Source organism: Haemaphysalis longicornis, unplaced genomic scaffold (assembly GCF_048455015.1).
Source record: "Haemaphysalis longicornis isolate Haplotype H1 unplaced genomic scaffold, Haemaphysalis longicornis Haplotype H1 scaffold_2, whole genome shotgun sequence".
Lineage (NCBI taxonomy): Eukaryota > Metazoa > Arthropoda > Arachnida > Ixodida > Ixodidae > Haemaphysalis > Haemaphysalis longicornis.
The window spans coordinates 110,271,609-110,343,697 of NW_027526295.1; the positions used below are offsets into that span (position 1 = coordinate 110,271,609).

A 72,089-nucleotide genomic window follows, 5' to 3' on the forward strand; every position below is an offset into this window, starting at 1 on the left:
TGTTGTAAATTATATCCCTTAAACTAAAATTCTCCAATCCATTATCTACACATATTTTCTGAGTGTTGTGCAGACATTGCCGTTTCAAGACCCTTCCATATGGTCAATCTTGCATTTAAAATCATTTTGTCTGCACATACTTTTAAACTCCAACTGAGCATATGCTCGGTTGCAGGAAACTCTGGGATCGCGGGGAATGAGGCCGGGGATCAAATGGCCGCTCCTGCTGCAGACACGAATATTGAGCAGACTGGAGTGGACCGACAGACAATAAACTACATATAATAAAACTGCCCTTGGGACGATACACAACCGATTCACACAACAGGCACAACGAAGTTGCATTACCTAGATTACGGATTGGCCACACACATGTAACACACTCCGACCCGCTTACTGGATAACCAAGGCCCCTGTACAGCAGGCGCGGAGCCAGCCTATCTGTAATCCACATCCTCATTCAGGGCAACGCACTCAATACGACACGACGCTAACACTTCCCACAACTATACCGACTACACATTCTACTACCCTCACCTACTTTTTAAGTGTCCATATCACGGTTTCCATTGGCGCTTTTTGAGGGTCTTAATAAATAAAAGGCCAACTTCACTCAAATTTTTGCTTGTCCAGATTTGATTCAAATAAGTAGTCTATGTTCTTAAAATCACCATCGCGAAATCCTTAGCTTCGGTATCACAGAGCACGCCAGGTACCTTCGTTCAAAGCACCCCCGAGCAGACGACGTATGCACCTGGCGGAGAGTCGCCGAAACCAGTTCCGAGGGGCCTGAGACGGAGGTTGGGGAACCTGTCCCATGAAGCTCGCGTTTCTCCGGCGACTTGCATGGCGCTGCGCCGGTTGCAGGGATGCGTTCGGCCGGGATTTCTCTGCTACACCAGCGCGCTGTACCGCCGCCATGATGACATGTTTAAAACTAACCGCATAGGTAGCAATATCCGCAATTTTTTTCAATGCAATAAAAGAGATTAGAAGCCTACAAACTATTCACGCGCTTGCGAACGTTTCGGAGTTAGCAAAACTTTTTTTACTTGAAAATATTTTTACTCAAGGAAAAAAATAGCGCGATACGAGCACTTACCCTACATTTGTCACTTCTAATGCACCTACCACAGAAAGATATTTTATAAATTCTTGACCACTTGCACTTCCGCGTCCAATATCGGCCATATTTGGGCTGGCCCAACGCCACCTCCATCTTTTAGACCTTTCCAAAAGTTTCACGACCTAACTAGAGTTGCTGTACACGCAGGTATAAACATTTGTGCGCCTTTTGCCTCACTCGCTAAGTCAACCAAAATCAGCCTTTCTCGTAGTAACAACTACATCCGCACAGATATCGGCCGTCGTCTTCGCGAAGTGCGAAAGCTAACAAAACTGCTCCTCTCCTAAACAATAAACTAGATTTTTTGTTGAATTCTCAAATCAAGTATTTACTAGTGGAAGAGCGTTAGATTTCGTTCACTTGAAAGTAAAGTGTTTTCAACAGCACATGCCTCTGGTAATTACATATAGGAAACTTTTTCGTGTTTTAGTCCATCATTTAGCTGTGGAAGCTGGCTTATAGTTTCACACCACTTTTTTAATTCAATTCTCGAAGTGCAGCAAGGTGAAAAATACTGGGCCGATATTCACGAAGCTGTTTGTACCTAATGTAGTGTAGAAATAGTGATTGATCTCCACCCGCTTGCAGTTTGTTCCCTTCAAAGTGATCGATGTGATTTCCGAGGCGCCGGCTAACGAAAGCTACTTTTCGACATCGTAGGAGCAAGTAGCTTTGTAAATCAGGGTCCACTTTTTTACTCGCAATGCCAAGAATCGCCACTCCAGCAGATGTTCTGATGGAAAAAAATTATACTGCTGGACGGTCTACTTCATCTCGATGCGATGCCGGAATTGAGCATAACTCCATTATCATGGGCAAACGTTGGTGGAAGTTCTTCTGTGGAAATAACAGTGCCAAACGCGACGCTACCACGCGCATTTGAAGGCTGGCTCTGAGCGGCCGCCTGTGCTAGCGCGGCCGCTTCCGTTCCCTCACGTACGTCACGTCCGGCCGCCGGTAATGGCCGCCTTTTCTATTCAGTTTCGGTTCCGAAAACGCCAATTTCGCGACCCATTTGCGTCGCGCGCGTTGATCTTTGAAACGCAGTATTTTGAATTTCGCACCCTCTTTTTTTTGTGTACTATTAGGTGACATTATTTTTACGTTGTCGAAAATTTGAGTTCAGTTGGCCTTTAAACGCTGAATTTTTACACCTCGTTGCTTATAACGTATAGCTACAACCTTGCCCTCTACACCAGCCATGTTCAGCGCTGTTTTCCCCCGTTGGCCTTACGCCATCGAACATCAAAAATCACCCCCAGCTTCACCAGCAGCACAGCCTTCACGACAGTGTTCCTTCATCATCCCTGTACAAAATCATAGTAATCGTTTTTTGGGCGTTCTCTCGACCTGGGCAGACCCCGGCCTCCCAGAATAAAATATTCGAGACCGTCTCACGCAGTCTGCCTCGGAAATTGGTCCTACACAGTTCATAGCTGATCACAACTCAATTCAGTTGGCGAGAACCTCCGTTTCGGTAAATCGTACGTCCTTAAGATAGGGGAGTGTAATTAAACGTGATTCAGTGAGCGGATTGGGAAATCCCTGATAACAGCCCCAGACAGGACTTTAGAAAATACATTTTTATTCAGCTTCCCAACGTTATATTTTATTAGATACGCGATCAGGTATAAAATGACGTTCAGATATTCCAGTACAGCACTTCAGAATGGATTTGAATGCTTTCTTCAAGCTTCTCGCTGGAAGGGTTATTTTATGCACATTTGGACAGCTCGTGCATGTAGGCTGCAAACAGCTTGGCCTGAAAAGAAGAAACAAGCAAACAAAAGCCCTCTAGGTAACGTTTCAATGTTACAGGCGCGATTTTAGATTGTGTGTAGCGATGTGGCTGAGGCCTCTGTCGGGTGGCTGAGGCCTCTGTCGGGCCCGTTCGCCTTTAGTCTCAGTCTCCCCTCGGTTTTTGCAAAGAAATAAAAAATCAAATCATATCAAATGTAGGACTGGCCTTTCGGGCCTCATAAAAGATATGCAAATGCAGAGGTGCAATGCCACCTCCCTCCCACTACATGTATAGAGCGCTTGGTTACAGCCGCCGAGAGAGAGCCAGGCAGAAGTTACAATTAGGACGGGGCTTTGCGTAGGCGGACAAATAAAGCATTTCCGTCGTACTTCTGTCTGTTCGCTAGCCTGCCATGGAAGCACGAGTGCTTCGGCTGGAATTTTGAAGTGCCAGCTGTTGGCAGAAAGTTTTGAGTGGACACGTCCGGTCATGCTCTATCAGAATGTATATGAAGTGACCCGTTTCATACTCATGAGCGCGAGTCAGATGCCAGAGTTTGCGCACTAATTCAGTGATTTACGTCGCGGAGTGCTGTTATGCTGGCCTTACAATCAGGCAGCCATTTTTATCGAGGAACATCACACTCGCGAAGGAAAGCTACATTGGTGGGTGAACACCAATATGGAGCGAAACGCCCGTACGAGTGATCTCAACCGCACTGCAGATGAACGCCTCGAAGCGTGTTCTCAGGTGACTAAGGTAGAGCGAGTAAAACGTGTGCTGGATAGGTTTTTGCTACCCTGAACCATTAAAATGGCATCGTAAACGTCGTTCACTAGAGCAACTCTCTCCAACTGGAATGCAACGCTGGCTACGTACACAACATTCGTAACACTGTCGAAAATATGTCGACTTATACAATCTATTATCGTTTTTCCAGTTCCACATCGGCTACAGCTCTCTCTTCGCAACACTATGAGTGATCACTTGCGAATAGCTCAAAAAGCGTATTTCGTGCTTTTATAGCGACGTACGTTGCATGGCTGAAAATTGTCGTAGTGTCACTAGGATAATTCATACCCAGCTTCCTCGCTCAACATTCCGATCTCTCAGGAACCTAGGGAAACCACTTCAGGACAGTGATATTTGGCACAAAGCAAAAAGTCAACGTGGAGATGAAAACACCAGAAGAACTTTGCAGGATTCTGAATATTTTATGTGCAATTCGCTGTCAAATCTTACTCCCCATGCATTTCTATGGTATAGTTTCCATGGCTCAGGAACCTAGGCGCAAAACGTGCAAGACTTGAAACTGTGCGCAGAGCAAGTTTTCACCTCATATATTAGCAGCGCAAAATAATTTTCAATTACGATAAATAACGGCAAAGTAATCGCTGTTGAAAGGACTGCCATGAGCGGGAAAGCTGCACATGTGTTATTCACCGCACCGACGTGCCTTACTAACACTGCACTGATGGTGCATTGTACAAGAAATGGAAGGAACCATCCGTGAACTTCGCCACACACGCTAGCAATGATACGACTTAACGTGCATCTCTTGAAAAGAGCACGTAGGACACGTGTGTCCAAAAATAATGTTGTCCATTGTTTACGCTCTTTCACAGAACGTTCCTGCCCACCTAGAGGTTCCAACTGTGTTATTGTGCATTGCATTTTCCCGATAATCCCGTTGAGCTAGGTACAAGTCCACCACTTCCGCTGCGATGCAGTGCGCAAATGAAACGTGTTGATCAGCGGCACCCTGCCTCTAAACCAAACTAAAATATTTCAAACCGCTTTTATTTAGTAAAAAATGTGTACCATTCAGCTAAGATTGCGCTGTCCAAAAAAACATCCTGGCTCTTCAAAAAAACTTAGTGGGGCCATGGCGGGAACCCAGCCCGTTCGCTCCAAACGCCATGATTCTACCCCTAGGATGTCGATTTCGGATAGTGGGGCTTCTTAAGCAGTTTTTTACATAATAGACGGGAATATGGCGCTGGCGCGCACGGAAAGCTCCTGGCTTTACCCATTGTTCAGCTGTCCGGAGTCGCATATTCTGGTTATTTCTCTAAATTCGTGTACTTTTTAAGACCGACAACGGAAGTTGCCCCTGCGCCTCACCACCGTAGTCGGCTGTTCCTCCGCCCGGAGCAAAGAGTGTCTTGCTGCGAGTATTTTGGACGGGACACAAGTCGTTTCCGCGATTTTTACTTCACCTGCTTACAGATTACTGCGGCAACGACAAACTAACTGCGTGAGAAGAAGCAGACAATATCACGCATTAATGACAATCTTCTTTTAAAACGTGCGCGTGCGCGTGGACATCCCGGTCCGTCGCTTCGGCGGAGTGATACACTACATGAGCTATTGCCGTTCTTAACTTTAACCCGTGTATACTAACGTTGTATAAACCGAATTCTTTCTCACTCCATTGACGAGATCTGTGATCCGGATGTGCTCGTTCTGCGAGTGTAGACCGCAGCCGGCTGGGTTTATGGTCATGAGCATCACGTCGCGGCACACGTATTGTTGCAATAGCCGCGCCGACGTCACCGAGCCGCCGCTGCAGGTCTTGTCTGGTGAGACGCCGTACACTGCGAAACAAACGCCTGTTGAAAATGCGGTGTCTTTTTTACGCCTTGCTTAGTAGTGTGCAGCATTCCACATCTTGCTTTCATTTGTCATAGGCATGATGAATTTAATATTAGGTTCCTGCGGCGTCCCTTGATGCAGTGAGAACTACTATTCTTCCGTTCTGGTTGATCTTCCTATGCTCGATTTATATTGTTACGGCAAGCCGAAGTGGACACTTGCACATACCTCCAGGGTCCCCACGCCGAGCTATCGACCGCATTGAGCTCGAGATATCATGACCGCATTGTAAGTAGAGTTAAATCTGCATATACGAAGTTGACAAACATTCGGCATTTTTCGTTGCATGCAGGTTTTCGTTACATACAGATTTTGGGTTAAGGCTCGCGGGACTGAAGCAGAAAAGAAGCCAAAATGCTAGACATCAGTGAGCGTGAACTCGCCTTTTAAAGGTATTATTTCACAGGCAAAAACTCCGTGATTTCCGCTACTGCTTTCCCATGAACTTAGTCACTACACGGCACCCCAAAGCGGCAAGGTCACTTACCCCCGTATTCAGAAACGTACCTTGAGGATCACTTTGCTTTTCACATTTTCGGTGCCTTAACCCGTTCCACGGACCAAGCTTATGCCTGAAAGTGCGCTTTTTCGAGAACTTTATGCTCTTTGCCGCATTCAAAATTGTTGAGAGGGTGCTGGCTTGGCACTACTGTACTGGGCTGCGACGCTCTTCTTTCCCGCCGGCGGAGACGGCATTTAAAATTGCGAGCTTGTCTTGAAAAGGCAAAGATTTTTGTTTTCTGGAACCAGAACTCATCACCGGCGAACCGACACCACACCTGGCACTGGAGACTCGCGAACACACGCCGACAGACAGACCTAGCACCTAACTGACACCGCACTCTTACGGGAAACGCACGGTAGTTTGCGTTGCAGACGAACTTGGCTAAATTTCTGCATTTCCCTAGCCGATTTTTCAGAAAAAGTGCTAAAAATAATCGCTCATAAGGGTAGCGAATTCTTTAAATCAAGGTTAACCCTTCGCAACGACTTCTTTACATGGAGGTCGTAAACACACGGGCTCCTATGGGGCGGCAACGGAAAGTTGAAAAACTTCGTTATATCCGGGAATTCGTTACACAGAGGTTCGGTGCAGCCATATTTAACTGTAGGTCACTTTACAACTAATCGCCGCGCGTCTTTTTAGGCCACCGGCTACGCAACATCTTTGGTGAAGGGTGCGGTCTTCATCCCCATACTCGTGCCCAAGCTTTACGCCGTCTCGGCTCTTCAAGAGGTCGCCTCGAAGCTCGTGGACAACGTCGGCTGCCCTAGCACCGGTGAGCCATTAACGAGTCCATTCACCAGCCCCGCGTCCCCAGCCAATGACCCACTGAGACCAGACGAGATGTGAGCTGCCGCGACCTGACACAGCGAAGATGCTGTTCTCCTATCCCGTCTTCCGGCGTGTCTCCAGGGGCTTCGGACGTCCCTTCATGGCGTCTGCGGGCACAGCTGTTACGAGGCCAATATTCATTAAGCTCACCATCACGCGTGGCGCGTATGGCTTCACTGTATATTTCCATTTTATCTAATCATCATTCCACCAGGCTAAGTACTATGTGACTGGGACGGTTGTCTTCGACGAGGGGGAAATGTTACGGAAAGCAAGAGTGAACACTGGCACATAGCTCCAGGGGTCCCACGCCGACGACGATGAAGCACTGGGTGGCACGGTCTCACCTCGAGCTGTCATTACCTCATTGTAAATATATTCTCGTTCTTTGTAAATAGATCACTTCACCACTAATCATCTCTCGTCTTCTTAGTCTTGCCTCCACGTCACAATATTGTGGAGGCCTAAAGGAAGTTCGCGATAATTCTGTGTAGCAGCGTGACTGTTAATGGTTTAAATGGCTGTTTGGCTCAGCCGCAAAATGACACTATGTAGCTTTGTGGTGTACGTGTGCAAGTAGGCGGCACAAATGTCTGATAAAGTAGCCAAGCGTGAGTTTTCTTCAGTAATGGGTTTAAAAGATAGATGATTACAGTGAAAGCTTGTTAATTCTATCTTCAATAGTTCGACCTTATGGACAATGCGAACTGTACGATTTGGTCCTGCCGAACTGCATGTAAGTCGATGTATATAAAAGCCTGTTTATTCGAGCGCAAGTAGGTTAATGCACGGATAATTCGTACTATAGGCTCCGCCGCGTCGGCGGTTTGTGGCCGCAGAAAACGCACCCACCGCCTACACACGACGCAGTGTCTCTTCGGAAGGACGAAAAGAATAGAGAGAGAAAGTAAATTCATGGAAAACCAGTTTAAAAGCTCCATGGTGGGTTTTTCTGGAAAACGTATTCTGTGCGGACTCAGTCGATGTGGATGAAAATGCAGTCGTGTGTTCTGTGGTGAGACCAGTTTAGAAGCGTGGAAACTGTTAGTGCCAGTGACAACGACGAGAACGAGGAGGCCGAAAACGAAGAGGAGGACCCTGTGCTCCAGAAGTCATGAACGTACTTGTCCAGTTTTGGACCGTTGGTTGCAGGTTGTCGCTTTCAAGGACAAAAGGCAGATTGCAATTACGAATATTTTTCAAACAGTAACGTCAGCTTCTGAATTGCAATGTGCAGTGAAATCTCGTTAAACCGTACCTTACGGGGACGCGAAGAAAGTACGCACTACTAACCGGCACTACGGTTTATCCGAATTCATTAGGTTAAAAGGAAACCGAGTCCGGTATTCGGCTTAACTACGTATAAAAAGCAACTACGGCTTATGCGGGTACGGTTTAACGAAATTCCACTGTAGTAATATTTATACTACGCTTCCATTATTTCGAACTTTCAATCAATCGAACTGATATGTTCTCGAATTAATCAGCTGTTAGCGTAGTTCGTCATGATTGCTATAAACTTCGGCAAAGCTTTTCACTGTCACCGCAGCGACTGGGTTGGAGCCGCTGCCGAATGTTTACCTCCGCATAAGGCAAAGCAACTGCGGACGTAGCCTTAGCAAGCAATTTGCGATTCACTCCTGTCTCTTAGACGCAGGCCATTGTTCCTTACGTTTGGGTACACCACAGTTTCCGTAGCACCGACGTTATTCAATGTGGTGATAACGAATGTTGACTCAGTCTCCCTTCTTGTGCGCATCACAACCAGCTGCTTTACGGCATAAGCCAACACGCGACAAACTAAACCAAATACTCCCTGTATATTGGCCGCCGTTCGTTTTCTGTAACAAGCGTTCGGCACGGTTACCGATATCCTACCCATGACCGGCATCTCTCTGCGACGCGAACTGAGTACACCACCATATGCGGGTCTCGCACCGCGGCGGTTCGAGTTTTCAGCGCGCTAGGAACCGGTGGATAACTGGCCTGTGAATCTGAAGCCTAGTACATTCGTGTGTCGCTTTCCGCGAGCGCAATGGAGCGACTCATTGTGTGCGAAAAAATAAACAGAAACAAAAGCGGTGTTCAACCTGTACGAACAATTTCTCGGCGGGTGCCGAATGTCTCGGTCACTTGGTTTTTTGCCCCAGCGCGTAAGGGCCGAACGTGAATGGCGAGCTACTTCCAGGCGAAAAATGCTCCCATTGGGTAAATGATAAGCCAGAGGCCAAATTCGAGCTCTGGCAAGAAAGCTATTGCCGGCTGCTTGAACAATAACCGGCACTTTTACTAGGCAAAATTCAACCGGTTAGCATTGTTTTCACATGGCACCAGGGATTTCAAACGAGTCAAGTAGAAATGCGTGAAAGAACTCTGACTGTGCCGATACAACAAGCGGTGTTCCCGAGCAGCGCAGGGACATACTCAGCACGTGCTGCAGTCGGCCTCACCGTTGGGCTTAACAGGCATGGACGTCCGTTTTTTTTTTTTTTACAGCGGAGCTGTTTAAGCTGGAGCTTGGACCGGTGGCGTCAGCAAAAGAAAATACCAAGCGAAGACGCGTGCGGTGCTTCCGGGTGAGGAGGGAGAGCGCGAAAGCAGTGCGCTTCAGCAAAGAGCGGAGGGAACGTGCTAGCCTCCCGGTCTAGCCTCCCAGCAGTGCTCAGCTGTAGTCGAGCCCAAAGTCGAGCAGCGTCAAGAACTACCCTCGCAACCAGGCTCCACGTCTCCTCGGGGAACGCCCGGTGTAAAAGAAGGGCGACTGGCGCAAGAACAGAGATAGCGGGACTCAGCCGGCGGGCGGCCATGCGCTCGAAAAAATGGCGCACCTTGCGCTAGTGGTGTAAAGCTAGAGTGAGTGAGTGCGTAACTTTATTTTGGTAGGGACGGGGTGAGGGAAGTGAGGTTGGAGCCTTCTTCATTCCTGCCAACGCCCAGACGGCGGCCAGGAGTGCTTAGGCCCTGGCGCGTCTTCGCCCATCTGGACGACCCGAAGATGCCCGTCACGGTCTGAACTGAGCAGCACGGACTACCAATGATTCGAAGAAGTGGTGTGTAGTGCTTAAGTGTGCTGTTGACTTAAAGGGGTCAGGTCCGTAAAATGTGTCCAAGGTCGGCTCTTGCTGAACATAATTTTCACTTTATTTTCACAGATCCCGGGGAAACAATGACTCTACATCACTGTATAGTGTGGGAGAGTGTAGGGGAAGTGTAGGAGAAACAGCGCGGTTTTGCATCGGCCCAGCTTATCCCCCTCGGATCCGCTGTCAGAGTGGACGACCGACCTGAAGGGCCTTGTAAAATCCAGGTAAACTAACTAGACCTCACCCCTCAGGACTTATCCTATCCTAGCTAAGACCGCAAAACCTATGAAAACTTAGCAAAAATCAGACATTGGTAGGCCGGTCACCTAGCTCCTGAGATCCTCCATCCTTGAACAACTATTTAGCTATAGCTATAGGCTCTACTTGCGCCGCGGTGCCCGTGGTGCACGGCTGCATGCTACTGCTTGAAGTGTTCTGTCAACACTTCAACGCTGCTGCGCACAGCTGGAGGAAGTTGCGGGAGAATGACATAACTGCGTCCCGTGAACGAAACCCATCGCACCTCATTCTTAGAACCGTCCATCTATAGGCTACTCTATTTCAGTCTAACCAAAAATAATGGGCAGCAGCTTGAGACCATCTAGAGCGCCATTGTGCGTCTAAGTTGGTTCCCACGACACACAATATTGAGGCTACCAACGGGACAGGAGTACTGTTAGCTAAGATTGGCACTGTTCTTAGGCTATTTCTTTCAAACCCGCATCAAGCGTTCTGTTGAGTGACGATTTTCTCCTGCAGTACGCTGTTCCATAAGGTGTTCTTACCGTTCTTCACTGCAGCATCCGCGGCGCGGAATTGTACTCCGTGAGGATCCGTCACCCAGGTGTCAGAACACTCGGTCATCATGACCCTGGTACAAGAGGAGACATTTATCAAGCAGCAGTTAGCTTCACAGGTGCAGGGCGCTGATCTTGGAGTGAATTTGAAACACAAAACAGTCGAAAATCTCTGATGCCAACTATAATGCTTCAGAATAAATTTATTTCGCTGGGGCAAGGCAGTTGTAGCAAGCTGACTCATCCGGGTGGCACCAAAAACGTATTTTGACGATATCTAGTACTCATGATGCGGTGGCCTCTTTGGCATTCAGTGACTAAGGCCTACAATTTAAACACAGCAGCGACCTCTACCATGCACAAAATATTGATACTGGATGTTCCTCTGTATAAGCTGCATAAAGAATTCTTAAAACGCATTGTTCCGTTGAGGGTTCCAGAAATCACGTTATTTTCTGTGATACCAAACAGCTGAGATTCAGGTGCAGTGAAACAACTCAACAGTCTGTCAGGAAGCTCTATTTAAGCGTTGAAAAATTCTCAAAGCATCAAAAACAGGGGTTCCATTTTTATTTTTCGTCGTCAGTCTTTTTGCACGCTTTTTCTTAATGAACTCATCACTGCTAACCCTATTAAGGTCCCTCATTATCGCACCCTCCACTTGCCACCATGAATACAATACTGTGTGAGTCGTCTGCTCATTCCGCTGATGATTGCGCGTGAAGACCGAGTGCCATTCATCGAATTCTTCGTAAACCATGATGCGGACAGTGTTAAGATGTGCAGCCAATTGACAAGCATATCCAAACATAAGGCGCTGTACTTGGATTGGTCGGTTAAAATGACGTCGCACTCAGTTATTGGATACGACGTTTAGTTAAATTAAATTTCGCGCTTTGAGTGCAGACATTTTTGTGACGTGAGGCTTGCAGGATAGTTGCGCGGAATTTTAGCTGCTGACACCCAAGTGAAATTCATGCGCAAGTCGCGGCTACGATTGTTGCCGTTTGTTGAAATGTGCGCTTTTAATTCTGGAGGGCAGGGCGCAGCATAGCTGGCAGAAGCACCATTTTGCATGCGTTAACGGGCGGCAGATTTTGCCGTGCAGTACGTTGGCGGTAACGACCACGACCGGACCGCCGCAAATGCACAGCATAAGTGTGACAACCTCAAGGTGTGTTACGCTAGTTTGTATGTAATGTGTTTTCCGCTATTCCGCTATTTCCTATGTATGTGAAGGCGGAATGGACTTCAAATGTCACCGTAATTCTGTTCTATAGAGGCCCCGTGAAGTGGCTCCGGTCGTGTTCGTCTTCGCGGTGCTGCCCCCCTGCTTGCAGTCGGAAGATGCGGGTTAAACAGGGGAGGTTCCGACAGTGAAAGTGAGGTCCCAGTAGAGGTGGTGGAGTCTAGGAGAACTCGTCACAAGTGAACCCATCCCAGCCAACTCGTCATAGGCGAACTCGTCAAGTAGGACAAGTGGTCATAGGTGATCTCGCACTAGGTAATCTCGTAACCTAGGATAACTGGTCCATGCCATCACGATTTAGGTGTTTTGTTAATCATGCTCACATAAAAATACAAGATTTCGTATAATTCCCTACTTCTGCGTCAACACCCTTACGCCCCAAACTTAGATTCGCCAACGTTACGTTCCCTTGGTGACCTTGAAGGAACGCGCCACACAATACAGCGCATTTTGTTGGTTTTTTGTGTGCTTTGTTCAGATAATCGCACGGGCAATATTACATTTTGTTCGCTCGTTCTCAATTTGTTTCAATTTTACATTTTTGTTTTTAGGTAATCGGGCGACGGCGCTGTATTGAGCAGACCTTCACAGTTTCTCTATTTTAGGTGTTTACTTTTATCTTACTGTTTTTATGCATTATGATAAATACGTAAAATAGTACGGGCTAAAACCCCAGACATACTGGGGTGCAACGAGGGGGGAGTTGAAAATGAACCAACCTGCATATGGTGATTTATTTTGTAACTAACTTTTTTCTCGTCAGTTCTAACCAAGGCATCGAGAACAGTAGGACAAGGCTTGGTAACGTCTTAGTAACTGAACTCAGTGCCCATTAAGAATTAGGAATGCTGAAATCGGGAGAGACTTTTGCTGGCGTTCCAGTTAGGTTTTTGACATTCGACTCAAAAACACCAAGAACTGCCTTACCTTATGTAGAACATAAGCGGCGAAATAATTAGATCAGATTAGATACAAAAGCGGTGTATACCAAAAGATAGGAAGAATATCAAGGCATTCTAGTCCATGCACCACGATGCTGCGACACAGCCCCTCGATCAAGCACACGCGTGCGCTTGACGCTTGATCGAGGGGCCGTGGCTGTGATATGCTTCGGATCAGATGGGGAAATATAGATACAAGGGAATTCGTTATGGCAGCGCCACCAGCGCAATGAACAGAACAAAATTTATGGAGGCAAATTTCGCGCATCACAAAAACAAAATGTTCGCAATAAATAAAAGACAACTATAAAGGCTACAAATTCTGTGAATAGACTCGCTGTGGATTTGCAAATTACATTGCGAAGAGGAAAATAAAAAACGTACTGCAGGTATTGTTACACAAAAATGCCGGGAAAAACACTTTCGATAAAATGGCTGCAATAAACTGTCCGGACCCCGCTTAGGTTGGCGAATGACAAATTGACAAGAAACAACCACACCGACTGAAACACGTAAAAATACAACTCCGTACATTTCAATACCATGTAAATGACCAATGTGCAAATGTAGTACCTACCTACAAATACTTAGGCCTAGATTTTACATCAGGCTTCCGATGGAACGATGACGTAACGCACATAGTTAATAAGGCAGCAAAAAACTCAGTACGTTGGAAGACTCCTCGGGAAATCAGCATGCGAAATTAAGCTATTAGCGTATAAACGTACATCAGGCCTCAATTGGAATGTGCTGCAGCTGTACGGGACCCATACACGCAAACTAATATTGTTAAGATATGTAATGTGCAGAGGTAAGCAGTTAGGTTTATTTTCAATTCTTATAATTAGCGTACCTCTCCATCAAGACGTTTACATACAGCAAACGAGAAAAAGCTATTCTGTCTCGAACATTACAGCGAAAACGCCGCACCTAAAGCTAGTTATACATAAAACAAAACCAGCAGCACTCAACACGGTCCTACCACTCAAAAACAGTCAGAACTTTTTTTCTCTCCCATAGATGTTTTTAAACAATCCTCCTTTCCATGGACAGCAGCCGATGGAAATAGTTTACCTTTTAGTACAGCTGCACTCATCCGCAAGCTTGTATTTTTAAAGCACCGCTTTAGGAATACAAGTACATACTTTTTCTCTTCATATTGCAGTGAACGTATTGCGAATTTTTGTGTTCTTATTTTGCAACGAGTACGTCGTGGTCCTGCTTTTTGTATTTGCGCAATTTTTGTATTGCCAAGTCTCTTGTTTTTACCTATTTGTACATACAAGTGTATGTATACACATAAATATTGTATAGTATTTTACCATTCTCCGTTTTATTGTCAACTGAACTGTTTTTATCCGGGTTGTTAATCGGCGAATGTTCTCCTGCTGGCACTGAGGCTAGTAGTATGAAAAGATAAATTAAAATAAATATCTACCAGTCATACTTCTCTTCTGGGCATTCTAGTATTATGGTTTCAGAAAACACGCTCAGTCCTAATTTAATTGTGACGAGTGACAGTGTCCTTAATTTTTGCTGTGTCTTAAACATGCATCGCAACACGAAAGGTTGAAAAAAAAATACAAAAAGACCTGTATACTTGTTGAAGCTAAAGTCGTTCAATGACGTATTTCTAAAAGACGCGGAGCCCCGTCAGTCTACAGTGAGTATTTTGGCGTTCAACAAATTACTTGTAGAATGCAAGCAACTGGCTGTTGCGGTAATTCAATACCGACATACGTGCGTCTGGCCTTCTAAACCTATTTTACCTTCTAAAAAAATTCACCCCACCTCCCTGAACGGAATCGTGAGGAAATGCGAATGCACCGGGATCGGCCCGGCGCCGCTGCCGCTTTGTCTCGGCCTGGCGCCTCTTCACCTGAGCATCGACCGAGCGAACGGGAGAGTGGGGCGAGCGTCGAGAGGAGAAGCACCGAAGCACCGCGCCTACCCTCGCCTACACTCTCCCACACACGCGGGAGCTCCGGCGAGCTCCCGCGATGCGAGCGCCCTCACACGCCCGAGCGCGCTCCTCCTCTCCACTCACTCGCCGCTGATCCGCCCGCACCACCTGCTCCGGTTGCTAGGGGAGAGGAGGAGCGCGCGCGCTCGCAGCTGTTGTATGGGAGAGGGGGTGAGAGCGGAGAGATAACACCTGCGGGCGCGTGGACGCCGCACGGCGCCTAACATGGCTCGACTAAGAAATGCATTCGCATTTAAAATATTTAGAGGCGCGTACCGTTTGCACTTGCGTTGCCTTGTGGTGGTGGCCTGCTGCGCTGACATTTCAGCGCGTGAGTAGAGTTGAAGTGTTCCGTCTCCTATCTGTATTCTTTGAGAGGCGGTTGCGATAAAGTGTAGCATAGGATTTTTAGAGCGTAGCTCGGTTATTGAGAATGTTAAAGACCTTTTGCAAGCTGCCATTACGCTCGCACGCCTTAAATCGTTCGCGCTGGCTATTGAGTGAGCTGAAGTTGACACTCTCGCGAAAATAATAGTTCACACTTACAGCTGTCGCCGCAACAGCAATTTACATTGTCCATACTAAATCGCACTTAGAAAACATTGCCCTAGCAGACATCAAGAACATGAAAAGTGTCGTTATTTAGACAAAGGATTGTTCAATATCGGCAAAGCGTAAGAGCCTGTTGATGTGAATTATTTAGATTGTTGTTTACGCTGGTGCAGAAAATGCAGGGAACTTCAAACAGTCGAACACTCACCTGACTTGGTTCATACTTGAGCGTTTAGAGAATTGTTCTTGCAAATACTTGTCGACGCACTGCTTGACTTTCTGGCACGACTGATTGGGCACGGTTTGTATCGAGAACTTTCCGATCACCCGTCCCGGTATCACCGCCTTCTCACCAGTCGACCAAACTGCGCCTTCGACGCCTGCGTTAAGCGTGCACGCGATACGAGCGTCTAAGGCAGCACACACTGACCCCCATCACTCTATCATTTATCACCCTCTTTGATTAAATGAACATCTTAAAAATGAAGATTCGCAATGAAGCAAACCTAGTAGGCGCAGCTAGTCAATATGGCTCGGTAGTCTTTTGTTCTCAGTTAACACAGAGGCTGACAATTTTGGTACCGTTCCTTTTCAAATCGACCAAGGATTACCATGCGGCGTCTTCCTAAAATTATTATCAATTCTTTTTAAATCAAGTTTCGTCTGTTTTGGTGGGAGAGTGACAAGTAGTAAGCAGGGGCGTCTGTAATGATGGTTTTGTAGTTAAAAACCGTTGACAAAGTGTTGGAACAGCACCAACAGGATGAAAAAGTCTACCAGTTTTATGTCTTGATTGAGTGTTTTACGCACTGAGCGATTAGGTTTTCAGTAGGGTAGCTTATTCTCAGTATTCTCTGCGTATTCTACGAATTCTGAACATCATCAGTTGTTGACGCTGGGTAAACTCGAAAAAGGGTCTTGATTTGGGCTTGCAGCTTTGCCTCACCACGTACGTTGAGAATCGGTGCTTTGAAGAAAATTGTCGTTCGCGGCTCTTTTAACAAATTTTACTAAAAATACCATCTACGTAATATGAACGCAACTAAAGAGCCGACCTCAGGCAGTACATAGCGCAGCTAAATTGCTCCATTGCATTTCTCTCAAACCACTATGAAGACAGCATGAAACTTTTTCATTCTGTAGGTTTAAAATTACGCCCATCTTCCCGCGAGGGAACCCTGATGTGATGCGACGCATCAGGGGGGAGCGTTTGGACTGACGCTGGTATTGGATTGCGTCAGTCCACTCGCTGAAGGGACTGTCGCTTCCATCACGTCTTCATCGGAAGATCTTGCACGGAGGTATCGTCAAGCAAAGCCAAGTCAAGTGCGAGAGCGAGCGCTGGACTGATCCGGCGCCGTGCGCTCCCCCGCTTATATTCCCGCTTTTGAAAGGAGAGGAGCCGGGGGGGAGGGGGAGAGTCGCGCCCATGCGCGCACCCAGAGCAGCGAAGCGCACACGCGCAGTTGTTATGATAATTAGACGGAGTGAGAGTGTTGCGCACAGCTGTCGGAGAGAAGAACGGAGGAGAGTTGCGCATGTGCAGTGAGCGTGCGGACGACGGCGCGACGACGACAACGCCGATGGAGGGACATGCCCGCGAGAAAGAGATGCGTCGCATCTAAAAAAGAATTTGAACACAGTGCCAATGGCATTTAAGTACCCCAATTCATACATGTTTGAGCCACTAACGCGACGCACGGAAAAACCACCAAAAACAGGTTTGCCGGTGTTCGTCCTTCGGTGCGCTTGCATCATAAAAGCACACATACAGGACGTATCAGATATCAATGTGCGCATTTAGCGAAAAAACCGACGTCAGAAGCCCGAAACTACAGCTCCTAAACTACCATTGACTACGACCCGTTTCATAGCGTGTGCATTAGTAACGAACAAACCTTCGGGCCGTTCTATGGTGTGGTATTTGAAATGAAACAAAAAAAGTGGCCGCGTGTCTGCTCCTTCCGTTGCAAATGTCGCCGAAAGACGACAGTCGACTGGCGCCCCTTCCAAGTAAAGGCCTCCCTTCTCTTTCCAGCTCACCTCTCATGCTGTTCCCTTCTCGTCTCGTTCCTCCAAAGGCAAACACGCTAGAGGTTTGCTCAAGTCACTTTAAATTTACCGTGTTCTACTGCTACAAGTCGGGTTTTTCGATGCCAGGGCTGCCATACGGCGGAGACGCGCGTGAATTGAAGCACCCTACTACAACATTTATAGAACCACGATGTCTTACTGTACGAGCGTTCCAAGCGGAATGTGGATTCCATCTAGTGGAACCTTTTGTTGCTATTGCCGTTTGATTTCTTAAATGCCGCCAGGAGGTAGCGCTGGCAGCAGCAGGTGACAGTTTTCTGCCGTTGATGTAGTTTTTCCTTTGCTATCGCAAAAACCAAGGATCCATGATTTTTTAGATGCGAAGCATCTCATGGTCGGGGCTATGTCCCTCCCTTGTCCTGGTCGTCGTTGCGCCGTCCACACTCCCACTGCGCATGCTCGGCTTCCTGTACGTCCGGTCTCTTCTAGGGCTTCTGGAGTGACAGTGTTGCCGGTGTCTTCCTGGGCCGGCACGAGACGAGCACGCTTTACGCGCCTTCGACGTTTCATCGTCGTCGGCAGCGCGTCCGTCGGTGAGTCTCGGCGGGCCGTGATTGCAAGCAGCCCACAACCATCCGGGGAACGCGCATCGACCTCATATTCAGCAACTTTAGGGTTCATCCACTACAACAGCCCTTGACTTTACATTTCACAGACCATAAGGCGGTCATAATCAAAGCGGAACGCCAACCACAGCTCGTCATCTACGTTGAACATGATGATGATAATGCTTAAATAAAGACAAACTCGTACCGCGTACAGCGCCTCTCTCTCTCTCTCTCTCTCTCTCTCTCTCTCTCTCTCTCTCTCTCTCTCTCTCTCTCTCTCTTTAAAGCCTCTCCACTCTAACACCCCCACCCCCTCCAATAAAATTACTCCATCTTCCCGTTGGTGAACCCTGAGTAGTATGCGCAACAGCCATGGGGTGAACGCAATTTCCCATTTCGTAGTTCCGGTAAGTGAAAAGTGTGGTAGTTACCATGGAAACCAAACGGTAAATATATTGGTAGCTACGTACGTCAACCTCACGGAAACGAACTGAAAACTAATGGGCACTTGAATCGACCCCATGGCTGCTTCGCAAACTACACAGGGTTCCCCTACGCGAAGGTGGTGTACTTTTTTAATAAAACAACACTTCAAATATCACTCATGTATTGATATTATGCCTTATATTTGCGTATGAACACTGACACCGGTCTGAGACGTTTAGATTTGGCTGTGAGTATATAAGACTATTGCACAGATTTTATTTCACTTTGTCCGGGTGGCTGAATCGAGTCACAGACGGACAGGCAGACAGACCAAATTTTCTGCATTTTAGTAGCTCAACAACGAATATCGTCTTTAAAAGGGTCAGCGCAAGACTTCGGAGCGGCACGTGGACAATCGGAGAGCGCCCCCGCTTAGACTGCTACCCTTTCGGCCCTGGGGTCCTCTATTAGGACATTGACCAAAATTCTTCTAGCAAGTTCAGAACAAAATCAAAACAGCTAGTCTTTTGGGAAATAGTTTTTCGAGGATGCCTCCTTCGATACATATCACCATTGATCGTTTTTGCTACAGCTGAACGCTAGACAGAGTAAGGTATTGCAGGGAAGGCCAGGCTGACGTCGGAGGGACCTTAAGGATCGAAGTCCTAGTTTGATGTCGCGGCTGTAAATATAAAAGCACTTGCACTACCAGCTTTACTTTTTGCATGTGGACTCTGCGTTCTAAAATTTAGGGAAACAAGCAAAAAAATATGTCTGTTAGAATTTAAAATTATAACTGCCTAATGCCCTAATTAGATGTCATACTTGTAAATCACTAATTGCTTGAATCACAAGCTCAATGTTTCTTTCGTGAGCCTAGGGTCTACACAATAAAGGAAACACACGGAAAACGTCTTTTCGAGCGAAAGAAAACTTTAAGGGCTGAAAGGCTTAATTACGCACTTGCTTGTGCCCTCGCACACCGAATTTCGTGCAGACCAGACTGCCCTGGGGCATTTAAGAAGACACAAATGCTTCCGCATTCATGACTGATAAGGAATACTTAGGTGTCTTTAGATATTTTAAATAGTTTTAAAGGTGAATAGCTTGATTGTGCTAAACTGCTTTATGTCGATCTCCTCGTATTATGATCCGGCTGAACCCCAGTTTGTTACGCGAGACGCGAGATGGACTAAGGGTTTTTAAGTGGTTCTACTGTGACTGCACGTCCCTTTACCCGTCGCGGTGGCTCATTGGCGAAGGCGTTGTGCTGCTGAGTACGAGGGCGCGGGCATATTTCCTGGCGCGGCGGCCGCTTTTCTGATGGAGGCGAAAAGCGAAAACGCCCGTGTGTTCAAGATTTCGGCGCACGTTAAATATCCCCAAGTGGTAAAATTAATCCGGAGCCCTCCACTAGACCGCGCCTCATCGCCTCTGTAGCGTCCGTGCGTTACACCCCACAATCAATCAATCAATCAATCAATCAATCAATCAATCAATCAATCAATCAATCAATCAATCAATCAATGCGTGTGCAGCGCAGCCAAAAATTGGCTAAAGTAGTCAGTACAGAAAGTGATTTTCTTTCACTACTGAGGGACTTCTGTACTGTTTCTGCATTTTCACGCATACATTTATCGCGAAACTGCAACAGATAGATTAAATTTGCCTTTTACTCTCACCGTGTATGGAGAGCGACGGCTGCCGCCAGCGACGGCTCAAGATATCAAACTTGTCGCTACTGGGAAGCCTGGAGACCCCCATTTCTCGTCTGTACGCTTCCTGCAACCGTAAAAAAATTCAGTGTCTATTATGTTATCCCTGAGACGAATTTAAGCATACAGCTGGAGAGACGATGCATTAAAGGGACACTGAAGTGATATGTAAACATTGCGGGATTACTAGCGCAAATTGTAGTCCGGAGTCCCCAGGCCATGTTTCGACCACTCTAGGCGCGTTTACGCGATTTTATTTAGTAGAAAAGCTAATTCGAAAATGCTGTCCTCCTCTTTTTACGCTCGCCCATTTTCTGTGGCGTTTTCGTGTGACGTCAGGAGGGGATGAGCTGGCAATTGGCTGCGCCACGGCTGCGCTACTGCACGGCTCCCCGGCCGACAGAGTCAGTCGGCCCAGCGTTTCGTCCGCCGGCCGCCGGCGGGTCGTCGCAATCAAGGAGGTTGAAAAAAAATTGCTTGGTCGCAATTCGTTCGCTTAGTTGAAACGAAGCCAGGACACGTTTGTGAATGGAAGAATGTGCCTTTCTTTATTTGGTTTGTTTGTACACTGTATCTAGCTCCAAGTCAAGGTCGCTTCACACAAGCGCTGCACAAGCGCACATGCGACGCTTCGCTGACTGGTACGCCAGTAGGAAAATATAAGGCCTCTTGAAGGCGGGAGAAGAGTCAGCGAAGTCAATATAGGTACTAAGGAAATAAAATCAACTGATATTTTTACCGTACAGCGTAAAACTAGGGCGCGGGGAGCACTTTTTTGCGCTGGGCGAACAAGCACAGCGGTCAGCAGCACGACTACGCATCTGCGAACGCTTTTCCGTCTACGAAATGCAATTGCTAGACGTGAGCTACTGTGGAAACTCGGGCGACGCTTACTGCACGATCGCAGTACAACAAATAGTCACCTAAGCTGCTTGAAATGCCAAAACTAAATAAAAGTGTAAACTGGCTATACAATATATACCCTATATTAGCAAGGCCTTCGCGTCCTGCTCCGTGGCTCAGTGGTCTGGGGCGTTAGGTATGTCACCGCAAATGTTTTGCAAGTCACGAGTTCGAATCCCCGCGGGTACGTGCTTTTTTTTTAAGTTAACTTTTTTGTTTTCCGCCGATGTTTTCTATTTTGAGTTCACCTTTTTTTGGGCCGCAACGTTCATGGCTACACGAACTAGTTCACAAAACGCGCGCAGGCTGGCACTGGCGCGCTAGCGAGTTCTCGTTGGCGTGCTGTTGCCATAAGCACCGACTGCTTGCAGGCAGTGGGCACAGGCCAGAATGAACAGACCCTTGACCTGGTGCGAACACGCTTTTTACGATACAGGCATGAGGGAGGCAAGCTCCAAATATGGGGGAAAAGCGCATAACATTTGGGCGGCTGCGGGTACGCGGAGGGCGTTCATGCACTGCGTAGGTCTCGGCTAGTGAATGCTACGACTACAAGCCGTCCTGGGAGGCTTATCTTTATGCATTTTACAGCCGACAACATGGCAGAAGCGCGGTACGATGATTACTGAGATATTGAGAATGCCCATCCAACAACGCCATTGCTTATGTTTTACAGAACCGAAACCGAAACCGAAACTTGTGTGATTGCTAATCTTGGGCGTCGTCCAATCACGGCGCCCCTCCTCCCAACGTCACAGCCTTAGTTGGTGCGGCCGCCGCAAACCGCGCATGGTAGTTTTTCTTCTTTCGCGCTTTGTAAAATAATTACCGATTTGTCAACTGGATAAACGATGAAAAGTGTGCTAATTTGAGCCAGTCTACGCAGTGCAAGCAAAAACGGGAGCTTGGCAAATTCACTTCAGTGTCCCTTTAAACACACACCTACGATGACTCCCCACGAGGTTCGCACCTGTTCGGACGCGTTGGCGGGACACGTCGCCTTTGTACTCGTGTACTACTTGGCAGAAATGATTAAAGGATAAGAACGGGATTGAGTGCATTCTGCAGGCATTCTCAGATAATGAATGGCAGACTACCATTGCCCCTGAAGAAGAAAGTGTATGACAGCTGCGTCTTACCGGCACTCACCTACGGGGCAGAAACTTGGAGGCTCACTAAGAGGGTTCAACTTAAATTGAGAACTACTTAGCGGGCAATAGAGCGGAAGATGATAGGTTTGACATTAAAGGACAAGAAGAAACCGGACCGGGTCAGGGAACAAACGCGTGTTGAGGACATATTAGTAGAAATTAAGAAGAAGAAATGGACGTGGCCAGGGCATGTCATGGGAAGGCAAGATAACCGTTGGTCATTAAGGCTAACAGAGTGGATCCCTCCCTAGAGAAGGCAAGTATTGCAGGGGGCGGCAGAAAGTTCGATGGGCTGATGAGATCAAGCAATTTGCGGGGATCAATTGGTCGCCGTTAGCACAGGACCGGGGTAATTGGAGATTAATAGGAGAGGACTTTTCCCTGCAGTGGGCTTAGGCAGGCTGCTGCTGCTGATGATAATGATTACTTTTAACCGTCTTCATTCTATAGCCCGAAGAAGGCTAGAACTACGAAAATCCCAGGGAAATGAATGGACATAAGCCAGCACCTGAAAGAAGTGTTCTTGTATCTTTGGGAGAGGCCTTCTTGCAGTGGATACTGCTTGGATGATGATATAGTTCGCCTAGCGGCGCTATTATCACCTCCACTATCATCGCTATACCTTCCTTCTTTTGCCGTGACTGTTTTACCTGCAACCCTTATATTAAAGCCCACACATATTCCCTTTCTCATTCCGTTTTATGCACTTTAATAACTTCATTACCCACTTTAAATACCTGTCTATTTATTCACCTTATTTGGCTTAATTAGCAATTCATTCCCCATATTTCCCTTAGCCATGCCTTTGAATCACTGTCGTCTACTTCGCTTAGTTATTCATTTTAAGTCACTTCGATTGACTCTGATACACTTTGATTCACCTTAATTCCATTATTAATGCAGCCTTATTTCCCACAGTGATGCACTTTTTTTTCATCTTAGGTTAGTTTGATTTCGGTAAGTTTTCTTGAACTTACCTTGATTCCCTTTAATTCACTCTGATATACCTTAATTCACTCTGTCCTGTACCAAGCAATCAGCAGAACGGTGCACGCTGTAGGCGAACTCTTGTTCGAGGCAAACAGAGTGGTAATGTAGCACTGCGGTAAGGCCCTCAGCTGCTACTCAGGAAACCCGGGTTCGACCCCCACACGAACTGAAATGCTCCCATTTTGTAAGGGAAGGCCAGTCGTTCACGCGGGGCTGTAGCGCTAGCTAAATTTTAATTATGTCGAAGTTAGGAGGTGCATGATTGCTATATAATTATTTAAGTGTTATCGCTCACTAGCCGGACAAGATAAATATAGCCGTAAAATGAGCAACAGAAATGCGACCACAGGAACAATCTGTAATGCAACATTGAAGAATCATATCGCTTGCGCTCCCGCCTTTCCACATCAGAAGGTTGGCCGCATCCGAAACATGAATTGTTTGCCCGCAATGTAATCGTTTTTGTAACCCTGCTATACCAAAGAAACTTTAAGAATGCGGCCATTAAAACATCAATGCGGAAGAATACCTTGCGTTGTGTTCTACCATATTTATACTAAGCATACCGCATTATGCGGAGCCCACTCGTAATGGGCGCGTTGGCCGAAACTATACTCACAAGATCGAAATCGATGTTCTCGTACAGCTTCCGCTCCTCTGCGGAAACAGGCTTCACATCATCGTAGATTCCCGGGATTTTGATGCGTCCCTCAGGGTCCACCAGGCCGTTTAGCAGGTACATCAGGTCGGACATAGCCTCGGCCCTGCCGAAAAAACAATATGACTTCTGGCTTTGATTGATTGATTGTAGGGTTTAACACGCCGACGCAACGCAGGCGATGAGGCGCGCCGTAGTGGAGGGCTCCGGATTAATTTTGACCACCTGGGGATCTTTAACGTGCGCCGAAATCTCGTACACACGGGCGTTTTTGCTTTTCGCCTCCATCAGAAAAGCGGCCGCCGCGGCCGGGAATCGAACCCGCGACCTCGTGCTCAGCAGCGCAACGCCTTAGCCACTGAGCCACCGCGGCGGGTGACTTCTGGCTTTGACGTCTTTCGAAGCTAGGAATACTTGAAAACAAAGGTGTGGTGGCCGCATGTGAACGATCAAATTCGGTGTCGGCCACGTAAATCCAACAGGTAGCTTCAGCACTTCAGCTGCCCTTTTGTGGCGGACAAGAAGGCACTCACTGGAAGGGCATAAAAGACGGAACCAATGTGTGCACCTACACGTGCTCACACGGCACGTCAACTGGTTGCAGGTTACAGTCATAAAAATGATGGCGGACTAAAGTACGACATAAAGAATAGTTAAAGGTGCAGCCAAATGATTTTTATTTATTTTATCATGCAGGTACCCCTAAAGGCCCTCCGCAGGAGGGTATTACATAGAGGGATCATTCGCATACATCAAACTAAGAAAACATGAATGGGTGCTAACAAAATCACAGACTATAAATATAGAAAAACACAAGCAATAAGAACTTCCTAAACACATAACTACAAAACACGTAACTACAAAATCACATTACTACAAAAAATAAAAAGGAAAGCGTATGAAAGCAAGCAAAAAAGACAATTAGGTCGCTTCAGTCCTTAACAAGTCTTGAAATTCTGTTATGTTAGCTTCAGTGGCAATGTGGAGTGATAGGTTATTGCATTGTACTATTGTGCGTGCAATGAATGACTGTGCGAACGCAAATGAATTGCTGGGTATATGCTCGTAATCCCAAAAGGAAGCGCATTCCTTAAACCTTAAAAGGAAAGGATTTTTCTTATAGGGCCCTAGAACGTTTGGGAGCGGAATTTTTAGTTCTATCAGCCTTAAATATGCTGGCAATTATGAAACCAAGGTTACGGCAACCTATATACTTTAAACTGCACGTGAGATGAAAGAGGTATTAAAAAAAGTGTTCCCAGCTGAAACAATATTAAAATGCGCTCTTTCCTACTCTTTCATGTAGGTTTTGTACGACGCATTGAAACCAATGAAGTTTGTACTAAAAATACTAATAAAATAAATGGAAGAAGAAACGTCAAAGAAAAAAGATCGATTTGAAGTATTATTGTCCACCGAAAATCCTCCTCAAATTCAAGAAGTAATGATTGGCCCAAAATATAGAATTGCTGAAATTAGATTGAAAATGACGGCTGCTCACGGTTAGACACTACGAGGCGCCACCTTACAGTTGCTGGAAATTTAATGCCAAGTTGAAGTATTTCTGTCATTTATTAAGGCATTCGTTGTGGTTGCCGCACTATGTAAAACTCTGGCTTTCATACGAGCCTGAAGACTGTCTGTTTAATGTAGCGCTGGAAATATGAATGTCCTTACAGGGCATCTGCGATTGTTTACTCCTCGCTATTGTGTTCCGCCTTTGACCAACTGTTCTCTATTTAATCTCCACTGAAGTTTTCTACCGCGATTTTCGCGGCTGGAATAAACCCCACAGCGACGAACCCGCTTCAAGGACACGGTCGGCTCGCTTCCTCGTGAGCACAAGATTCTGCCCTTGTCATCTGGCACTGTTCCGCCGGTCAAATACACTGCAGCGTTCAAACTCCGTGTATCAACTTTTTATTGGCAGCGTCACGGCAACTTGTATTGACGACGGCCACCAGTTGACTACTGACGGCCTACTCTGCATCGCCGAAATGTAAACCTATTTTCGCCCTTCCGCATTGTATGCGATCGCTCTTATGACGTAACACCGGTGCTGTTACGTAGATGCAAATTTGTTTACGCGTAATATCATGAGCCATACCATTTGGTGAAGGGGTATGAACAACGCAGCGTCGTAGCGCATGACAATGGTTACATATAATATAGGTTAAAGGTGTGTGCAATTTTTATTTGTCTTGAGTTTTGGCGATAATGCCCGAGAAAGGCGCATATATACGCGCTCACGTTTGACTCTACTGAGTGATGGGACGTAAAAGCTCAATATCAAACGCCTCGCGCTTGAAAGACACGAGGAGCCTCGGGAGATTTTCTTCCCAGACATAATAAATACATCGAACTTAGCCATACCCTACTGAAAAGTTCCGTATATACGGAATTATGAGAATACGGAGTTCATACGGAGTGTTACGCCCCCAAGCGTAATGAATATAGATAGTATTTCCACAAACACCGGGATTATATGAGTTCGCATAATATGCACGTTTGACACTGTTTTCGTGTTTTTATCTTCCATAATAAGCAAAATCACGCTCCATATGATTTCCGTATACTCCGTATATACGGAATTCATACGGACAATAATTTCGCGGTTGTAGTGATCATACGGACTTAAAATAGGTGTCAAATTTTTTCAATATGCATGCGCTCTTTCATTTTCTTATGCTTCTCAAAAGTCTTTCTTGTTTTGTGGCGGCTTTGTGTCATGCTAAGAATGCACTCAGCATTCCCATAATTCCGTATATACGGAACGTTTCAGGAGGGTATAAGCTTCGCTGAAAACGCCGGTCAAATTGTATTGTTCTAAACCACTGCCACCTCGTCGATAGGTTCAGGGCTCGTTTCTCCGTTCTTTACCAAAAAGTATTCCACGGTAGGCACGCTTTGTGAACTTAGCTTCTCTACACGGATTCTGGGCAGCCGGAATCATGTTACAACAAAAATTGCTATCAGCCCGAGTAGTGAGAGCACGAAAGATATCAAGCATTACATTGAAAGTCGCTATGAATCAGAAAGCAAACCTTGGGGCGGCGAACATTCGAACTCAGATTTTACACAGCAGATTTTATTTTTTGCCTGCTACAGGCGTGCAACTTTGCGGGGCAGCAACGCAGAACAGGAACCACAGAACGGCCGACAACTAGGTGGACGATGGCTAACAATGCTGCAAAGCCGTTAATTTTATGTCCGCCCCTCCGCATCCAGTGGTTTATGACGATGATGCGACCATGGTCTCGTTCATATCAAATCTTTATGATAACAGTAACAGCCAACATTATCCGTCAGATAATGTTTTCTCTAAGAATTGTCTATACGGGAGAAAGAATTCTCCTGTAGAGAACAGTAACAGCCAACGTTTTCCCTTATCTGGGCTAAGAGAGGCCGGAAAACGCACTTACGTTGTGCCTCCGTAAATTCCTGAGTGCATGTCACGCTTCGCACATGTCACTTCAACTTGGAAATGGCACATACCCCTGAATATGGAGATGAAAAAGAAACGACAATGTTACGTTGGTTTTGCGGAATATCATACCGCTGCAAACAGACAGAACGTACACTATTAGTGCGGGGCATTCTTACCCCCGGTATGCCTCAGGCCCCAACCGCATAATTCCCTGCACTAGCACAAAAATGCAAAATTGTCGATCGTCATAATAGGCTAAAAGAAATGAATGGCCGCAGGGACTTTTAAAAACGAATACGCACAATAATAAAAGCTGAAAAAGATTGTAATGAAGAACGAGCTACATTGAAAATGTTACAGCGCCCAACAAAATGAAGGCAAAATGAAAAGCCCGGGAAAGAGGACAGAAACACTACTAATAAAATTTTGAACATGAACGAACAGCGTAACGCCCGGCATATGAACGAAAATGCATAATTGGAGTTAACATTATTAATCGTAGCGTCCGTTGAGGTAATTGTTCGAGGGGAAGATTGTAAAACCAAGAACCGAGAAAAAATTTTCATACGAAGGAACTTGTGGAACCAAAACTATGCATCTTATCCACCCGCGCAAAACACGAAAAAATTTTGCAGAAATTCGGAGAATTGTCTACTAATGCGTAGCATTCCTACGCCACTTGTCTTGAGATAAGTTTTTACAGTCATTTTTTTTTTCTAAATCCTGTCCATCGAATGACCTCCGTTTACGCTATTATAACGCTTTGAAGTGCAACTTTGGCGAAAAATGTATTATCGTGAAACGCAGGGCATTACATGGTTCGCCACTTTCCGTAATGTCTTTTTATATTTTTTCTTCTTTTTTAGATTTTCCAAATTTCTTTCGACGAATTGTTTCCACTTACGTCATTATAACCATTACAAGTGCAACACTCGAGAGATCTGCATTATTGTGGAAATGCAGGGCGTTACACGGTTTCTTATTTTCCGTAATTTATATATTTTTTTAGTTTTTCAGAATTTCGTTCGACCAATTATCTCCATTTACACTATTATAACAATTACAGGTTAAACTGTTGCGAAATCTGCATTATTGTGGAATTGCCACGCGTTATACGCTTCGCTCTTTTCCGTAATTTTTATTTTTATTTTTTAGTTTTAGGAAATTTTGTTCGACCAATTATCTACATTTACGCTATTTTAACGATTGCAGATAGAACTTTCACGACATCTGCATTATTGTGAAAATGTAAGGATTATACATGGTTCGCCATTTTCCGTAATTATATCATATATTTCTCATTTTTTAAGTAGTCCAACATGATGCTATAGTGTTATTAATTAGAAAAAAAAGAGTCGTGAACATCTTTTCCCGAGTTTGCTAATGTTTTCCGGTGACTCGGAGCATGCCCTGCCCTCTGATGTATTGTGCCGAAATTTTACCTGCTATCGGCGTCAAATGAAACGCGAACGAAAATATGAACCAGAATGTGCAAAATTGAACAATACTGTTCGTAGAGTTCATATAATGGTACGCTAATGGTATATTTGGCAATCCACATTTCCCAACTTTTTTTTTTTTTTTGTAACTAAGCCGCGCGTCATTTTGGCTTGCATGGAAAGAAATCGCGCTATTTGTGTGTTCAGGTTCATATTTTCGTGTTCGTGTTCGCGTTTCATTTGACGCCGATAGTACATTACCAATACGCCGCTAGCGCCGCAAACGAGAGGCAAACCTTCGAATAGCAAATATTATCAGGGCATGAAAATTTGGCGTGCATAATGCGGGGTTTTCTTGACTGGTCTAACTACCGTACCGGAGTGCGTATGTGAGACAGGGCTTTGTCGGCCCCAGCCAGACCCCGCACGAGATGCAGACGTAGTTGACGTTGTTGAGGTATGGGCTCCTGTTGGCTGAGCTCAGGTAGGCCTCCAAGTTTTGTGAGCCGACCCCCTCCGCGCTGTCGATGAGGAACTGCAAGCACGGGGGGGCGGCACCTGCGGGTCAGTGTGGCTGGAAAGGCTAAATGAACGCTCGTGGAGAACAAACAAACAAACAAACAAGCACCTTATAACCTCGCAATGTCCGTCCGTTGGCGTCTGTGCACACAGCATTATCGACGAACGGCTCAAAGGGGGTCGCAGAAAAAGAGGAAACCAGCACCGGCAAGATTCGAGCCACCGACTCCCGCAACAACGCGCTAGGAATCCAATACGCTACCACTAGACTACGCCGCTTTTTTTTTTTTAATGCCGGTCTTCGACACAACACAGAAACACAAAACAAACTTATTCACATCAGCAACTCGAGCGACAAGCCACCAACCTATGAAGGCTGATGTCTCTCTAAAATTCCCTAAGCGTAGTCAAGGGTTTTATCCTTGACAGCCACCCAGGAGCGCATGCCTTGCGCTTTTGATCTTCTACGTACTGGGATATGGACTCACGAAAACACTGCCGCGTAGGGCGGGCGTCCACATCACCGTGGAGCCAGGCCATGCGCGAGCGCCATATGCTACGCAAGACCACCAACATAACGAAGTCCAAGGGCCCCCCCTCCTCTTTTTCTACCGCTAGATAGCGTATGCCATGGGGGCTCAGCGGAAAATCTTTATGAAGGGTCCTCTGGAGGACATCCCACAAAAATACCTCAGCCCAACAATGCAGAAAAACGGGCTCTATCGTTTCTGGTTGTTTACAAATTGAACACTGAGTTCCCCATGGCACAGATATCCCTCTATCCTGCATCCAGGTTCCAACAGACAAGGTGCCTGTGTGTAATTTGCAGAAAACGGTTTTTACACCAGGGTGAACCTCCGTTCTTTTGACGCGCTTTAGCACATTTTGGCCTGTTCCAGCACGGTAATTATATCTATACATAGGGACGGCGAAAACAACATCGCAAATGTTGTTGACATATATTCTTCTTCATTGTTTCAATAAAGTCAGTTGTGAGTCTGCGCTTGTCCTGTCTACTTGTCACGGTCCTGTCTTTTACGCGCAGTTTTTTCTACTTTCATAATGCTGCACCAACTAGCCCAACAACATGCTGTACTAAAATCGCAAATGTCCTTCTACAGTTTTTTGCGTGTCACAGAGGACAGGTACTCGCCAGAAAAACGTGAAAATAGAAAATGGGCCGTCATAACTATTTCCTTAAAATACCCGTACACGCCACCTGGCATGCACCATGTTTATACTACATATTCCGGCATAGCACGCGCCAGCCGTACCTGCATGACACTCTGCAAGAACGGGTCACGAACATCTCGCCAAAACAAAAACCGGTTTACCAGCTGTCGCACATACAGGTGCGCCAGCCCCAAGCCACCATCTCGCACTCTCCGAGACAGGTTTGTTCTGCTGCACCCCTCCCATGTTGAGCCCCAAATGAACACCGCAAATACCCGGTGAAGCCTTTGGACGTTGATTTGCGAACAATGCAGTACCTGCATGATATACCAGATCTTCGTTACAAAGAATAAGCTACATGCCGTGGCCCTTGCAAAAATTGACAAACTTGCTCCCTTCCATTTCTCGGCCTTTTCCCTCAACGCCTGTGCCTGGCTACGCCAGTATGGTACACTATCCCTGCAATATTCCAGTTCAACGCCCAAGTACTTCACTGGAGTGGTGACCCAACTAATATTAGCGAAGGTTGGCGGTGTTGATTACCATTCCCCATGCCAAAATCCTAGGCAGACGGAAATTTGAATATAAAATAGGTACTGAAGTGTACAGAGACCTCGCTATGTCCGCTGGCGTCCGTGCACACAGCACTAAAATCGAAAAATATGTGAGTGAAGCCACCTAAAACGGTACAAAACGCAAAAAAAAACACATCCCCACGCCGTGAATTATGCCGAGGGTACGAAGTACTGGGACGCGAATTGTCTTTCGTGTGGCGCTTGTCATTAACAGTGCATTTACTGCACCTCAAAATCATTTACAACTCAGTGCATCTGCATGCATGGACGATGACTCTCATCACACAGGCAATGCGCAACTTGCGTCCCAGTGCTTCGCACCCTCGGCATCGTTCACGGCGTGGAGATGTGTGATTTTTGCCGCACTTCTTTGTATGGGAGGAGGACGCCGGAAGAGCGAAATGCCGCACACAAAAGACCAAAAGCGTATGGCTCTTTTGATTTGCGAAGCATTCTTCGGCGTGCAAGGCTTACTTGCCATTACCTCACGGGCATTCGCTGATAAGGATCCCTGAATCCTATAGTAGGAAATCATTTCTGCTTTCCTGGAAGTCTGTGTGTATGAAGGGGGTGTAGCGCCCCTAACGTTAACGAAGCTGCTATGACGCTTGTGACCGCACTGCGTGATGGTCAGAAAGCGAGCCATATAGGCCATTGAAACGGGAAATAAAGGAATTAGCAACTAAAGAACGCTTCCCATATGTAACATGTTACGAAGTCCGAATTCAAGCGAGAAGTGCGATGTGTAGATCGCTGCCTTCGAAAGTTTTTTTGACCACTGCTGTCGATATCACCAGCGAGACACAACACGGGACAAAATACACTGTACTGAAGAATATTTATAACCTGATAGAAACCAAAGTATGTGAGTGAATATTTTTGCGCATAGTGCATAAAGCCTAAAATAGCTTTGTCGTTGTTGCAACCGTCGCAGAAATAATCGTGAAGTAGCCACTACGTTTAGAACAAATCTCAAATAAACTATCAGCCGTACGTGTAGACGAAGAAACATGTGTTCAGTGCTCACTGAAAGACATACAAAAACATAACAATGCGACATGAAGCACTAAACCGGTGAACAATTTATATGCGCGAAGAGCGCACTAAACAAAACGATTAATTTCGAAACCTTTCTCCCGGGAATTCAGCCAATGTTTTAGGGGCGAAGCCCCTTTTAGAGGCTCGGGCTGTCGGCGGTTCGTGTCGTCTGATGACGTCGTAGTATCGTGTAGTCGCGGTACTAAAACACCGGGACACTCGTTTTCCAACGCCTCGTTCTAAAACGTAACGCGTACTAAAAGAACACACCGTGACACTCGTTTTCCAACGCCTCGCGCTAGAACGTTTCATATCAGTGGGAAAAACGCGTACTAAAAGAACACTTATACACTGCATGCTGCGCCCCTCCCCAGGTTTCACCGTACGATTTCGTCTCCGTCGGCAGAAACACCAAGGCGCCAAGAATACACTTGTATACTGCAGGCTTCCACCCTCCCCAGGTTTCACGTTAGTGGAGATGACCCATGATTTTTTTTAAATGCGGAGCATTTCTTAATCGCACGATGTCGCGCTTCGGCGTCGGCGCCGTCCACACGCTCACTGCGCATGCGCGTCGCGTCGAGGCGCAGGTGCGCGTCTCTCCCCCGTACCCTCCTCGCTCTCAACAACAGGTGCGGCGGTGCGGGAGGAGCGCGTGTACCCCGTGCGCTCCGTCGCTCTCAACAACAGCTGCGGCGGTGCGGGGGGAGCGCGTCTGTGCGCGCATGCGTCGTAGCTACCCGTGCGCTGCGTCGCGCTCAACAGTAACGGCGGCAGGGCGTGTACACGTGATAACGGCGTCGTGGGTGCGTGGAAAGTTCGCGCGCTTGTGTACGGAAGTGTGCGTATGCGCGTCGCGCGTCTCTCCCCCGCACTCCTCTCCCTCGAACGCGGGCGGTGTGTATATAAGCGGCGGAGCGCGCGTTCGGAATTCAGTCAAGGGCGTCTTTGCTTGGCTTTCGCTTGACTTGACGCTTTGCTTGACTCGAGTAGATGCGATGGAAGCAACGTCTTCACCAGTTACGCAATCGCACAACCGCTCCTCAAAGACCCCTTGACAGTGCACTTTAGCGACCACAAAGCAGTCATCCGCTCCGTCCATTACAACGACGGCACCAAGCAATAAAGACAGACAGACTAACTTTACACTCCTTGCATTCGCTTCTCCTTCATTCAATAAATAAGAATAATAAAGACGAAATAACAATAAGCATTCCCAAACCATACCCAATTACGCACCATTCACGCGATACCCCCACCACTCTGCGACGCATTTACTCGAGTTCCCCCCGTGGGAAGATGCGGGCGGTTTTTTTTTTTTGCCATACGTGGCAATGGTATTCTCGTAATGTTGGCAGGCGCCATAGCCTTTCTCCGGGATTCATTATTCTCAAACAGGTGCGCCCGTGGGAGTGTCATTATAAGCTTTCACTAGAATAGTACTCACATTACCCTACATCAGACGTTGATGATAGAGCTTTGCTGTAGAGCACTTTCGTGCAAAGGTAACATCCGCTAATACCAGAGCCAAGGTGTCAGTTTATTCAACGTCGCACAGATGTTGACAGCGCCAGCAAAAACCTCGAGCAAAAATTACGCCGCCCATCTTGCCGCGAGGGAACCCTGATGTGATGCGACGCATCAGGGGGGACCGTTTGGACTGACGCTGGTATTGGATTGCGTCAGTCCACTTGCTGAAGGCACTGTCGCTTCCATCACGTCTTCATCGGAAGATCTTGCACGGAGGTATCATCAAGCAAAGTCAAGTCAAGTGCGAGAGCGAGCGCTGGTCTGATCCGGCACCGTGCGCTCTCCCGCTTATATTCCAGCACACATGCGCGCACTCAGAGCAGCGAAGCGCACACGCGCAGCTGTTGTTATGATAATGAGATGGAGTGAGAGTGCGCACACATGCGCGTACACAGAGCAGCGAAGCGCACACGCGCAACTGTTGTTATGATAATGAGATGGAGTGAGAGTGCGCACACATGCGCGTACACAGAGCAGCGAAGCGCACACGCGCAGCTGTTGTTATGATAATGAGATGGAGTGAGAGTGCGCACACATGCGCGTACACAGAGCAGCGAAGCGCACACGCGCAGCTGTTGTTATGATAATGAGATGGAGTGAGAGTGCGCACACATGCGCGTACACAGAGCAGCGAAGCGCACACGCGCAGCTGTTGTTATGATAATGAGATGGAGTGAGAGTGCGCACACATGCGCGTACACAGAGCAGCGAAGCGCACACGCGCAGCTGTTGTTATGATAATGAGATGGAGTGAGAGTGCGCACACATGCGCGTACACAGAGCAGCGAAGCGCACACGCGCAACTGTTGTTATGATAATGAGACGGAGTGAGAGTGTTGCGCACAGCTGTAGGAGAAAAGAACGGTGGAGAGTTACGCATGTGCAGTGAGCGTGCGGACAACGCCGACGCCGGAGGGACATACCCCCGAGCAAGAGATGGGTCGCATCTAAAACTAAACCAATTCCACCTAGTGTGAAACCTGCTTAAAGGCCAACTGCACTCAAAATTTTTTTTGTACAAATAAGTAGTCTATGCTCTTAAAATCACCATGGCGAAATCCTTAGCTTCGTAATCACAGAGAGCGCTAGGTACCGCCGTTCAAAGTACCTCCGAGCAGACGACGTTTGCACCTGGCGGAGAGTCGCCGTAACAAGTTCCGAGCGGCCTGTGACGGAGGTTGGGGAACCTGTCCCGTGAAGCTCGCGCTTCTCCGGCGACTTGCAGGGCGCTCCGCCGGGCGAAGGGATGCGTTCACCCGGGGTTTCTCTGCTACACCAGCGCGCTGTACCGGCGTCGCCATCAAATGTTTAAACTAACCGCATAGGCCGTAATATCCCCCATTTTTCTCAATGCAAAAAAAAAAAAATGATTAGAAGCGTAAACCGATTCAGGCGCTTGCGAATGTGTTGGAGTTAGCAAAACTCTTTTTACTTGATAATAATATTTTTACTCAAAGAATAAAATAGCGCCAAAGGAGCACTTGCCTTACATTTGTCATTCCTATTGCATTTACCACAGAAAAAAAAGATATATTATAAATTATTGACCACTTGCACTTCCGCGTCCAACATTGGCCTCATTTGGGCTGGCCCAACGCCACCTCTATCCTTTAGAAATTTCCAAAAGTTTTACGACCCAAATAGAGTTCTTGTACACGCGGCTATAAACATTTGTGCGACTTGTCTCCCTAGCTAAGTGAACCAAAATCAGCCTTTCTCGTAGTAACAAATACACGCGCACACATATTGGCCGTCGTATTTGGGAAGAGCGAAACCTAAGCTGCTTCTCTCCTAAACAATAGATTATATTTTTGTTCGATTCCTAAGTGAAGTATTTACTTTTAGTGTTAGATTTAGTTTATTTGAAAGTAAAACGTTTTCAAAAGTACCTGTCTCTGGTTAAAGTAGAAAACAGCGGTAGATAGGAAGTGTTTTCGTGTTTTAGGGCGTCATTTAGCCCTGGAGGCGGGCTTATAGTTTCAGATCCCTTTTATAATTCGATTCTCGATGTGCACACAGGGGAAAAAATACTGGGCCAATATTCACGAAGCTGTTTGCATGTAATGTATAGTAGAAACAGTGATTTATCTCCGCCCGCGTGCGATTTGTTCCGTTCAGAGATGGCGACGTGATAGCCGAGGGGTCGGCTATAATAAAAGCTGCTTTTAGATATCGTATACGAGCAAATAGCTTTGTAAATCAGGGTCCGTTTTCTACTTGAAATGCCAGAAATTGCTATTCCGGCAGTTATTATGACGGAAAAAATTATTGTCAGGCGGTCTACTTCATCTCGATTGGTAGCAACGGGATGCCGGAATTGCGCCCAACTCCATTATCATGGGCAAACGTTAGTGGAAGTTCTTCTGTTGAAATAAAAATGCGAAACGCGGCGCTACCACGCGTATTTGAAGGCGGCTCTGAGCGGCCGCCGGCTCTGGCGCGGTCGCTTCCGTTCCCTCACGTACGTCATGTCCGGCCGCCGCTATGGCCGCCTTTTCTATTCAGTTTCGGTTCCGAAAACCCGAATGTCGCGAGCCGTTTGCGTCGCACGCGTTGATGTTTGAAGCGCAGTATTTTGCATTTCGCACCCTTTTTATATGAACTGTTAGGTGACATTATTTTTACGTTGTCGAAAATTTGAGTGCAGTTGGCCTTTAAACAGCGATGTTGGTCGTCTTTACGAATATTTCTTTTAGCCTGTCACGACCCCCTTTTGCCCGCTCGCGCCAACAATAAGGCGCGGCAACAGTTAATTATTTGTGCAGGGTGGCCGGCCCGCGCGTGTGCACGTGTGCCGAAGTTGCTGGAGTTACTGAGAGTTCACTGGGGTGCACGAGTACGTTTTAAACAAAATATTTTTACAGCATGAAGAAGACGAGATTACATGGGGACCGACAACGCTTGAAAAAAAAGACAAGGAAAGAAACCGTTACGCGGGCATCGGCTTCGATCGTGCGCGCAGGCACCAAGCGGGGGACGCTGTTCAATGGGCGCACGTGCGCGCTGGGCGGCTATCGCATGGCGTTAACTAGACAAGCAACAACAACAAAAAAAAAACATGCACAATAGGGGGATAACAGAGACACACTCTCTAGGGAGGCATACATCTTAACCGTAGGCGTGGGTATGGATAACCGTAAGTTCAATAACAGAAAGTCATGGCGGAGTCGAGTCGGCTTTGGCGGGCAGCCGATTTGCTGCGTCGCTTCAGCGAGTGTTTCTCGTCGAACTCAAAATTACGTCACACACCCCTAGCGAAGCACCGAATAATAACCGAAGAGGGAGCCCGACCTACCCGACAGTCACCGTACCGCGTGCCTTCGTACCAGCGGGAAGCCATCCGGACTCAAGTCGACGACATGCTCAGCGACGACATTATAGAGCTATCGAATAGCCATGAGTTGCTCCAGTCATACTCGTGAAGAAAAAAGGCAGCACATTGAGGTTCTGCGTTCACTACCGGCGACTCAACAAAATTACCAAAAAGGACGTGTACCCCCTGCCACGAATCGGCGACGCCCTCAACCACCTCTGCCATGCGAAGTACTTCTCATCGATGGATCTGAAGACTGGCTACTGGCAAATTGAGGTGAACGAAAGAGACCGAGAGAAGACCGCATTTATAACCCCTGACGGCCTATACAAGTTCAAGGTGATGCCGTTTGGGTTGTGCACGGCACCAGAAACGTTCCACAGAGTCATGGACACAGTGCGAGCTGGCCTGAAGTGGCACACCTGCCTCGTATACCTCGACGACGTTGTGTTGTTCTCCCAGACTTTCGACGAACACTTTGCAAGGTTGGAGTCTGTACTCGAGGCCATTCGTACGTCGGCGTTAACGCTGAATCCTGAAAAGTGCCGCTTCGCGTACGAGGAGCTCAGGTTCTTGGGCCACGTCGTTAACGCCGCGGGAGTCCTCCTTGTCCCGGCGAAAACTTCAGCTATAGCGAACTTCCCAAGACCGCAAGATAAGAAGGGCGTGCAAAGATTTCTCGGGCTGTGCGCATACTACCGGCGCTTCGTCGCTAACTTCGCACGCATTGCACAGCCACTCACGCGTTTGACGAAAGATAGCACCCCTTTCAACTGGGAAAACGACCAAGAGGAAGCATTCTGCGAGCTGCAGCAACGCCTGCAAAGCCCGGCCGTGCTCGCTCATTGCGACGAAACCGCCGAAACGGAAATGCACACTAACGCCAGTGATACACGCTTGGGTGCCGTCCTCTTCCAAAAGCAAAGCGTGTGCGAAACTGTAATCGCCTATGCCAGCCGTGGTCTGTCAAAGGACGAAAAAAACTATTTTGCCTCCGAGAAAGAGTGCCTCACTATTATATAGGCCATTTCGAAATTTCGCCCATACATGTATGGTATACAGTTCAAGGTTGTGACAGACCACCATACGCTGTGTTGGCTCGCCAATTTGAAGGACCCCTCTGGCCGGCTTGGACGATGGAGCTTGCGCGTACAAGAATTCGACGTCACAATCGTCTATAAAGCTGGCAGGAAACACTCCGACGCCGACTGTCTGTCCCGCACCCCCGTCGACCCACCACCTCAAGACTCCGATGAAGACAGCGCGTTGTTCGGAGTCGTGATGGAGAGCGACACTGCCGCCCAGCAGCGTTCCAACCAGGAGCTACGTGTCATGATCGACTACCTCGAAGAACGCAACGTCGATGTGCCTAGGGCCTTCAAGCGGAACTTACCGGAATTCAGCCTCAAAACCTCCGTCCTCGTCAAGAAAAATTTCAACCCCGGAACGAGAACGAATTATCTTTTAGTCATTCCTGCAGACGTTCGTGACGAAATTTTCGAAGCCTGCCACGACGACCCGTCTTCCGGACATCTCGGCACTGCACGCACTACTAGAAAAATCAAGGCGAAGTACTTCTGGCCCAGACTTACAACCGATGTGCCCCACTACGTCCGGAGCTGCCGTGACTGCCAGCAACAAAAAACGCCGCCGACAAGACCCACCGTACTTCTGCAGCCGGTCGCCATCCGGTCTTCCAACAAATTGGAATGGACCTTTTGGGCCCGTTCCCTACGTCACGATCTGAGAACAAGTGGATTGTCGTGGCGACAGACTACATGACGCGCTACGCGGAGACCGCCGCTCTTCCGAGGGGGACTGCCCAAGAAGTCGCCAAGTTCTTCATAAGCCAAGTTGTGCTGCGATATGGAGCCCCGGAAATCACAATCACGGACCGCCGAACGGTCGTTATTGCGTAGCTCCTGCAAGGAATCTTACGCTACAGCAATACGGATCACCGGAGATCCGTGAGAACGACAAGACGATTGCGGATATGCTGTCCATGTAGGTCGACGTTGAACATAAGACCTGGCACGAAGTGCTCCCGTATGTCACGTTTGCGAACAACACGGCTATCCAAGAAACCACGCAGATGATACCGTTCGAGCTTGTCTACGAAAGACGGCTGACTACGATGCTTGACGCCATGCTGCCGCACGTAGAAGACGACGACCTCAACGCCGACGTCCAAGGATACCTTCAGAGTGCGGAGGAGGCCCGCCACCTCGCTCGAGTTCGTACAACGAACCAGCAGCTAGTGGATGCCGGACGCTACAATCTCCGACGCCGAGTACCACCCAGGGGATCGTGTGTGGGTTTGGACTCCCATCCGACGACGTGGACTCAGTAAGAAGCTCCTGCGATGGTATTTCGGACCCTATCGGATTCTACAACGTGTTGGCCAACTTAACTGCGACGTGATCCCCGATGGTGATTCCGGAACATCACGACGGCGCAAGTGGCCCGAAGTCGTCGACGTGGTTCGCCTGAAAACTTACTCCGCAAGATGATACTTTTTTTGTTTGTTCAGACTGTCTTTAATTTTAGCATCGGGTCGATGCCCTCTTAGAGGGAGGGGGGGGTAATGCCACGAACCATGTTTTGGGTTTGTTTGTCTATATTTTGTTTTTGCCGACCCGCAGCACCGGGCTATGTTATCTCTGTTGTCCGTGGGCCAAGTGATGTGCATGTTCTGTTCTTTATAGAGAGAGTGTGTCGTGAAGTAGCGTCACCAGCCTAGAATAATCGTCCATGATTTAGTGTTCTGGATGCAATTCGACTGTTTTAGAAGCCTTCACCGACGCTCTCCTGCACACGTCACTTTGTTGACTGATGCTTCGCCGCCTGTGTATTCTTTGAGTTGTTAGGGGAGCAACAAGTGCGCTCCAACAAATTTGTTTACCTTGAAGACAACTGCGTCGTCTTTGGATTCGTAACAATACCTTGTGACCACCTCTTAGTGCCAAGGCACAGTTCTGTTTATTTAAATGTGTTCCAAAGAAAAAAAATGTGGTGAAATTCAGAAAATTGTTAACTAATGCGTAGTATTGTCATGGCGCTTGTCTAGACTGTGGGTTCTTCACAGCCAAGTTGTTTTTTTTTTTTCAAAATTCTGTCCATTTATCTCTATTTAGCCTTTAAAACGATTTCAACTGTTACTTCGCCAAAACTGCATTTTTGTGTAAATAAAGGGTGTTCTCGGTTCGCCATTATCACTTTTTTGTACTTTTTCTATATTTTAGTTTTTCAAAATTCCGTTCTACCAATTATCTCTATTTACGCTATTATAACGCTTACAGGTGTTACTTTCGCCAAATCTGCATTTTTTTAGAAATGCAGGGCGTTACATGCCTCACCGTTTTCACTATATTTTTTGTTTTTCTTATTGTTTGGTTCTTCAAAACTGTCCGACTAATTACCTCTATTTACGCTGTTGGAACGATTAAATGTAGAACTTCCGTGAAACGTGCATTTTTGTGGAAATGCAGGGCGTTCAACGGGTCGCCATTTTCGTTTTTTTTTTCTATTTTTCCTATTTCATAATTTTTCAAAAATCTGTTCGACCAGCTATTATACCGATTAAATGTTTACCTCCCGCGAAATGTACATTTTTGTGGAAATGCAGGGCGTTACGGGGTTCGCCATTTTCACTATTATTTCTATTTCTGTTATTTTTTTTGTTGTTTTTCTAAATTCCGCAGGACCAATAACTCCGTTTACGCTATTACAACGACTGCTGGTGTTACATCCGCCAAATCAGCATTTTTGGGGAAATGTAGGCCGTTACACGGTCCTGGCTGTGGGATACCCGGCAAAGAGTGCTGCGCATTAGAAGAGAGCCCATTTTGGGGGTTTATTATCGACGTTAATGCAATTTGCGTTGTATTAACGGTGGCGATTGCATATAATCGTTGAAGTTGCTGCTACTTGACCACAGAAGGTGCAATGCGGACGTGGAGAGCAGGTGGACCATTCGTTTAACGGAGTGGCTACCAAAGTATTGTATACGAAGTAGGACAGACCAAGACTCGGATGAAGAGATGAACTTAGAAAGTTCGGAAGTTTGGGGTTAACGAACGGACTAGCATACCATATGAATGGCTATAAATCTTTGGAGAGGCCTTCGTCCTGCAGTGGACACAAACATGGATGATGATGATGATGATGATAAATATACAACTCAACCCGCACCCCAACCCAGCATTCCCATCCCCGCTCCTATAATCCTCGTGCTGCACGAGAAGAAATATAGTTTTCAGATGTGGCCCGTGTCATTGGATAGTTTGAACACGCGGCGACCAGAATCTTTGGGTATATAAAGTAGGATGTTTTCAATAAAGAACCGAGTTGATAGCCAGTGCTCGTCTTGTTTGTTTCCATCACCTTGCCTTGTCCCCCTGTACTTTACAATGCCGTTTCCTCTCACCACAAGGTTGAGGGGCGGCCTTCCTGCGGTATCCAGGTACGAGCACAGAGCCCAGATCCAGGCCACCAGGGGACCCTTGTTGTCCGACGTGCCTCTACCGTGCAGGCGGCCGTCCTTCTCGACAGGCTTGAAGGGCTCCGTGTCCCAGCCGTCGTCCTGTGCAGACGCCGTGGTCATTTGCCCGCTACCTTTCCGAGGAACGTGCAGACGCACTCGAAGTTTTAGGTGCGGAGTACCTTAGGACCGCACAATGTCCGTCCGCGTCCGTGCGCATTGCATTTACAATCGCAAAAAATCACACAGGCACCAGCAGGATTCGAGCCTTTGTATGGTAGACCACACAGAGTTAGTGCCGGTCGTCTTACCCATTGGGCTACGACCATGAGTTAGTACCCAAGAGTCAAACGTCTTACGACCTCGCCTCTAACGGTGCGGAGTACGTTAGGACCTCCCAATGTCCGTCCGCGTCCATCCGTGCGCACACCACCATCAAGTAAAAATCAAACAAAATTCTATTTGTGCCGTGAGCTGCAGTTCATTTAGGGAACAATCAAGGTGCAACTCACGGCTCAAATCGTTTGACGGTCGGGGCGCAAATCAGATGTCACTCGGGGAGCAACTTGAATGTCATTTCGAGTCCCCGTACTTCGCACCCTTGCCATCATCCACGGAGTGGAGATGCTGCCATTTTTTCTCCAGCACACTCTTGACCCTACAGTCATGACTGAAGTACTAACGCAGGCGGTGTAGACACGGAAGTATATAAGGGAAAGAATAATTCAAGAAAAAAGTGAAAAATACTGCAAAATAAAAATGCAAATAAAAATTATAATGCAAAAATAGCGATGGAAACGACATACAATAAAGAAGAAAACATAAACACATTGTAGAAACAACAGAAATAGAAAACTAATATCTAGAAAGAAACAACCAACATCTGAAAAAATTGGCCGGCGATTGCGCTACTCCCTAATGCGATATTTGGGCGCAGCAGCAGTGTGCTGAAGCAGCACACTCGTGGGTTCTCTCGACGGCAGCTATGGTAAGCCTCTGTGTAGGCGGCGCGAAGTGCGTCTCAGGAAAGGACCGTGAACTGCGTCTTAGGAAGCGAACGCACATCATAAAGCGCGTTTACATGAATGCATCAGTAGCGCATCGCATTCGTTTGTCGAATTGGGCTAATTCAACGCATTGCGTTTATATGCATGCGCATTGGAGACTAGCGCCGCTCTGTGTCATATCTGGGAGTTGCGGGGTCGCATTTGCGGCGTTACCAGTTCCCGGTAGCCGGCAATCTGCTTGTGTTCCTTTTGGCGTCTATCGCGGCTGAAGCGAAACCTGCGGTTCGTTCCCCGATCCACCCGTAAACTACAACGATCGCTGAGCTGAAAGTGTACATTCCGCGCGTCGTTCGCAAGAAATGGATACAGCAGGCAATCGTGAAGCGTTTACGTGCCCTCGGAAACGGTTCGCGCACACGCCGGCCGCGTCTGCCTACACGGCACAGAAAGCGGCTCGAACCGGCGCAGACCACGGTAGCAACAGCTTGTCGCCACCCTTCCAAATCAAACTGATCGCGAACAAGAAGTTCCACATGCGAGAAAGTAGGTGTAAGTGTGGCGAAAAATTGTGCTAGGATTGTTATCAGCGCTGATTTTAAAAGCGGCGATCAGATATCTGCACTATGCATGCTGACCGGCCGCGGAGGTTCGAGACAGGGCACCGTGGCGCGCGATGCGGCGAGCGGCCGAAAGATGGCGGTGCCTGCTCGGGAGAATCAAGACAGACCACGGCAGATTTCTTGGTCACCGATCGCTCAAACGGCAATTATCGCGGAAATAAAGTTCCACATACGAGAAGGGGGACGGTATTGTGGTGAGAAGTTGTGTTAAGGATCGTCATCATCAGTTGCACAGACAGCGGTGATCAAATATCCGCAAAGATGCTAAGCCTAAAGTTCCCAACACCCGAGCCGAGCCGAGAAATGCGATGTGACGGCCGCTACGTGCGTTCGGGAAGTCGCATTTGCTTTCTCGATCTACTCTGGTTTATCGCATCGGATGCGACGCGTCCCCAATTTTCCTGCTTACATGCGATGCGATGCGGTATAGTAATGCGACAAATCGAGTGCAATGCGCTACTGTCGCATCCATGTAAACGCGCTTATAGTCACGCGCACGCCCCCCTCATGTTTTCGCCAAACGTCGCGCCGTCGAGCGCCTCGTGCGGACACAGCATACTGTCCCCTCCCCTCCCTTACCGCACACTTTCGGAGAGCGATGGCTCGCGCCGCCACGGCGAAGCGCCCTCCCCTCCCAATTTCGCGACACTCTCCTCCTTTGCTTTCTTTCATCGTTCGCTTTTTTTCTTTCACTCGTTGGTATTGCCATCGTTCTCTCGGTAACGACGACGGCGACGCGACTCAGCCCACGAACGGGTGACAAAGAGCTGCGCCCTAAAAATAAAAATAACCAAAAGGCAAATCACAAAGAATAATTTTGGCATCGCGTAACCACCGCCTGCCTTTCTGAAGCCCGTTGTTGTTGAAAACAAGAAGACAAAGGGCCGGGACATACAATAAATTCGATTTAAATAACAATGCTGGCATTGTTAGCATGCGCAGTCCCTCATAAAAATTTTTACCAACATTGAATTCAATGTTTGTTGACAAAAGTCGACAAAAGCTACCAACATTGAGTAGACTGTCTACTTACTGTCTATAGACTTCCTAGCAACAGCCTACCAACTTTTTGTCAACCATTGGCCACCGTGTTTGAACTGAAACGTTTCTGTAGACTTTCTACAGAAAGTTTTGTGTAGACTTTATACTCAATCGCTGTTGCTAACCTAAGCCTTTTTTGACAGAATATTCAAAATGTGATGCAGTAGGAAATTCCGACCATTCGTAGACCCTGCTGTCAATACCGCTTAATTGAAGGTCGTCATCATTTCTCTCTAAGATATCCTGTAGTGGCAGCAAAAACAAAAGAAAAAAAACCAGCAACAGGTTAGGCTGATGGGGTTCTTCAAGGGATATTAACCGTTCACATTTTTCGGAGGCATACATTCACACGCTCACTTTCTGAAATGTCATAACAAAACCCTAACTCAGAAATGTACTATAGCCGAAAAAGCACAAACGCAAAGAAGCACGACACTGCCACCGCACACTTACTAGCAGTGCACTTCATGTATATATAGCCACCATCCGCGGGATGCCCATGCCGCAGTGAGGCGTGCCTCTCATTGCATGTTTACAAAACTGCGCGTTATTATTTCCAAAATACAATACCGGGAAACACTGGGACGTAAACGATTGCACATATCTTCTTGTTTACTTTATAGTTGCAAGCTGTAACCAAACAAAACGGAAAGCTGGAATGGGTTGCAAGAAAGCGCGCCGCGTGTTGGCTGCCTCCGGTGATTGGCGCGTTTCTCCCGGAGGTACGCAAAGAGGGACGGGCGCCGGTGTCGGTTGGTCGAGAGCGGCCAAAGCATCTGCGCCAGCCGGATTAGCTTAGCATAGCGGGCGATTTTCGATTATCGCCGTTGTTAGAGACGCGTCCAGCAGTCTGTCGCGAAATATTTACGCAAATAATTCGTTCCTTTCAACCATGTAGCACTTAGCTTGCGTAAATCAAAACACAGTGACGAGGGGTTGCGAGTGGTTGGTGCCGCTGGCTGGCGCTTGTTCGGAACCGCTGATTAGCCCTGTTTATCACCGTGAAGAGTGAAAGCGAGCAAGTCGTGAAGGACCAACCCGTACGAACAGTGAAAGTTGCTCCCTTTTGCCACTTGTTTTTCTTGGAGTGCGCAAGTGTGAAGATATATGCAGAGAGAGAGGGAGGGAGAAAGATACGTGCGTGTGCGCGTGCGTGTGTGCGTGCGTGTGTGCGTCCGTGTGTGTGTGTGTGTGTGTGTAAGTAAATAGTTTGTTCCCAAATACTCTAAACCTTTCCAGCTATTTAGAAAAAAACAATATGAATTAATTCAAATCGGACTCCAGGACGAAGGAATCAGGTGTTTGCGTTCAATTCAACTTGCGACAAAGGGTGTCAAAAAACTTTCAGTGGTCTTCCTACAGAAGCCCGTCAACATAAATTTGATAGAGTTTCTATATACCACCGTCAACAGACAAATGTCAACATAAATTTGACAGACTTTCTATATACCACCGTCAACAGACAAATGTCAACGTAAATTAAGTAGACTTTCTATATACAACAGTCAATAGACAATTGTCAACATATATTAAATAGACTTTTTACAGACAACTGTCAATAGAATGTAAGAGTATGTAGGATAGCAATAAATTTGGTAGGATGTCAACAGAACGTCTACAGAATGTAAAGAAGCATATTTGTAAGGGGTGATCGTGAGACTTCTTTCACAACACCCGTGAAAGTGCGACGCGACCCACCTTGTAGGCAGGCTGAACGTCCACGTGCCCATACACACACAGCGTCTTCCGGCCGGCATTGGGATTTGTGGTTGCTACGAGAACAGGGGGGCTTGGCGCCTTCCTCCCCCCGGGAAGCCTCTGGTCATCCAGTGCGTCCACAGTCACGTGCAGTCCGTGCCTCTTCAGCCTCTGCACGGGAATGGGAATGATGGCACCGCTTTGATCTGGCCATAAAAACAAAAATACCACTTTGTTCGATTTAAAAGAGCTAGCTTTTGGTAACTCACTGAGGGTCGTAGCAGCCACGAAAGACATGATTAACCAGGTACACGCGAAAATCCAGCTTTTAACAGCTTTTAACTCTAGTTCCCGCCCCTGCGACTGAACAGGAACATATTAGTCGGGTCTGTGACAATCCCAACACACAAGAAGCAATCACCCAGTAAGCCCTTGAAAACGGTCTTAAACGGGTGTAACGGCTTCATCGATTTCGTCGTTCTGCCTACAATGTGAACTGTCCGAAGCGTGCAGTGTCTTCAGAATGAACCACATCGTCCACTGTGGGAACTGTACATTTCAGTGTGAACTGTGCATTTGTGAGCCACTGGCTGACTTAAACGTGTTAATTTTTGTGATTAGGACCCAAGGACGGCAACTGTATTCATTGTGTGAGTTGGGAGCTTCCTCTTTTCCCCTCATACTTGCTCCCCCAGGGGCCTGATGGCCTCTCGTTGAATGAAATGTTTCACTCACTCACGCAAAAATATTTTAAAAACGTTCAAATTTCGCGCTTCAGTGACATAATATAGGCTGGAGTGACGTAATATGGGCCAGGACTGAAAACAGTTATCAGTGTGTTAACTGCCTAGTTAACCGCCTAGTCGTCATTCTTGGCCGCGGCCAATCGCATGAGCAAGATTCTGTTACGTCACAGAGAAATTGCTGCAAAGTGGCTGGGAAGTCGCAACTGCTTCATACGTATTCTTTGGTAACTTCATTACTTCTTGGGAGTTTGCGATAAAATTAGGATCATTGTCATCTGGACAAAGCAGTCCTTTTATGGGCCAGACTTTTATTGCCACCGTTGGTGACGCGTCTGGGTAAAAAACTGTGGTTGATTCGTCTCTCATAAGAATCCGTAAAACACGAAAGTGAAACATGCAGCGAAATCTGCAGCCGAGCATGATTTGCGGGTCGGCGGCTGTCTTGTGGGTGTGCTTGGCGAGCGCCGTCCTGCTGGCGGGTCGCTTCGGCAAAGGTGTACTGGCGTCATTTCCGTGGAGGATATGACGTCAGTAAAATCTTGGTGTATGCCGGCAGAAAACACTTTCGTGTTAAAGTATAAAACCCGAAAACGAACAACCCCAAGTATAACGTATTCTTTGGTACTAAATGTTGCTTCCCCGAAAGAAGGCCCTGTGTGCAGGGGTGCACCCTTTACAGGCCGCTTGCTTCGTTGTACTGGCTTCATTTCCGCGAAGGATATGACGTCATTGAAATCTGTCTATCCCGGAATAAAACATTCGTGTTAAAAATGCACGCCATCCCGCCCTGCGAAAGTGGATGTCCAGCGCAGCTGTTGTAAAGCACTACACATGCTGGTGGGGAAGGGTATGAAATGTTTCTGGTTGTCTCGGCGGGCTTGTCGCTTGCACTTGGCTTCTCTGCAGGTGCAAACCGGTACCCTCCTAACCCCAGCACGAATGGCCCTTTACCAAGAAAGACCACTCCCACAGTGCTCGAAACGCCTGGGAGTGCTGTACCAGCATCACCTATTCCGCAAATCCAACAAGGGACCAGGGCAAGAAACCATTGTGGGACTGTCGTCACGTGAAGACCAAACTGCCCTCATCGCTTTCATCAAGCAAAACCTGGAACGCCACCGCAAAGGGCCTTCAACAAGCCCTCGACAAAGACGCAACCTAGTCCACACGACGCCGCCTAGGAAGCCACGACAGGCAACGTAAAGGTTCCCTGAACAGAGGGGACCTATACCGGCAAAAGATATACAGAATAAAGCCATAAAGCTTTCATTCATTCAGTCGTTCTGGCGGCAAATGCTGGGTCCTGACGCATGCTCTCGATGTCTTGGGCGAGAACTGCTGGGTCCTGCCTAGCCGGATGCACGCGCTAGCCCTGGAATGACGTCAACACCCCCCCCCCCTTCGAGAGCAGCTGCAAACCTAATCTTTACCACAATAGATTGGGGGGAGGGAGGGCGGGGGGAGGGTCCCATTGCTCACCGGCGTCTTATCATCCACCATGCCGTTTTGATAAGTTTTTTTGTTTCGTGGTTTTCTTCTTTGCACGAATACTGAGCTCTATGCCGCACTCATGAATTATCCTGACGCATGCGCTCGACGTCTTAGATAAGAACTGCTGGGTCCTGCCTGGGTTTATTGTTTACGACACAAAATTTTGCGACGAACGAGAGGCTAACAGCTTTGGTGTAAAAGTGTTGGGATGGTTTCTTCCGCGAACAGCTTTTACCAACTTCTTGCAACGCTTCTGGAGCTGGCACTGAGAACAAAACGCAAAATATGTAATCCCAGGTCACGTATTGCGCTTCCTGCTGAAGTTAAGGTGCAACTGCCACGGTATGACATGTGGTCTCGCGCACTCTTTTCGCATGGTTGATGGTGCAGCGCGCTCCCTTCAAGTCGTAGCTTTGGTAGCGCTGCGCGAAGTCACTCGAAGGGACCGCCCGCTCGCTTTCACGCCGGTTGTAAAAACAGCATTAACATGTGTGGAATCATACCATCACACTGATGGTAGGATAGTACGATAATCAAACGTTTTCACAACTTCAGCCATTAGTACGTAGCATGCAACAGATTCACCTCAAATCATCATTATCAGCCTATTGCACCCAGTCCCTGTTTGTGTCCTCAAATGGCTGTATTAAAATTTAAAAAAAAACGATTACTTCCGCTGACATTTTCCGCGAGTGGCAAAAAGCCACTGTCGTAAATACTGTAAGCTGCATCGCGATGGTACTGTCGTCCAGAGAAGTGAACAGTACGCATTATATATAGCGCAATAAATAACCAGGTGAAAACGGGACACGATATTACAAGAGCGCTGTATCCGCAGTAAAACCGTTTGTTCGAAGTTAGCGCTTGGGCCGTCTTCACCTCTTTGTCGTTGCAGCGCTGTTTACTGTGTGCAATTAAACAACAAGTACAAACCTTTTAAGGTCTCTGGAATGGCATAGCCGATGGCGATAAACTAAACCAACAATTGTTTTTACTATTCCAGAAAGGAACTCTCCGTTTTTATGTGCTTTCAGAATTTGATTAATTGGTTGTAAACTGCCACACTTTTGAACTGCAGAAAATGGATATTTGCCAAACTACACGTGCGTTGGGTTCTCACATTATGGCGTTTTCCATTGCGTAATAACTTCTATGTAGTTCTACTCTTCCAAATGCTGCGTTTCTCTTGTGTTTTTACCAGGCTGAATGATTTATCTTCTACGGGGTCGGTTTCCCGCCTACTTGCGTTTCCCGCCTACGAGTCCGAAGAGTCACATAAAACAAAACGTCATGAATTTTTTTTTAAACTAACTAGGAGGAATAGAAGCCTGTTTAGATATTTGAAAAAAAGAGTGCCGGTGTTTTGGCTACAATTTTCTGCTGACTTGAATAAACTTTGTTGTGCAACCAAGTATTGCATTACTTTTCTTACATTTGTATTATTACAGGACACTGACGTTGTTTACGCAACGAGGAGGCTCAATTCCACGACCCTACCTTACCGCTTGGGCGCCGGCCTCGTAAGGACTACTCAAGCAATATAGCTGACAAACTTTTACCCGAGCCAGCAGCGGATGGAGGAAAGAGGCCGAGCTCAGCCAGCATATGAAGTATTTTACGGTACCGCATGGATAACGAAAGAATGAGCAGGAAGCAGACACATAAGAATAGACTCCTGGACGACTTGTGCACCGACTAAACATCCTTTTCTATCAAGTTTAACAAAAACTGTGAAGTTTTTATGCAGTAAACCGAAGCAAAACGGGCCCTGTAAGGCTACATGCGAAACAAGTGCGAAGACCGTTGAAAAGGGGCAACAGATAGCGGATAACCGGAAGGACTTGTGCTTTGGGAAAGAGGACTATAAAATGTACAATACAAGTGATCCTAACAACGGCCTGTGTGGGGCGCTCATTACAACCTAAGGGACACTGAAGACAAAGTACTGGTTGCTCTAGGTCGGTAGATTAGATCACCCAAGAACACGAATATACCACTTTTATGCATAAGTTTTCTAAAATAAGATAAAAATAGAGAAAACGTGAAGACAGGTATCGCTGCCACCGGCCGTACCGCGCAACGTACACCGCAAGTGGTTAAAATTGCTTGACAAATATTTTAACAATACGCCTTCACAAGCTTATAAAAACTTAACTGGAAGATTTTGTAGTGTTATGTTTCAGCGTAGAAGAACCAGTAGAAAGCTAGAAACAATATTATTAGAGCACAGCCGATAGATGACGCGGCGACAGCAAAGACCAAGTTCCTTTCGGTCTCGTTGCAATACACGGTGCACTACTTGGCCAGATAACTGTACGATTCTTGTTCAGTACTGTGGCAACAGCCTTTTTTATTATGAACCTCTGCGCTCTTTTTCATCGCTAAAGATGAAACACGGGAACTCTTATTTTGGCTAAAGTCCGGATTTACAAGTGCGCGCAACTTTTAACGTACGCAACGTCTTTCCTGGCTGCCGGTGGATGGCGCAACTCGTCCACTTTAGTGGTGGCACCATTAAGCCAGGAGGCGTGCGTGTGCTCCGCACGATTGGTTTGTTCGACGCCAACGTTCACGCGGCCTAAAAATTTTACGTCAAATGCTTTTCTTTAACAATGCGTCAAGAGTGATCACGGGTTTCATCAAGAAACACTTTGCTTAGTGGTTCGGAGAAGCAAAAGACACGGAAGTTCGCCAAAGCACGACTGATTGGACCGAAACTGACAAAACCGCTTGTTATGTGGTTGCGTTGTGTTCGCTTTCTTCTATACCGCTACACATCTTGCTGCCTCGCTTGCTTACGGCTTATTGTGCACGCGAACAGCGGCTGCAACAGCCGCTGTTTGCGTCATGAAATCGCTGCGAGGAAAATGAGGGAGGAATATGCCCTGTTTGATCAGTGATTTCTGAGCAGTTAAGGCATCTTTCGGCACCGAATCAAACCAAAATGGCTATAAGTAGGTCAACTTTCGTTTGAAACGAACTTGCTGGTTGTTTTCGTTGTCACTTTAGGCCGGAGTTTTAAGCCGGAGTTTTAAGTTACTTCGTCTTGATTGTTTTAATTGTTTTAAATCCCATTGTTTGTCATTGTTCATTGTCTTCATTTAAATTGTTTTCATTGTCACTTTAAGCCGGAGTTTTAAGTCACTTTAAGCCGGAGTTGTCACTTTAAGCCCAACGTGTAACGCGGAACAAAAGTGCGCGAAACGCATTCTGTATGCAAGGAGCAAAATACGTCATCACGACAACACAGGGCATTCGAAAAAAACCAAAGCCACTTTCTTATGTCCCCTTCCCGCACCGCCTCAACTCCTTAACAGAAATGTTTACGTTCACTTTGTAGTAAATTATCGCCCCATTTATCTGGAGCTTTTCTCAACAATGCATTTCAACGTAAGGAAAGCCGAATCTCTTTTCCGTCCGGTATTTGCTTCTTCCTGATGGAGTGAAGATACTTGGATTTATTATTGGCCTCCCTAGCGAACAAGCGCTATTTTCTTCTCACGTGAAAAAAGTCTCGTGCAGCAGCACGTTGGAGCTTTCCCGACTTCGATCGATCTGCGAAGCCGACGTGCGAGTCTTGTTTTGTGCACCTGTGCGTTAAACAAGCGTTGTATGCAAGTCTTTACTTTTATATGTGGTATTCATTAAAAATTTTAGCTGTCAGTTTCTTTGCTTGTCAACACTGGAAACGGCCACTGACATGGCCGCTTCGCCTCGGACATGGCTCGGCTTGTGCCGCTGCGCCCGCACGCCGAAGAAAAAAAAAACAAGTATGCGTCGTCTGCTCCATCTTAACCGGATTCTCAACGGTGGTGCCTACAGAGATGTCATTAATCGCACTCACATTGGAGTCGAGGCATTACTTTGCGTTTGGTGGGGTAGAGTTTGGCACGTCCAACACAGATCATGTGCTTAGCATGGACAAGTACCGCCATCCCGCGGAGCCCGACGTAGCCAGTGACGGCGCACTCTCATGGTTGCCTGTACGCGTGCCTCGCCCGTGAATACAAGCTATAGAATTAGAAACCGTTGGCACACACCTGTTCCAGAAGCTGCACAAGCCGCAAGATGTCCTTGCGGTGGGCTGGGTCGGACGATACGGTCGGAATGGCCACCAAGTCTTTCAGGCAGGACACCATGGCGTCTGTGTTGCGCTCGATGACCCTGCACCAGCAAGGGCGATCATTTTTATCTTGGAACATTACTTCTCAGGCCGCGTTCTTTCAGCACAGTGCGTGTTCCGATCCGCTTCGGCGTAAGCAACTTTGGAATAACGTTGAAAGCCACCAGCTGTCGTGTTATTGTTCAGATTGTAGGGGCTGAAACCTTTTTGCAGTGAAGTGAGTGTTTTGTCATGGGTACTTTTATGGTCGAATTTTCAATTTGCACAAATCGTTCCATCCAGCCGCAGTAATACGGCATGCCTAGGCGTAAGCAATCGAAACGAGTTGTGAGTGTAATTGAATGCAACAGAAAAGTTGCATTCCAGAGGAAAAATACTGGCGTAAACAATTAGATAAAAGAGAAAGAGGGCGACGGCGCGGATTAGAGAACAAATTCTTATGGAAGAGATGGTAGTTAAAATAAAGCGAAAGAAATGGGAGTAGGTCGTATCATGCGGATGACGGACACCAGGATAGACAATATTTCCGAAGTTATTTACAGCCTGCCTACAAGTGTTTACAAAACTCAATAGGAAAACATTAGGAGTATGTATGAACGGGGACTACTTGAGCCATTCGATATTTTCAGGTGACATTGTATTGTTCATTTGGTTTCGCCTGGACTTGTCAAAACGCTTCGGGAACTCATCATGAGAAGCAAAACTGCGGGTTTAAAAACTATTTTGGCAGACAAACATGCAGGCAATCACCCTTTGGAGGCAGGCAATTAAATACTAGAACAAGTTAATGGTTCCATCTTGAACACATATGTGCTGATCAAAATCACAAGATACAAATCAGGCGATAGAGTACCGTCAAATTTTCGGCAGTAAGCTACCTCTGTCACTACAAAAAATTGCTACATTGTAGTTACGGTTATGATGTACGGGCACAAATCTGGGGCCTTCTTGGCCTCCCTGAAAAAAAATTGTAGGGGTAACTCTTCGAGATAGGGAATTGGCAGCGTGGTCTAGGGAACAAACTTGGGTAAAAGACGTCCTGGCTGAAATTAGGCGAAAGAAATGGCGTTGGACAGGTCATGTAATTCGATGGACCATCGATGTAATCTATGTGAGGTTATGTAATTTGGCAGACCATCCGTTTAACAGAATGGGTACCAAGGACTGGCAAACGAATTAGGGGAAGATAAAAAGACTCGATGGAGGGTGAACTGCAAAATTGGTACGGTAAAAGTGAAATCAGCAAGCTTCGAAGAACGGTGGGAGGAAATTTTCGGCTGAGGCTTTGTTTGTAAATAGAGTGATGATATTGATGATGACAATAAATACTCATCAAATCAGAAAAACAATCAGATTGCTGGTTAGTAGCCAAGGCGTCCATGTCTCCTCTCCTTCCTGTTGACCATAATAAGGTGCGTTTCAGGTAACTTCACGGAATACGAAGTTGTATCCAAATGTATTGAGACAAGTTTTGTGACGCGCTAACACTGGCAGTATGAAGCTACACACAGACACAGTAAGTATCGACCTTCGTAAGTCAGTGAGCAAAACATATCGTCCTGTGTACACCTGGGCGATATACTGTCTACTTTCTACACTTTCTATTCAGACCAGTGCGTTACAGGTCCGCGATTTCATCATGAACAGCACGTTACAACAGAGAGCAAGAAATTTTGCTCAAAACTGGCTGAATTTTAAAGAGACACATTTGGCATGATTCGGTAAGTTTACTGCGATGCTGCATGCAAAGTGTTGAACAAGGGATTCCGGGGGGCACATTTAGCTACAGAGTGCCAAAACACCAACCAGACATGACGAGAGAAGCCTATAGCGCCGAAAAACTAAGTGCGCCACGACGTAAATGAGCCCTCTCACAGACTTACACTCACACGGGAGTTCACCGCCCGAAACAACACAATCTGATTCCCTGCACATGGCTTACCCTCCATATGTGCTTCCAGTAGTCTTCACTCTGTTGTCAAGTCTCAAAGCTCGCCGTTCCGACACAATGGCAGATGTCTAGCGCAAATCCTAGAAGGTGCTATACGAGCTTGGAAAAGAAAATTCGAGGGCGAATTGCAGCAGTGGCAGTTTGGCTCGGAACGCTGTATAGCTGCGAAAGAGCTCTGGGAAATAGTGCGAAAACGTAGTTAAATTAGGCGTTTCCCTCTTGATGCAGCCGCTCTGCAAAGTCTTAATATCACCACGCTTATATATTTTTTATAGGTAGATGTCACACACCACCTTCCAGTTTACCCAAGCCTGTGTTCATCACTAGGAAAACTGCTGATAGTATTGTCACGGGAGGCTTTATTGGGGTTTCTAGATTACTTAGGTGGGGGTTCAACCTCATAAGGTGACGACGACGGTTAATGGCATATCATCCAATAGCATTGGCCGATTGGAGGGGGGAGAAGGGAGAGGCGACCAGCATTGCCCCACCGTAGATGACCCAAAATAGGTCTTGATTAAGGATCATGTGCGGATTCGTCCTTGCTGACTGAAGTGAGAAAATGCCTTTGCATTTTCGGGGTCACGCACCGAATCCAGAATACAACGAGATTTCAACCGTACGGACTATCTCAAAGATGTACTTGTCATGTTAAAATTTGTGAGAGTGCTTATCCCTTTTCTGTATGCTTACACCAACTGCCTGGACAGCCAACAAGCACCCAATGCTTAGGCAGACCAGAGAAAAAGACTACGTAAAACAAAAGTGGATACAGCTGAAAGAATGAATGAATGAATGAATGAATGAATGAATGAATGAATGAATGAATGAATGAACGCACAATGGGGCGGGCGGAGCGCAGCCTCAACTTGGCATCAAGCGCCTACAGTGATCGCTGCTTACTCGCTGCGCCACCTATGTTTCGCGGTACTGAATTTCAGCCCGCCACTGCAGAAAACCAGGGTGCCATGCCAAGAAGCGCGACCTTTCACCCGGTGCCTACAAACGGTACCTATAGGCGGAATATCGCGAATCGCAAAAATGCTGTGTTTATTGAGGTTTTGAAAGGCAGGCAATTTCGATTAGGAACGTTTAGTTCAGATAAAATATGCTCAGTCAATCCTTTTTTCGTGTTGCATACTATACGTACGTATTCAATCATTCTTGCATTTACTCCGAAAGCGCATAGGTCTCAAACAACCTGTTGGAGATGCAAACAAAAAGAACGCTGTCGTTTTTTTCAAACCGCCATCTCTACATGATTGAGGTAGCTGAAATGATAAACAGCGATTTTATCATTTACAAGCAGATGGCACCTTGACATTTGCAGTGATGCTTTCGCGCCTTAAGAGCTGCAAGAGTTTTCTGCGTATGCTTCCTGTGTTTTGTGGGCGAAGTTCTCTAACAGGACATTCTCCCTTAGCATGCTTGTGCCATTTTGCACCATGCAAAGTCAGGAATACATTGGCTATGGGTACGTTTATCAGTGATTATTGATTACTGTAACCTTGCAGCATCATACGATGCATGAAAATATACTCTGAGGGAGGGCTGTTGATTAAAAACGTTACACTTGGCAATAGCTACGTGTAACCAAACAAATTTGGAGTCATGTTCAGCCGCTCTTTCCTTACGATCGATGGTCCGGCGTAAAAGTACGTCATGCAATCAATGGATCGTTCTTTGCACTGCCAGATGTGCGTAAAACAAGCATCGTCTAGCTTTTTACTTGTCTTGGATCTTTCAACATCATCATAATCACTGCAAAAACTTCCCGCCGCCTCCCCAGCGAGCACCCACAAATCCGTACTCGGTTCAATAGTGATAACGTTGTCTGACAGAGTAATTCTCATGGCTTGCAAAGGTATGCGCTGTATAAATGTGGTGTTTGAAATTATTCCGGAGCCTTAATGGTGCTAGTAAAGGGATACCTGGATAGCGACACGGAAATATGTGGCCTTGTCGATTACGAATAGCAAGACAAAAATCTTCAGGTTGTACACCAAAATTCCAAAAGTAGAATATTGGAACACCTCATCTAAAAGTCACATGACGCTGTTGCTTCTGTCCTGGATTCCGGGTCGACATTCTATCCCCAGATATGATATAGGAATGACATGAGGAGATATGGGAACATGCACCACATGCACAAAAGTTCAGCTGCTATCCCTGACGATGCAACGATGTCACACTGGAGACTGCTCAACAGGCAACCTCATTAACAGTAGTAGAATCAAGGCTACGGTCCGTGTACTAACACCATTGAGGCTTTGGAATAATTTCAAACATCATATTTATACAGAGCCAATACCTTCGCAAGCCATGAGAATTGCTTTGTCAGACAACTTCATGACTGTTGAACAGAGTCACATGACGCCTCCCTGGTGTATGGTTGGGACGGCGTCGTGCATGCCTACATACATGGCTATACACATGACGTCGGTATATTCCGAGATAATTTTACGTGGCGGCAGGACAAATGAGGCGAGCCATGGTTGAGGGTGAAGGCATCTATTTACAAAATGGCGGTCATGACTGAGCCCGCGCAGCCTGCGCGCCACACACAGCTTGTTTGTAGTCGATGGTTGAGACCACAGTGGTATGCACTACCGCCCTCTTCGTCTTCTAGTGACAATATAAACACTGTTTTTACGACAACTGTGTCGACAGCAATCTAAAACGCACCACCCCCACTAAGCTTATAATAAAACCTGCGTCTAATCTCACGGCAACCGTGAGAATTGTCTCCCGGAAATTCTCACGGCACATTCCATAAAAGCTGGGTGGCTTGAAATTCGCTTAATAATGTTTACCTCCCAACGTAGGTAGCCTAACAAAACCTAACCTATCGTAACCCAACATAACGCGTCATAACCTACCCAAATCCAGCCCAACTACAACAATCCTAGCCTAACCAATCCCAACGACACAGAATACAATCCATACTTAACTTAATCCAACCTATTCTAGAATTCCTGTGCGTAGATCTTCTGATATATTAATAACCAGGATAAAAAAAGCATTAACAAAATCACCATGAGCGAAAACTTCAAATATTTCGAAAGTTAAAAAAAAAACTTGGGCCATGCCGGAAACCTTTTTTTAACGAATATTTGTCCCATAACATCACCCTGGGGGCGCGCTTAGCCAAGCAGAGGCGAGTGCCGTGATAAATTCCTGGCGGTAATTCTCACGGTTTCCGGGATAATAGACATTACCTTTAAAAGATACCGCAAGTAAGGCTAATAAATTAACACATCCCAACTATGAAGCCAAGCTAACACCTCGGCTTCGTTGCCGGTGTTGAGGAAGATATGGGGTCGTGGGTATATTAAGGAAGATATGGGGTCGTGGGTATATTATGCAGGTAGGATTGCACGACGTCGTGTGTACAGCCACCATCAGCGCGAAGAACGCATCACGGTGACAAAACAAGCTGGTGCACATATCTACGCAAAAGCACTTACTTGAAGACCACTGCCAGCTCCGTAGGTAGGCTGCTCTTGTCCATGATGTCTGTTGCTGTTCACGCAGGCAAGAAGGGCGAGCGGGAACTTCGTCTCCGTCATTCACACTTACACAATGAGGGGTTTGATCCTACTCTAAGAGGCGTTTATTCTCAAGGGACACAATTTTATTGCTCTCTGATACAATCTTGTGTCTCTGACCATTTTTTTACCTCTCCACAAAAAGATTTCAACACGACACCAGCCAAATCCGTTTGCATTTTAGCCATTAGTTGAGCGGAGTTCTTGTCTTCTGGGTGTGAAACATAGCTCCTGCACCGTTACATACCCACAGAGCGCACACACCTGTTAGGTATATTGGGGAACGCTTTACAGCACTTCCAGCGGGATTTCTCTGTTAATAGGCCGAACGTTACTTTTTTTTAAATGCAATAGTGTGCCCTCCGGCATAAAGTCCTAAAGGTACTAGTTGGCACCCGTTTCCCCGAGGAAGTCCAGAAGACGGCGGTGGAGCCCCACAGCCATCGCTGGAGATCGGGGGGTGTTCCAGGATACACGAATGTTCCCCGAAAGTTTCTGGATCTCGCTGCACTCAGGGAAGGGCACGTCCATAACAGGTGATTGTTGTCGGCGACTTCGGAAGGAGCCGTGACGTTTTGAGGTCTCACAACGTTAACGCATACCCGCAGCTTGGCGTATACAATGAGTTTGGTGTTGCTTGGCATAACGTTAGGCCAAGCTCCACAACTCTACGTTGGGGTTACCTGTCATTAAGCCTACGAAAGGCCACATCACATACCCGCACCAAAGCTTACCATTAAAATTTCTAGTTTTGTGCACGTCCCCGTATTTAAAAGGGGCCATGAAGGCAAAATGCAAGCTTCGGTCACTCTAAAGATTGCCTCGTTAGAATAACGCTGACACCACTTGTAACACAAACGTCATTTAAGCTGTGTAATTTGGAAAAAAAATCACGCATCTCCACGAAGTGAATCATGACGAGTGGGCGAAGCACTAGGGATGCACTCGCGCATGTAAATCAGTGACAGCGCGTGTGTCCAGTATATACTCCGGGGTAGCCTGTTGTCGGCGTTGCCGTTGAGCCGCTGCTTCCCGAGCTCTCGCCTCCAGGGTAGTTTGAGCGTAGACGTTGAGCCGCCGCATGCCGCGCCTTATGTTCGTTTTCATCCATGGCAGAAAGAGAATGTGTGGTCTGGAACGCGCTTATATACGAATTTGCACCGCAGCGCTCTCTCTCTCTCTCTCTCTCTCTCTCTCTCTCTCTCTCTCTCTCTCTCTCTCTCTCTCTCTCTCTCTCTCTCTCTCTCTCTCTCTAACCTTTTGTGAACCTTTTATTTGTTTTTGTGAACCTTTTGTTCACAGATGTTTCAATTTACACGGTGCTGTGCGTCTCTCTCTCTCTCTCTCTCTCTCTCTCTATATATATATATATATATATATATATATATATATATATATATATATATATATATATATATATATCTCACTCTCTCTCTCTAACCTTTTGTGAACCTTTTATTTGTTTTTGTGAACCTTTTGTTCACAGATGTTTCAATTTACACGGTGCTGTGCGTCTCTCTCTCTCTCTCTCTCTAACCTTTTGTAAACCTTTTATTTTGTTCTTGTTAACCTTTTTGAACCTTTTGTTGACAGATGTTTCGATTTACGTGGTACTGTATCGTGAGCACGGACGCCCGACGCACAAGCCTCGGCCCTAAGGCCTGCTTCGCCCCTAAAAGAGAATGGCCATGGGACCCACTACCTTATTTCCCGCTCTAGAATGTACGACGTATTATGGGCAGCTGTGCAATTATCTGAGCCCGTCGAGAGTAAACGCATATATGCAGTAAAGCAGCGAGTTGGAGTACGTTCCTGATGGTCAGCGCAGACGAAAACAGGACAAGAATCGTGTTACGAGTGTGGATGACACGAGCGCTGTCTAGTAGCTTAGCTTCTATGAGACAAAATACGTGTTATGTAATCAAGAAAAGTGGGAATAAAAAATCAAAAGACCACAAGCCGCTCAAGAAACTTAAATCACGCAACCACTTAAGCCGTCGACTTGTCGAGGAAGACCTAATCGTCTGTTACCGAAACAGACGGATGGCTCACGCATGCGTCTCCACTTTTTATAATCTTATACATTTACGGCTATTTCCCTCGTGTGCTGGTTATTTATTTTCATCATCACGACTGCCCGATTGAACTGCGGAGTGCAGCCGCACTCTTTGCAGTGGCGGGACTAGCGCGAGGATGGCACGCCCTTCAGAAACGTGGCACGTTCTCTTAAAGGAGCCATGAAGACAAAATACAGGTTGGTTTTATTAGAAATACTGCTTAGTCTCGATAACAATGATACCAATATCATCGCATTCTTCGAACAAATAACGGAGATATTAAAGAAAACTTGTGAAGCAGTCGCGACCCCCTAGCCAATTTCCCGCAACTTTTCTATGACGTCACGGACCCTTGTTTGTGCGTATGCCGGCCGCCTAACTGACCTGTCGCGACGATACATGACTGGACGTCTGTGCAAGAAATGCTGGCAATTCGGCCATAGTGTTGGGGGATGCAAATCTTCGGCTTGCTGTTGTTCTTGTTGGGGCGATCATCCTCCCGCACCATACAATACGGAGGAAGCAACTTGCTCTCTGTGTGGCAACTCTCACCCGGCGGACTACTCAAGGTGTCCGGTTCGCGAGCAGGAAGTAAAGGTCCTTGAAGTGATAGAGAAACGCTGGTACACGCAGAGTGAGGCGATGACAGTAGTTAGAGGAAGATCCATAGGCGAAAAGTTTTCACTTTCCCTGGACTCCCCCCCCGGCGGACTACTCAAGGTGTCCGGTTCGCGAGCAGGAAGTAAAGGTCCTTGAAGTGATAGAGAAACGCTGGTACACGCAGAGTGAGGCGATGACAGTAGTTAGAGGAAGATCCATAGGCGAAAAGTTTTCACTTTCCCTGGACTCCCCCCCCCCCCCCCCCCCCCCCCGGAAAATGAAAAGACGACGCAAAGACGACGTGAGCTTCAAAATCGTGGGCGGCGTTCGCCGAAGATCCCCGCGACGCCCCACGTCAAGCGCTGCAGCGGCTGATGGGCCTGCAGCTCTGCCTGCCGTCTGACTCAGTTACGTCAAGGCGACTCGCGGGGGGCATCGGGTGTGAGAAATTGAAAGCGCGGCGGCTTAGGTGAGGTCCGCTCTGGTGTGAAGTGGTCGAGATCATTCCTATCACTACGCAAAACTGTGGAAAAAGTAGTACGGTTTCCCTCACATGCCTCTTGCCTAAATTCCTACGTGAAGAATAATTCAGCACCAAAGGGTCTACGGCTCCAGTTATTACCGTAAATGTCTACGTTTAGTGACATCGAAAGAAAGGAGTGGGAAAAGATTTTAAATGGCGCGTCCGCGAGCCTGACGAAATTGGTTATGGAGCACAGCAGTCGCAAGGCGGGGGAACTGAGATCAGCTGAGCTGGTAAAACGCAAAGAGGCAGTTCTCTCTAATCCGGAACAATCTGAACCGGGAATATACGAAGATAAAAAACCGGGAATTTCGGAAAACCAAAGGGCAAAAAAATGCGAACGACACAAAATTTCACTTCGCGGGAACGAGGTAGCTCTGACGGCGACTTCCGAGGTGGAGGACCAAAAAGAGGGGGGGGCAGGGGGGAGGGGGGTCGACTGGAGACTCTATTGAACTCAAAAAGCAGCCTTAAGTGCTCTAACATTTTGAACGTCCCAAATAAACAGCCCTCTCCCGCTGAGCGGAAACACTCGCGCTCTAACGTTGTGAACATCTCAAGTAGGGAGCCCGCTCCAGCGGAAATCAAATTACTGTCAAAGGGCCTAAACTTCTGTCCTTCCTCGGGAAACGTTAATGAATTCTAACTATATCAGGACTTCGACAACTTTGCGAGAAACCAGCGCCTACGGGAATACTTTCACGGGCGCGTCCCACTGAAAGCAAAAATTACTTTCTGCCCATTCAGACAAAATGTGGACACTAAACGAGCAGCAGGATAAGCGCTTGGATCTATACATTTCGGCCGTGCAAAAAGACTTTATCAGATAGTTCAAGAAACGGTTGCCCATCCGCGGCAACCTCGCCAAGGACGAACGTGAGGCGTTGTAGAGCCCAAGTGAGGATACTGCCATTGTAATAAAACCTGCAGACAAAGGCGGGGCTGTAGTAATTATGAACAGGAATGATTACCTAAACAAGGGACAGCGACAGCTAGCTGACGCGGCATTGTACCGCAAGCTCACAGACGACCCAGTAGTGGGACTTGAAACTGAAATTGTGAATACACTAAAGTCCTTGCTATACGTGATGGGAAAATAACCGATTCGATGTATGAAGCGATGCTACCCCAAAATTCTAAACCAGGACGTTTCTATCTCCGACCTAAAATACACAAAGAAAACAATCCTGGTACCCCATTGTATCCAGCAATGTAACGGCAACAGAAAAAATATCCTGTTTTATTGACGACATCCCCCAGACCTTCTCCTTATACGTAAAGGATACAGGTCACTTTCTCTGCAAGGTTTCAGGCCTCGAGGTCCAAACCGACAGTCTTCTCGTCACCATGAATGTTACGTCCCTGCATACTAACATTCCTCATTCTGATGGCATCCTCGCCGCAGTGTCATGCTACGGACTCTAATTTCTGCTTGTACGTAACCCCTGGCACATCGGAAACCCTCCTGCAGCTCGTTCCTGTATACAATAACTTCTGCCTAATAAGGGACGGCCTTTCTCCATATTTTTCGGGGAGGGGGGTGTGATAAGCGTGATCGTCAGGTGTGCGGTGTGTGAGTTCACGCACTGCCTTGTCCGCTGCTTCATTACCCTCCAGTCCTTCGTGCCCGGGACACCATGTGATATTGTATTTTTTCTTCAGTTCAGGTGGAAGAAGGTTTTTGAAGCGTTTTGGTATTCTTCCTGCGGCAAGATTCAATACTGCTCTCTTGGAGCCTGTTATTATGTTCAGACTTCTGCTCGTCTTTTCGCCGAGTCGAATTGCCATGAGGATGGCACCAGTATCCGCTTCTTCTGTGTTTGACTGTCTAATTGTCATAGAATCTTTCAGAGCGCCCTTGAAATCTGTGACCACTAGTGTGGCGTTGGCTTTGTCACATGTTCCAGCATCCGTATATACCGTGTTTTCATGATCCTTGAATTTTTTCTGAGGTGTTCTCGCAGCGACGTCTGTCTTATGCCTGTCCTACTATGCAGGAGGCATGCGTGCACGCGCGGAATTTAAACACCCGTGCGCGGCCGCAATAGACGGCGCAGATAATTGCACGCCACCGCATACATGGCGATCGCTTGTTCCCTACCAGGGACCGTTTATTCTGACATTATGAAGACCCGCTAAAAATATTGTACTAACCCAGCAGACGTAAGACGCAACTGAACGACGACGACTTCAGAAGCACCAAAGAATGAGCAAGGGTAATATGGAACTCCACAACATACAGTCTAGCGTGATTTTGCCTACGACAAATTGATGCAGCGCAGACATTGCCCTCTGTTGTCAGCCCGCTCTCCGGTCGCGTGCTTAATTATTTATGCTGCTTCTGCGCACAAACAACGCTTACAAGGGTCGCCCGGAGTCTCCAGCGGCAAACGGCAATGATGCACATTTCTGTTCCAATGACTGAATTGGACGGCTGCCTTGTATAAAGTATACAATAACACTGTCAGCGTGATAAGGCGACCCAAGAATATCAAACGCAATCTTCATTGTAACTCATGTCGTAACTTACCGCCCGATGTTTGCCGTCGCTCTACGGTCGTGTTATCTCGTCGATAACGACGCGGACTCCAAATAAAATGCTGCGATTTGTATGGCTTCAATTTTTGGCCTACCGGGGATCCCGGCGTTTTTTTTTTTAAGCGCCTCACCAGAAAAACAACCGGCTCAGACCTTTTCTTTCGGCGTGTCATCACCGCAGAGATATAGGTTCCGGACGAAATCAAATATCGCGAAATGACGGCTTGTGAAAAGACCGCACTGTCAGGACCTTGATCTTGAGCAGATTGCTACGTCGCGGGCAGTCGCGGGTGATGTTATCGCATTTCTGTTCTTTTCTGATGAGCGTGTGGGTGTCGGTCCGTGTTCTAGGCACAGTCTGTTTTGGACCCCGAAGCACGCGCAACTCAAGATGGAAAGCTCCCTCCAACTTCCGCGCCACTATCTCGACGAACTTGAATTTTTGAATTCAAAGGGTGAGTTTTTGATGTGTGACTGCAGTGTTTGACCAAGTTCTCGGCCTTATTATAGTGGCATTGTGACTATAAAATTACCTATGGTATTGATTTTCTCGTGTAGCGACCACGACAACTAATGGCGTGCTTCGTGACTGGTTGCAAATCTGGACACTCCAAGGTAAAATAAAAATGTACTCCCTTCAAGGCGCCGAAAGACCCAGCCTTGTTTCACCAGTGGAGCCAGTGCATCCCAAGTAAGAAGAAGGAGCTCAGAAAAAGCGACAAAGTATGTGCGAGGCACTTCACGCCGCCCCTCATATCTGGCAGGTATTACAGCGAGTACAAGGGCAACGTATTGCTGAACGAACCAAAAGTTCAGAGGCTGCGAAAGGGTGCTGCGCCAAGTATATTTGAATGCTGTAAACCTGAGTGCATTCATCCACACTCACCAGAAGGACAGAAATCAACATCAGCAGCCGGTCTCTCGCGCCCAGCTGAAGGCCATGTTTCGCCGTGCGTGTCAACTCCATCGAGGTCAAGTCAGATGAATGTTCAAGCAACGGGATTTGAAAGTGAAATATTCGCCGACAGTACGCAGCCAAACAAGTGCGAGAAAAAAGGACGTGAGGGCACTACTCGCCACACTGAAACCCCAGATGCACCCGGGACAAGCTGTTCTGTTCCTGCATATGGATGCAGCTCAGACTGGAGTAGGGTCGTGGAACATCTTCTTCAGCACCCTGAAGATGTCAGTCTCCCGCCCTGGTGGAACTATCACAAGGTGAGCAATTGTATGCTCTTCTCGGTTCCGCCCTTCTGATACAATATTGGGCTGCGAGCAGGGGATGGTTATATGATCTGTGAAGACTGCAAGATTGCCCGACAGTTTTGTCTCTTTTTGGTTAGATTGGTTTCTCAGGTGTTCTAAAGCGTGCTACATTTCAAACTGGATTGTTTCTGTCGTGTTGCCCGTATGACTTCACATTGCAGGCAACGAACGATGGGGGTCTTAGGCATTAGGCGCCATAATCTATGTAGAAGGCAAATACGTGTGCGTGTAGGTGGGGAGGGGAGTGCATTTGCGCGTGCTTGTGTGCGTACGTGCACGCGTGTGCGTGCATGTGCGCGTGTCTGTCTGTCTTTGTATGTGCGTGCGTGAGCGTGTGTTGTGTACGTGTGCCTGTGTATGTGCTGTGCGTGCGTGTGCGTGTGTGTGTGTGAGTGTGTTAAAAAGGAAGGCACGGACACACTTTGAAGATAGTGATATCTATTGAAAATGTGTCTTTCTTTGGTTTTGGCAATATTTTGTCTCCTAATTTGTCCTCATTGGTGTACAGTATGAGAGGGTCGTAGGAACAAGGAATATTTTGTTCGCACGGCTGATAATTATAGTAATGAGATGACACCGTTTGGAAGGATGTTGTTAACGGTAAACGGACACATGTATCTCGACTTATTTAAGAAGAAGTATCTCGTGAGAACATAAGCTTAAAAATCACATGTACTGTGAGTTTGACCCCCGCTATACGGCTGCCGCTATAGGAATGCTAAAACCGCGCAACATTCTGTCTTTCTGTGATCGCCTGATAATTTGTATTGTGTAAAGAAGCACTCCACATTACACAACTTTTCTTTTTTTGTTCAGGTGGACGCGTTTGAAGGAAACCGCATCATCTATTGCGCGATTAATGTCGCAAGCGATGGAACCAATCTTGTTGTCACTAAGCACGTGACCGTATGCGGACATCACCGAGACCAGCCTCTTGAAGCGTTTATTCTGAAAACCACGTTGGGAGACCTGCTGGAGACTGCTGGAAAGCCAGCCACTGTTCAAGATGTTGCGAGTCTTATTCGAACCATCGATAACATTCCCATGTGCAGAGGTGGACCAAAATATGCATCCTACCCAAATGTCCGGCCAAAATGGGCCTTCGTGGATCCTCTTGGAGCGTGGCGGTACAATAAATGTGATTGTTATGGGTCCCAGCAATGCGCTAAGTGCACCAGCCTCGAAAACACTCTGCACCGTCATGCAACGCGGCAACGCAAGCGGAAGCAAACTGTCAGAGTTAGACAACCTCTTTCCCCGGAAAAGAAATCAAAACTGCAGCGTTTCCAGAGGACCCGAAGAATTCTGTCCAAGAGAATGTCTTCGGTGCGCAACTGCAGACGCTGCTCGAACGTGAGCTCCGGCGTTCAGGAAGCACTGAGCAAAATGAAACAAGAACAATTTCATTCAGTGCTCGCACACCTGCCCGAAGCTCAGCGTCTTGTTGTCCGAGAGTGTACACAGATGAGAAAATGTGCCACACCGAAAGGACATCGTTACTCCTCGAATTTCCTGACAATGTTCATGCTGCTGCACATCCGGAGCCCTGCGTCCTACTCTTTTCTGAGGGAAAGCAAACTTCACCCGCTGCCAGCCATATCCACAGTCCGCAGATACGTTTCTGTGGTCACAACTGAGTGCGGATTTGGCGAAAAGTTTTTGGGAGCATTCAAACGAAAAATGGCCCCAAAGAGGGACATCCAAAGGCATGGGATGCTTGTATTTGAAGAAATTCAGGTGAGAGACGTAGTCGTATTATCGACTTACGTTCAATTTAATGAATGAAGGTGTGGTTTCTAAAGTTTCTAAATAAAGAAACAATTGAAGCTTGAAATTACCTAAAACAGTCAGAACTTGTTTTTGAATACATTAATTACGTTGATTGTAGGGTTTAACGCGCCGGCGCAACGCAGGCGATGAGGCGCGCCGTAGTGGAGGGCTCCGGATTGATTTTGACCACCGGGGGATCTTTAACGTGCGCCGAAATCTCGTACACACGGGCGTTGTTTTCTTTTCGCCTCCGTCAGAAAAGCGGCCGCCGCGGCCGGAAATCGAACCCGCGTCCTTGTTCTCAGCAGCACAACGCCTTAGCCACTGAGCCACCGCGGCGGGTACATTAATTACGTACCACTTCCACCTTTGGTATTCAGGTCAATTTAAAAGCCATGGTTTGATAACAGCACCGACAACAAGCGACAATTTTTGTGACGTCGTACACTGGGGGACGCGTAACCCTTAAACATGTCTTATTCGTTGCACATAGGCACGGCAATGGAGAGATGTAAATGCGGGGACAATGACCAACATCGGCCAGGTTGAAGGCAACAAGAAAGATGGCCCCCAACTTGCCGATCACGGTTTGGTATTTCTGTTCGTGTCTTTTTCCGACAGTTACGCACAGCCTGTGGGCGTCTTCGCTTCAAAGGGGCCAACTAAAGGTATGTGATCAGTCTACAGAAGTCTCTCCTGAAGTAAGTTGATTGTAGGGTTTAACGCGCCGACGCAACGCAGGCGATGAGGCGCGTCGTAGTGGAGGGCTCCGCATTAATTTTGACCAGCTGGGGATCTTTAACGTGCGCCGAAATCTCAAGCACACGGGCGTTTTTTTTTTCTTTTCGCCTCCATCAAAAAAGAGGCCGCCGCGGCCGGGAATCGAACCCGCGTCCTCGTGCTCAGCAGCGCAACGCCTTAGCCACTGAGCCACCGCGGCGGGTCTCTCCTGAAGTAAGTGCGTTCGAGTCAAGTGGCTCCAGTATTTGCCGATACCTTACCGTAATAATATACTTGTCGGAAAAATAGCCCGCCGAGAAACATGCGGCTTTGGTATGGGATAATGATGATGATGACTGTGACCATAGTCGAATAACGGTCGTAGCTACTTCCGGATAATGTGCAAGCCTAGAATTTAAATTTCCTTTGACCTTTTTCTACGGGCCACACAATGCAGTCCCACGCACTTGGGATGAACGCCTTGTGGTACTAAGTAATTTCTGCTTTCTTGCTGCGTATACCTTCTTGTGCGATTTTCTTATGTTTTGTGCCGCTTTCCAGTGTGCCCTGGGCACGTAAAGCCGCGTGGAACTAAGCAAAACAAAAACAACTCGGGCCATCCAGCGGTTCAAACGTTCGTCTCACGGGCACGTTTACATAATATTCTTGAGGGTACAGACGTTGAAATTACAAACCTTGCCTAGAATGTACCTTATCCCGTTTCGTTCGGTGGCAACCGGACCATGTAAACAGGACGTCAATACTTGTTGTTAAAGTGGTCATCATAACTGACATCCAATGTGCCACCGCACTGATTTCGGTGTAAGCTGGGAATTTCCCGAACACCCTACTCACCATTTTTTCCCCTACACCCACGCCTGCCCCATGCCTGCACCAGTACATACGCGGCGCCATTTTCAAATGGTCCTTAACCAAATTTTTTTTCGCCGAACATTTGTTACCATTCAGAAAATTGCGACGAAAGGCAATAGTTCTGTCTAAACTGCGGCGTACTTCCCGGCAAGTGGTATAACATCGTACACATGCAAAGCGCCAAAATATGGACGCATGCTGAAGGGCGATGACAATGGCAAGCGCTCAGCCCTTGTCCACCGCATGCCTTTGTCGTCCCCCTTCGTCCTTCATCTAAATTTCTGAGCTGTGCACGTCGACAATAAACGGCGGCGCTAATCCAAGCGCATAGTTACATCCACGGGTTCACGAACAAAAGGTTAGAGGTGACATTTTTGTAAAACCCGAAGTTATGTGACTGGGCATGTATCACGTCTTCTGGCGTAAGCCATGCCAGCTGTGGGGTCTTGATCGCCGTACGCGAGGGAACGAAAAACGTAGTATGATTTAAGTAACAATAACAAGTTATAAAAATATTTCTATATCTGTGATGTTGGCATAACACCACGCATAGCAATGGCTGCACTGACCTTAAGGGAATTTTCGTGCAACGATTCTTTACCTACTTCGATGGGTGTCATTCAACGCTTCGGTCTGGCATAAAGGGCAGAGCATGACAAGAAAGGGATGAGGGTGAGTGAGACGTAGCAATGTCCTCGGGATGGTGCAGCAAGGTTTGGGAGAGAAAGAGAGAGGGGGCAGAAGGAGAAAAAAAAGAACGAAGAAAACAGTCGTGGGGGGGGAGGAGCAGTTTCAATGGGTTTGCTCGGGCCGGCATAGGCTCCACACTTATGGAACAAACTCCCACACAGCGTCACCTCCACACCATCGTTCTATATGTATAAAAAACAACTCAAAGCACAAGTGTTTATGTTATTTGACTGACGTACGGACTTGTAGTTGTGTTTATATAACCAGTTTCGTTTTTGCAACAGCTTTTATCTTTATTTTCACATTATGATCCTTCTTCTTTTTTTCTTTCTTTCTTCTTTTCCCCCAAACTCTTCTATTTTTTTTTTCATTTGCCAATGACCGTTCTCCTGTTTTTGATTGTACATTTTTCGCGTTGTTATATACCTGATTTCATTGCAAGCCTTTGTAGCGGCTGTCCAAACCAGGAGAATGTATTTTGTTTAAAAAATGCTCAAACAGACTGTGATCACCTCATTTATCGTATGGACCCCTTTTACAACCCATTCTTGGGTTCTGGGGTCCCACCTGTATATTTCCATGCAGATGTATTTATGTAGAGTACAATAAAACTTTATGTACAGTAGACAACCCTGTCACAAACCCCGACACACCTAAACCCGTCCTCACAATATCCGGCACCTCAACTGACCGCGGTCATTTCACAAATCCTTCGAAAATCACCAGTGTGGCTTGCTTACATTGTTCGAGTTTTGTAAACTTTGGCGGTGTAAAACTCTGCCCTTACGGAGAAGAACAAAACTACGTAATAAAAAATGAGTACGTCAAAAAAAGGGGGATTGCGTTTAGTAATAAAAGGCACAATGTGAAAAAAATATCATTTGTGACATCAAGCAAATGCCACTTTCGTCAATAATTGCAGCTGTTAAAAGGCTCAAATAATTTTAATTTGAATACACTTGCTTGCTGTTACGCAATTACTGTGAATGCCTTGTTTTCTTTTTTAGGTGTCGAGCTCGCAAAACTCGCCCTTCAGGCAATCTCCTTACTTGAAGCGGCGGGTGTTTTCGTGGATGGCCTGGTGTGCGCTGGCGCGGCTACCAATCGCTCTTTGTGGAACCACCTTGATGTCTCTGGAAAACTGGGCAACCTGCGACATACGTTTGAGAACCCTGTTTGTCCAGAGAGGAGAGTTTTTGTCTTTTCAGACGCACCTCACCTCATGAAATGCATCCGAAATCGCATTTGCAAAAGCAAAGTTCTGAAAGCTGGCGGAGATACTATAGAATTGGAGCATTACGCGGCACTTTATATAGCAGACAATGGCCCCCGCGGAGCACTAAAGACGTGCCATAAGCTCACATGGTCTCACATCTGTCCAAGTCAGACCGAAAAAATGAGAGTAAGATACGCCACACAGCTTCTTAGCAATTCAGTAGCTGACGCGCTGAAGTACCACAAAGGGAGGGGCGTTAAGAAGCTCCCACATTGCGATGGAACTGTAAAATTCACAAAAATGATGAACGACATATTTGATGCCTTAAAAAGAAAGGTACCGCGCGAAGGAGTTCGAACGAATGGAAAGGACATCGGCGTTCTGCGAAATACTTTGCAGTTTCTGGATTCCTGGGAGAGCGAACTCCAAAGAGGAGAAATAACTAAGGAAATGTTTTTGACGAGGAGCACGAGTGAAGGCCTACGGGTCACTCTTAGCTCTACCATAGCGCTTTGTGAGTATTATTTGCTTTCTACTTGCGGCTTCAGGTAAGTACTTACATCTAAAATGAACCAGGACTCAATCGAGCGCTTTTTCGGAACAGTTAGGCGACCATGGCTGCCAGAATGACCACCCCACTATGCCTACCTTCCTTCAGGTTTACCACCTCCTGTCTGTGTACAAGCTCATAAGACCGCCAAAATTTGGAAACTGCCAACTAACCGAAAGGAGGAAAAGCCGTGCCTTACGGAGGAGGACATCAAAGAAGTCTTTTTGCCCAAGCAGAAACATGGTTCGTATTCATCAATGGTTCATATAATCTTTATTTTTATTGCTACAGTTCCTTTATGTATATATATATTTGCTGTGTGGCTGTCATTTCATTAAGAATCTGCCTCACTTCTACGCTTGTACCATCGACCATCACCTGCTGTAGAATTTTTGTACTTGCTCCCCCCTTATGTAATACCCCTCAAGGGTCCCTTAAGAGTCCCTTAACCTCCCATGAATACGCCAATTAACCCTCGGCCCTCAGTCCCCAGCGGCTGCGAAGCAACTGACCACGGCGGCGGTCAGACCTGTGACGCAGCAGAGGGTGCTAAGAATCCCTGGATCCGGACAGGCCGCCAATGGAATCTGAACCTGGCAACGTTTAACGCGCGAACCTTATCTAGCGAAGCAAGTCTCGAGGTGTTGTTCGAGGAATCAGAGGGTATTAAATGGGATGTAATAGGGCTTAGCGAGGTTAGGAGGGCAGGCGAAGCCTTTACGGTGCTGAAAAATGGACACGTCCTATGTTACCGTGGTCTAGATGACAGAAGAGAACTGGGAGTGGGATTTCTAGTCAATAAAAGCATAGCTGGCAACATAGACGAATACTATAGCATTAACGAAAGGGTAGCAGGTCTTGTAATTAGGCTCAATAAGAGGTGCAAGCTCAAGGTGGTGCAGGTCTACGCGCCCACATCCAGCTACGGCGACCAAGTAGTGGAACGCTTCTATGAAGATGTGGAATCGCCAATGGCTAAAGTAAAAACACAGTATACCGTAGTTATGGGGGACTTCAATGCTAAAGTAGGCAAGAATCAGGCTGGAGACAAGGCAGTTGGGAACTATGGTCTGGGCTGTAGAAATGGCAGGGGGGACCTACTAGTTGAGTTTGCAGAACGGAATAACCTACGCATAATGAATACCTTCTTCTGTAAACGGGAGAGTCGGAAGTAGACCTGGAGGAGCCCGAATGGGGAGCACAAAAATGAAATAGAGCTCATATTATGCGATAACCCTGGCGTCGTGCAGGATGTGTAAGTGCTCGGAAGGGTAACGTGTAGTGACCACCGTATGGTAAGATCTCGAATTAGGCTAGATTTGAGGAGGGACCGCAACAAGCTAGTACGAAAGAAGCCGATAAATGAGCTAACAGTAAGACGTAAAGTAGAAGAATTCAGGATCGCACTGCAGAAGCGATATTCCGCCCTTAACGAGGAAGCCGAGCTTACGACACAGAAAGCCAGCGATAACCTTACACGCGTTATCACGGAGTGTGCAGTAGATGTCGGGGGCACTATGGCCAGCAGGATACTGGTAAACTTTCACAGGAGACGAAAGATCTAATCAGGAAACGGCAAACCATGAGAATCTGCCGCAGCTGACAGAATAGAAATAGCCGAGCTCTCGAAGTTAATCAA

At 47.0% G+C, this 72,089-nt stretch overlaps 1 protein-coding gene across 1 annotated transcript; it reads right to left on the minus strand.

The window, feature by feature from the left end:
- Positions 1 to 2,840: 2,840 nt before the first annotated feature.
- LOC144168221 (cytosolic non-specific dipeptidase-like) lies at positions 2,841 to 57,610 on the minus strand. Its single transcript, XM_077697254.1, has 12 exons — positions 57,567 to 57,610; positions 52,066 to 52,189; positions 45,789 to 45,959; positions 41,369 to 41,524; positions 29,172 to 29,329; positions 27,351 to 27,425; positions 23,890 to 24,034; positions 20,194 to 20,293; positions 15,652 to 15,823; positions 10,727 to 10,812; positions 5,298 to 5,464; positions 2,841 to 2,888 (listed from the first exon to the last, which is right to left on the minus strand). Exons 1-12 carry the CDS (start codon positions 57,608 to 57,610, stop codon positions 2,841 to 2,843), a joined length of 1,446 nt encoding a protein of 481 aa, XP_077553380.1.
- Between the last annotated feature and the right edge of the window lie 14,479 nt (positions 57,611 to 72,089).

What these genes read in the sequence shown, in the direction of transcription:
- LOC144168221 (XM_077697254.1), bottom strand. Translation starts at nt 57,610, where the DNA reads ATGGACAAGAGCAGCCTACCTACGGAGCTGGCAGTGGTCTTCAA. An exon ending in AGAACATCGATTTCGATCTT is followed by an intron (nt 20,294 to 23,889) that starts GTGAGTATAGTT and finishes TTACGGTTGCAG; the next exon opens with GAAGCGTACAGACGAGAAAT. An exon ending in GGATGCTGCAGTGAAGAACG is followed by an intron (nt 5,465 to 10,726) that starts GTAAGAACACCT and finishes TTTGTTTCGCAG; the next exon opens with TGTACGGCGTCTCACCAGAC.